Source organism: Camelina sativa, chromosome 20 (genome assembly GCF_030686135.1).
Source record: "Camelina sativa cultivar CO46 ecotype springtype chromosome 20, ASM3068613v1".
NCBI lineage: Eukaryota > Viridiplantae > Streptophyta > Magnoliopsida > Brassicales > Brassicaceae > Camelina > Camelina sativa.
This window is the reverse complement of record NC_141899.1, coordinates 12,983,440-13,035,768: the sequence shown is the minus strand read 5'-3', so window position 1 is coordinate 13,035,768 and position 52,329 is coordinate 12,983,440. Positions and strand designations below refer to the sequence as shown.

Here is a 52,329-nt window from a genome sequence, read left to right as displayed (position 1 = left end):
TGTTTATGTCACCAATCACTTAGAATCATATCATTTCAAAGATAAATGTTTATGTGTTTAAAATGTATAAATCCACATAATACTATATAGCACCAAAATACTTTTAATCTAGATTACCAAAACCAAAAAAAAATACTTTTAATCTTTTATTCAATAGCCAAATTAAGAAAAAACAGGTATTAATTTATCATTTACGTTTGATGTTCTAATCCAAACCTATACTGGATAATAATCTCAAATATTGCATTAATTTTTTTAAAAACATCATATATATTGGTTTTATGATTTTGGCTTACTTATAAATGGAAAAATTAAAATATATATACTTTTTAAAAAAAAATCTTTAATCTATCCAAATGATAATTTATGTGATTTATCAAATTTTATAGTTTCCTATGAGAAATAAAGATTTGTTATTTATTAAACTTCTTGTATAAATCCATTTCAAATATTTGAATAATAAAACAAATTTAAGAAAAAAAGAAAAATAAAAAATGGGAAAAAAAAGAAGTCCAAAAAAAGGTTCTGTAGTGGAAATAAATCCGAAAGGAGGGGGCCATAAGGTTTCTGTTGTCGAGTCGAAATCCAATCCAATCGAAATCGAATCGAATCGGAATTGAGTCGAGTCGAGTCGAGTCATCTCCGCCATTATCGTCTTCTCCTCCTATCTCTCTCTCTCTCTTCGCCACCTCTCTTCAATTTCTCAGATCCTCCGATCCGGCGGCGTTACTTTTCCCACACTTCTCTCCATTTTTTTTTTTTTTTTTTTTTTCCTCGCTGAGAAGCTAAGGTAAGACGAAAATAGCTCTTAAAGCAGCTCTTATTCTCGTCTTGATTGTTTTTTTTTGCCAGATTCGTTAATCATTTCCTTGCGATTTTGCATGATCTGTTGAGTAGTGTTCTTGTTTTGATTCAATTCCGATTCAAATGCTGCTTATAAACCAATCCATGCCATGAATTTTGTTACAGGAAAAAAAAAATTCTTCGATACGCGTTGATGGATCTGGTATATATAGCTACGGATTAGGATTGGCTCTCTGTAATCTATTTCGTTGACCAGAGCTCGAACGACGTTGAATTGGGGTTTTTGTATTGTGTATGCCTCCGGATCGTTGTATATCGTCTGTTTCGTCCGCGGAACTCAAGAGCAGAGAGGTTATTAGCTTACGGATATGCAGAAGAGTGGTGTTAACCGGAATCCTTCTTTAAGAGTAGCTATTCCTCCTCAGGCACAACAGTCCCTCAGACGTTTAGGTTTTTGCTCTCAGATAGCTACCGGTGGATCTCAGCAGTCTTCTCCTGTAGTGTTTCCTGAGAAGAGAAGCAAGAAGGTGAAGACGTCTTCCCGACGTGGTGGTGAGGTTACTAGTGATCCACAACAGGTGAAACCAAAACCTGATGAGCATCGGATTGATATTGTTGGTGGGGATGAGAAATCGGATTTGTTAGGTAGTCTTGTTTATGCTGGGAAGCTTGTATTGGATAAGAGAAAATCTGCAACTGGGAAAGATGCTACTGAGGTACAACAACCATCTGCCACGGATACCTCTAATAAAAAAGCAGTTGATGCAAAGCTTACACGCAGGGCCTTGGTTTGGGGTTCTGACATGCTACAGCTTGACGACGTTGTCTCTGTAGGTTTCTTCTTTCTCTTGAAATTTAATTGGCCTGCAATGAACTGAATAAGTCTGTGTATTGAATGAACTGAGTCAAGAAACTTATCTATGTTTTGTTTAATTTTGTTTAGGTGACATACAATGTTGGTCTTAGACATTTCACTGTGCATGCTTACCCAATTGGAAAAGGTTCTTGTGGTCTTTCTTGCTTCGCGAAACCTAAGAGAAGCCGCAAGGATTTCCGCTTCGTTGCACCTACGGTAGAAGAAGCAGTTCAATGGGTGGCCAGTTTTGGAGATCAACAATGTTTTATCAACTGTTTGCCACATCCTTTAGTCTCAAAGAAACAGGCTTCGTCTGAGTTATTTTCGGTCCCAATTGATACCCCTCCTGAGTTGGTCTTCAGGTGTAAGAGTGCACCTAAAATGCTTGTCATATTAAACCCTAGGTCAGGGCATGGACGATCTATCAAAGTTTTCCACAATATAGTGGAACCAATTTTTAAGGTACTATTTCCAACATCACATAACTTTCCACTTTTACGTACTAATAGAACTTAGGTTTTATATGAAATTGTCTACATATTCTTCTATACTCTGGAGAACATTTCCAATTATCCAATCCCAATTTGCATTTTTCATAAATAATTATGTTTTTCTTACCTTGGGTGTAATATTGTAAACTCTCACAGCTGGCCGGGATTAAGTTGGAGGTAGTCAAGACAACTAAAGCAGGTCATGCGAGAGAGTTGGCTTCCACTGTCGACATTAACTTGTGCTCAGACGGTTGGTACCACTGCTTCTAATATGCATATTTTTTTCTTACGTATTTACTGTTACTTATGAGATCTTAATGATTCTTCTAGGTATAATTTGTGTTGGAGGCGATGGAATCATCAATGAGGTGAGATAATCAGCCTTCCTAAACCATTCTCACTTTTTTTTTTTTGCCCATTTTCTTTAGGAGTTAACTTTACGAAGTGATGTTCCTGTTATACCATACTTCATGTTTCTTATCTGCTCTACTACATTTCCTTGGTGCCTGGATGTACTTCTGAACCAATTTTTGTATTGAAATGGGACTTTATTGGCTTCTTTCAGTGTGCTCTGACCGCTTTGCAAGCATGCTGAATCAATTTAAGAGTTTAGTAACTCTTATCCTCCAGAGCGAGGACTTTGGGATGCATCTTATAGGGAAATGCTTGCTTTGAGCTGAAATACATGAGAACTTTCACTATTAAACTTTTGATTTATGTAGAACTCTTTAGGTAGACTAAGATGCATGCAAATTACAGCTTTTGATGCTAACATCTCCTAGTTTCTAATTACTTGGAATGAACTCTCATCTCATGGCCTGCCTTCTTTCAATGTTTCAGGTTCTTAATGGTCTCCTTACTCGAAGCAATCAGAAAGAAGGAGTTTCTATCCCAATTGGAATAGTACCTGCTGGTTCTGATAACTCGTTAGTTTGGACTGTCCTTGGTGTAAGAGATCCTATTTCTGCAGCACTCTCTATTGTGAAGGTACTCCTACCTAAAATCCTATTGGTCCCTGCTTTGTTTTATCCGGCCACCAACATTAACTAGTGCTTTTTCAGCTTAAACGATTTTTTTCTTTTCTTTTTTGGTGGGCTTAGGGTGGCCTAACAGCTACTGATGTTTTTGCTGTTGAATGGATTCATACCGGTATTATACACTTCGGAATGACGGTATCCTACTATGGTTTTGTTAGCGATGGTAAGTGAAAATACATTTGTGCTTTTTTCTTGCATGAGTTTCCAATGATAAACAGTTTCTCAAGTGTAGTTAGTTTTGATTCTGTATACCTAGCTTCTTTGTTATATTCCTGTGTCTGCAACTGTTTAGATCTTTCATGCATTGTAGAGGAGAAATATTATAAACCTTCCTTACTGTACTTTAAGTTTACTTTTTAATATTTTACTTGATTTCATAGCATATTGCAGAATATGCACTCTTCTGATGATGAGATAGAAGCTGAAAATCGTTTAGTTATTCAAACATATTTTGGATGAAATAAAATACATTGAACTTGTGCAAAAGGCTGGAAAAGTTTCTCCATTCCTATAACAGTTCCGATGTGTGTTTGATGTATTAGTTTGAGCTATGGATGCTGTCTCGTGTTTGACTATCAGGATTATTGTTGTGAAGTATTTACTTTGCACATATCAGTACCTTCATGAATACTGCATAATGTTTGTGGCATTCAGTTGCCATGACTAAGTTCATGGTTTTAAATTGTGCTTGTCATTATCTATTTGCAGTTTTGGAACTCTCTGAAAAATACCAAAAACGGTTTGGTCCTTTGCGTTACTTTGTTGCTGGATTCCTCAAGTTCATGTGTTTGCCGAAGTATAGCTATGAAGTGGAATATCTTCCGGCACAAAAAGAGGATGCAGAAGGCAAAATTCGACTTGAAAAGGAAGCTGTGGATATGCAAGATCTCTACACGGATGTAATGAGGAGATCAAGCAGAGAAGGATTTCCTAGAGCCTCCAGTTTATCAAGTATTGACTCCATAATGACCCCAAGCGTAGGTGAAGTAGACACGGGTAGCAGCACACATGCCAGCACCGAGCCATCTGAATATGTCCGTGGAATAGATCCTAAAATGAAACGCATGTCCTCTGGAAGAAAAGATGTTTCAGCGGAGCCAGAGGTTATTCATCCTCCATCACAGTCAACAACCCCTAACTGGCCAAGGACAAGGTCAAAGTCAAGAATGGATAAAGGATGGATGGGGTTAACATCCGTGCAGGATCCTCCAACTCGATGTTCATGGGGGAATACCGGTGGTCATGACAGGGAAGATATTTCATCTACTGTGTCTGATCCGGGTCCGATCTGGGATGCGGGACCTAAATGGGACAGTGAACCGTCTGCTTGGGATGTAGAAAACTCAATCGAGCTTCCTGGTCCTCCTGAGGATATAGAGACAGGACTGAGGAGGCAGACCATGACACCAAGATTTGAAGATAAATGGGTTTCTAGGAAGGGGCATTTCCTCGGCATCATGGTCTGTAACCATGCTTGTCGGACTGTGCAGAGTTCTCAGGTCGTGGCTCCCAATTCAGAACATGACGATGGTACAATGGACATGATCTTGGTTCATGGGTGTGGAAGACTGAGGTTGCTGAGGTTTTTTATACTTCTGCAGACAGGTCGACATCTTTCTCTTCCATATGTCGAGTGTGTAAAGGTAGTTGTTTTTCTCTAAAGGGTCTCCTTCTCTTGCGAATTTTCTTTCTTATTTTATTTTTTTTGAAACTCGGGATGTGCTAGGAAATGCTAATCATAGGATTAAACTCAATGCTGTCATATGTATTATATAGTCTAGAGTAGAGTGTAGTTGATCAAATGCATGACATTGCAGGTGAAGTCGGTGAAGGTGAAGGCAGGAAAAAACACACATGACAGTTGTGGTATAGACGGAGAGCTGTTTGCATTGCATGGAGAAGTGAAATCGACTATGCTACCGGAGCAATGCAGACTGATCGGTAATGCTCCTGGACGACATTCATAGTTATTAATGTCATCAATTTGTGAGGATGGAGAGGGAGAAAGAGAGAGTTTGGATGTTTATATATATGTCTGGAATTCGTTTAATTGTTTTTTGTCTTGGTCGGCGTCAAGTTTACGGTACGTATCTATGCCATAAGAGAAGTAACATGAGAGTGTATACAATCAAATCCTTTGTGCCATAAGTTCCCTATAAAACCCCAAACCCTTTGTATATTCTTTTACCCCTTTTTGTGTGTTTTGAATTATATATGTACTGTGTATGTGTTTCCTACAACGATTTGTGTGTTTCCATTTCTTTCTTCTCTTCCGCTTGAAGCTAGAGTACGTAGATGAATTGTTGAAACTGCAACCCTTGAGATGTATTGTCTCTATACACTGTTTTTGGTTGTGAATCATGCAGCAAGACGTTACTGTTGTTGCTCGGTGATCTGAAAAATATAAGACAGTAAAAATTTATAACTCTTAAAAACAACGGTAAATAAAGTTATATATCAGAGGGGGGCTGGTGTGGTTCCTAAGGCGACGAAATCTTTTGGACTAGGTTAACTCGGGTGAAGTATCTAAACTTGTCTAGAAGTGATCTCTCATTTGAGGACATCTGTAATGTTATACCACTTGTACGGTACGTAGGTGATAAAAGAGTATTTTTTTTTAGAAAAGATAATTAAAACTGCAAACAGATTCTTTCTGTCTGACTTGGAACTCTAAAAGCATCACACTTGCATTTAAGTAGATAGAAGCCGCACGTTCCTCATCCAGTGAAAGTGAAAGGACAAACACACGTCTCTTGATGTGTCTTCTTCTCCCTTTCCTTTTCACTTCTTATTAGTGAATGATTCATTCACCTTATCCTTTATAATTTCCTAAAAAAAAACCTTAATTATCCATTTCATTCACACTTTTTTTTTTGTCTGCATGTATCATTTCATTCACACGTTTCTTGATTTGTTTCATTCCGAAAGAAAAGAAAAAAAAAATCATATTCATATTTCAAATTGAATCTAGATAAGTAGTAGTAAATGTATATTTTAGCATATCATTCTTTCTAGTAACAGAACAGTAACGTAAAAACGTACTCCCTCCATTTCAAAATATAAGATGTTTTAAGTAAAACACGCAAATTAAGAAATTTTTACTTTTAACAAGTTCAACCAATCAGAAACAATACTGCATAATATAAAATACTAAACTAATCTAAAAGTTGCATAGAAATTTGAAAACAGCCTATGAAACAAAAAACTTTTCTAAAACATCTTATATTTTGAAACGGAGAGAGTATTATTTAACATAACTAAGCCGTTATGGTTTCACAATTGTATATCCAACGACTTCTATAAGGTCAATTATAAAATTCCAACCCGAATAACCCGAGTATCGACCGACCCCAACCGAATAAACCCGACCTGGTTAACCTGAATATGGCGTATGCCCGGGACTATAAATAATGAACCGAGACTGAAAAAGAAAAAAGCGAATCAGTTAACAGTTGTCACTTGCCCAATCTTCGAACACGATTTTGGATTTTCTAATCTGAGACTGAGATGAGTAGCAGCACCACCATGACTTTGTCACCGGCGATCGCTGCCGCCGTTAGTCCTCCGTCCTCTCACGACTATCTCTCCTCTTCCGCCACTATAGCTACCACCACCACACCCACCCCCATCTCTCTCAAATCTTGCATCCTCGCACCTCTCTCGCTCATTACTCCCCAGTCTCGAATCACACGCTCAACCTCAAGAAAAACTCCTCGAATCACGATTCGATGCGGTGTCGCTACAAAATCCGCTGATTCGGTGAACTTAGACGCGTCATCATCGGAGGAAGATATCGAAGCGGCGGAGGCGAAGGCGAAGATAGGATCTAGGGTTAGAGTAACGGCTCCGTTGAAGGTTTATCATGTGAATCGAGTACCAGAGGTTGATTTGGAAGGTATGGAAGGTAAACTCAAAGATTACGTCTCTGTTTGGAAAGGGAAACGAGTCTCAGCTAATTTTCCCTATAAGGTTGAGTTCTTTATAGAGATTGAAGGTCGTGGTCCTGTTAAATTTGTCTCTCACCTTAAAGATGACGAGTTCGAGTTCATGGATCAGTGATTGAAACGATCAGGCATAGATTATTTTTTTCTCCTTTCTCAGTGTTTGTTTTTTGTTGTGTTTACTGGAGATCTGGGAATGGAGAAGGATTTGTATGTAGTGATGTGTATACCCTTTAGCAAATCATATACATAAGGTTTCTTCACTCTACATTTGGCTTTTAATCTTTGTTGTTATTGGTTTCTTACTGTTATATAGATAGGGAGAAATGAAAGAGTTGGGTCTTGATGTGGATGCTTTGATTCATAACGGTAAATTTAGGCTGTGTGGTTGTTGTTTCAAACTATTTCATATCAAGATCAAGGTCCAACTTTGGTAGTGACTAGTCAGACTAGATTTGGGGGTTTGCAATTAACTCTAGCATCAGTGAAGTATATTGATCATACTGGTAAGCGTGAGTTTGGGATTAAAGATCACACTAAGTATGAGTTAGCACTTGTGCGTTGTGACTAACATCGTTGAAAGTATTCTCTTCTTCGGAGGTCCCGTCCACGAGACCAGTGGAAGGGATTTTACATATCGTGGCATGTACTTGCATTGATCTTAAGGTATATAAATCTGTGTTGTCTCTGTTTGGTTTTAGGTGTTTTATGAGCTATAAGAAAATGTTTGGTCAGGATTGAAATGTAAACTGTTATCATTTCTCTCTTGGTCTTTTATAGTGTTAGTATCAGAGATATACTTGTGTGGTTGTGGTGCTGGTTATGATCTTTATGCTGCTTCGTATTATGGACCTGTGATAGCATATGTTCTAGTGAGATAGAGGAGAATGCAATCTAGTTCTTGTATATTGAGCAAGTCGTGTTTGATCATAGGAGATGATCGACCTATTGATTGTTAAGTCTTTGGAAACCCCGTGGATTTCTTCAAGCTTTCTTTGTTGCTACTTGCTAGTGATAGAGTAAGCTGACATGCTGTAAAGGACCGTGCTCAATATTAAGTTATTGTGGATCCTGTTGGTAACCATCGTTTTAACTTTTAACAAAAGCAGTTGTAAGTTTTGGTCGCGGTTAAAAAACAGTAAGAGATGTCAACTTAGGTAAAATGATAGTATGATCCCCTTGGTTATAACAAGAGGTTTGAATAGTAAATTCAGTTAAAAAAAAAAAGATAAACACTACAAATAGAAACAAAAACACAACTAGATGAATTTTTTCCTATAAAGAAAAGAATGATTGACAAATAAAGTACCTTGACTTTTTTTTTTTTTTGGGCAACAAAGTACTTTGACTTTATCTTGGGATATATCATGCTTACTGGACTTAAAGGAAGTAGTTTGGTAATTTGTACTTGTGTCGCATTCGTTCGTGAGTCAGATTCTTGGCCCATAGATATCTCATAAACAAAACAAAGACTCTTGGTTTTCAAGACTCTCGTCTTGTTCAACGTGGGACCACCCTTTCCAGGGACCTTTGGCGCACGTACGGAATCTAACCACTGCATTCGTTCTATCGCAACGTCTGCGGCAATGGTTCTCAAGGCGGCTGACTATGTGGCAGTGGTCGGTCACCCTCTACTTCGAGTGGCATCACTTTGTGGAGCAACTCTTTATCTTCAGGACTTGTTGTCCCCTATGTTTACCATGTAACCTTTTTGGTTCTAAATCAAGCTTTAATGCTTGTTTGTTGTATGTTTTAAATTTATTACTTGTAGTTTATTGTATCCTCCTGTGTAAGTTTATTGGTGTATTTGGCTCCCTTTCGAAGGAACCTTGTAAACCTTTAATCTAATATAATGGAGTGTTTGAGGGAAAAAAAAAAGATATCTCATAAACAAAGATATCTTAGGTTGAGACTTGAGACTAGCATAGTCAAATATAAGATGTCGTAAGGTAAAACAAAGTTCATCACAGATATCACGAGTTTTGTCACACTCTTCTCGGAGGCAGAAGAAAAAAAACTTAAAGAATATGTTCTGATTCCGTGAAAAGTATTAAACTGGTTTTCTTGACTCTAACGTACTACTAACACGTCCATATGTATATCACGTCTTCCAACGTTCAAGGTTTATAAGATTGTTGTAGTATTAAAAATCGGAGTGGATGGAGATTCGAGCTTCAAAAATTAAAATATGAATATAAAATAATTGGATTACAAAACTCAGATTTAGTGACAGCACATCTAGGCCAAGGCCAGGCCAGACCATGGTGGCAATGATTGATTTAGCTTTTTAATTAGCGACTGAGTGCATTGTGCACTTATAAAAAGCAAGCAGCCAAACATTTATACAATAAGAGGGACACATAATAGTAATTTAAACTTTAAAAGTCAAAACGCTTATGCCCGTAATTGTAGGTTTCTATTTCAAATTTTTGGCTGTCATCTTATCTTGTAAATGATCTGTAATTTTGTCTTTTAAAAGTTGTTACAAAACTTTATTATACCGAATGTTTATTTAATTAACATCTATCCATATAGTTGTTTACTTGATGTTACGTAATTGATCTCTACCACCTAATGAATTTCGTCCTCAACTCAAAAATAAAAACGTGATTTATTTATATAAGTCGATATAATGTGAAATGTCAATTCTACTTAAATATCATTGCAACCATAAATCAAGATTTTTACATATCCAAAAAAAAAAAAAAAAAACTAATAAATCAAGATCTATTAATAATCAGAAGAGATTACTACTAGTATAGTTCTAGACGTTTTTGGTTTTCCATTACTATTATAAAAAAATCATATTTTTGAAAAAATATAAATTAAAATCGTGTAACTTAACTCATTTATTGACTAAATAAAGGTTTTCCTATAATGGTAGAAACAAATGGGTTTCTTTTGTTTTTAGAGATTGAGTTTCGTGTACTTTGTATGGGATATCTCATGGCCCCCATGATAAAATTAGGTAGTCCGTTAATGTCAAGCCAAACCTTTCACCATTATTTGTTGTCTATCCAACGTTGCTCTATCTAAGTAATGTCACTGTTTTTTCATTATGAAAGTTATAATGTTTGTTTGCTATTGGATCTCTTAAGTCTTCACGTTTATCCTTACACTACGTTATTATTACAAATATTTTAGATACTTTGGAAATAAAACCTAGTAGTAGATTGAATTACGTAGACCGATAAGTTATGAATTATGATCATTGTAACGAGTTTTTTTTTCCTATGTTTAGACATGAGATCGACAAAACGAAATATAACTAATTTACATAAATTTTACAACTTTTTTCGACAGGGGTCCATGATAATAAATTATTTAACATGTATAAGCAATAATCACATAATAATGATTACATCGCCATTTCCATTATATCACCGACAGTAGTTTCGTAATATTCAATTCTACCAGTATAAAATAATAAGGTCAAAAACTTTTCTTGAGGATTAATTTGCTAACCGGGAATTCAGTTGCAATGTCACCCCTTTTTTTAAGTCCTTTATTGATTAATAACTATTTTTGGACATGCACAAGTACAGTTGTGTTCCTACAATCAGAATACATATACTATACTTATTTTCAACTGAATAAATATAGAAACCAGCAGGCAGCAGAACGAAACCTGATATGAACCAAACACCATTCGTGTCATGAGAGACATCGAGAATCAAAGACAAGGGAGTTCACATTTATAAAAAAAGTTACAATAGCTATATGAGATGTGTGTAATACTCCGAATTTTGAAAAATATGATGTGTGCATATAAAAAGACTACATTATTAAGATTTGTTTGATTACATAGTCTATGTCACTAAAGTCATTTTGATTTGTTGAGTTTTTTTTTTAAATAACATTGTAGTTAACTTTTTTTTATTGGTGCAAATAACATTGTAGTTAACTATGGCTCTGATTGGAAGCACCCAAACGACTCGTTTGCAAACGAGTCGCTACAATGACTACCAATCAACAAGTTTTTTGGAGAAGACGGTTGGATATCAAGGTCGGAGAAAACAATTGAAGATGGTGGTTAGAACCTATTTTTGGTGGTTACAAACACTAATCTTAACCAATGACAAAAACTAACGTTTGACATTATAGAGAGGTTGCACATTTTTTTTTTTTTTTTAAAGCAAAATGTAGCATAGTTTTTTATTTCTTTATTCACTATTCAAATCATAATCTTGATTTAATATATGTTGCTATTCTTTTCAATGTTTTTTAAGAAAAGGTTAGTAAGCCAAAAATAAAGAAAATTTTGTAAATCAAGATTATGATTTGGATAATAACACACTGTTTCTTTAATGAAGATTATGATTGTGTTACTATCATATTATGAAGATTTTAAAAATATACATTTGATAATTTTGTTAATATCACATTTGATCGTTTAGTTAATATCATTTAAATATATTGATATTTTCTATTATGAAGTAGATAATAATTTATCATTTCATTTATTTTTTCATTTTTAACTAAATTGATTTTTTTTTTTTAATATATTTATACTATTCAACCGCTATAATGTAACCAATCAAGCTAAACACTCAACCGCTTTCTTTTACTCTACCCTCTTTTTCATCCGCTAATTTAAACTACTTTCTTTTTAACTACCTATTTTACAACCGCTATAAAAGTTTTAACCGCATCTTTTAAATGTGGTCACCAATTGGAGCATATGTTTATGACTTAAGTGAAATTTCCTTTACTACAATGATTTTCAAAAACAAATATATCATTTATCCTACTTAAGTTAAGTATGAATACATTCTAAAAGCAATTTACAAAAGATAAAAAGGTAAAAAGTGCATAGTGATGTATAAACTAGTTTACAGTTCTTATAATGCATATTGTTTTAGCAAGAAATTTAGAAGATTATTTTTTACACGTAGAAGCAGCAAGCAAAATACAATTTGGTTGAAATGGATGGTGTGTGACAAAAAAAAAAAAATAATAATGGTAAGTTAAATAATTTGTTTCTTTTATTATCTAAAGACAAAAATTAAATTATTTGTGTTCTTTGTAGTAAATGTAATTAATGTAAATGTTGTATGTATGTACTTGAAAGATGTATGGAAAGCCAAAACAAAATTAAATTTGTTTTTTGGAATTTGAAATAGAGAGAGGGAGAAGAGAAACCAAAAACCCAAAGGTTAAAAAAAAGATCTCTCTTTTTTTCTCTCTCTCTCTCTCTCTCTCTCTGCGCCTCCTTCTCTCTTCTTCTCTCTCTCTTCTTCCTTTGTGTGCTCAGCTCTCTGTCATTCTCTCTCTCCTTCCTTTTGTACTTCGCCATTGAAGAGAAAAGAGAAATCACTTTCAACCTAACCTTCTTCCTTAGATTTTTTCTTCTATTGTAAGTGAGGACACAACACAAACAACGACGTTTCAAAGTAAGGATTTTTTTTTTTTTTTTCACGAGAAATAAAAACTTCTCCTTTCTCATTTTTTTTCAAACCCTGTTCCATTTCACAGACTTCCCCAAATTTGTTTTTAAAATTTTTCCATTGAGAAGAGTGAGATTGGCGTTTCTGGAAGATAAAGTTAAGCCCTTCTTTTGCTGGGTACGGTTTCGTTTCCTCGTCTGTCTTCTCCTTTCTTTCCCAGTATTGATTTCTGGGTTTTTTTTTTTTAATGTTTTTTCCCGTTTGTGATTTCAGATTTGGGGTCACCGGTTGATAAAGCGGAGATCTTGAGGACTGCTTTTTTTTTTGGATTTTTGTTTTGTTCCTGTGGGTATGGTTGATGAGAGTGTAATTTGAATGTGCTCCATTGCAAAGGTTTCGTTTCCACCATGACCACCAAGCGAGCCTACAAGCTTCGTATCCTTTTTTTTATTTTTTCTCCTCACCAGGATTCTATTTTTAGGGTTTGTTCTGGTATTCAAGTGCCGTGCTTGATCTGCTGCTTTTATCTGATTCACGAGATCTGTTTTACATCTTCTTTTTTTTTTTGTGAAGTTTGCATTTTTCCCCCGTGGAGTAATTTAAGACCTTTTGGAGGAGACTTGTCTGTTTGAATTTATGACTTAACCATCATCAAAGTCAAGTTTGAGTTTTTGACTAGGGTCTTTTTTATTATCTGGTACTATTGCTTTAGCCTTGACTTTGTGTTGATACACAGAGGAATTTGTGGCACATTCTGCTGCTGTCAATTGTCTTAAGATCGGAAGGAAATCGTCTAGGGTTCTGGTTACAGGTGGGGAAGATCAGAAGGTCAATCTCTGGGCTATTGGTAAGCCCAATCCCATTCTGGTCAGTTCTCCTGTCTACTGCTTTGCCTTGCTGCATTATGTATTTGGTTATAAGTTAGTAGAGTGGTCTAGGAGGTTCTCTCTCTTTCTGAGTGTTTCTTTACTATCAGCATTTCATTTATATCGTCTATTGTGGATGTTTGTTGTCAGAGCTTGTATGGGCACTCGAGTGGAATTGATTCAGTGACGTTTGATGCTTCGGAGGGCTTAGTTGCAGCAGGAGCTGCTAGTGGTACTATCAAACTTTGGGATTTAGAAGAGGCAAAGAGTAAGTTTTCTAGTTCTAAAAACCCCTCCTCATTTGACTTGATTTGACTTGTACTATGGAGTATTACTTATGCATTCTTTAACTTGCTATGATGAGTAGTTGTCAGGACTCTCACTGGTCATCGGTCCAATTGCATCTCAGTGGATTTTCATCCTTTTGGTGAGTTTTTTGCGTCTGGCTCGCTAGACACAAACCTTAAGATATGGGATATAAGAAAAAAGGGTTGCATCCATACTTACAAGGGTCACCCTCGAGGAGTCAATGTACTCAGATTCACCCCAGATGGTCGCTGGGTTGTATCTGGAGGAGAGGACAACATTGTGAAGGTTGGTGGCTGCTTTCGTGTCTGTACTCATTTTTCATTTCTGGATATTAGATTTTATCTTGTCTACTGTTGAGGGAAACACTGCTTAGTTGACATGATTAGTTAGGGGATTTGCCTTTGGGAGAATTTGGAGCAGTGAAACTGCACTTTTGGAAATAGACTATGAACTGGCTTCCGAGAGTTGGTACTTGGTACTTGGTAGTCCTTTCTGAAAGGAATAAGCTTGATTCTATTTAGTGTTACCTCTCTGCACTTGAACTGAATATGCTATAGGAGAGTTTTTAGGACGCACTATTCTGTTGCTAAAAACATTCATAGACCACCTGACCAATTATTCGGATGCTTCATCTTTCTTGGTTATTGTTTCTTTTCCTCTCTCAGCCCGCACTGTATTGTTAGGTTGAAAAGCAATGTATCGGAAACCTCTTCTTCTCTTTTTTTGTCTTTCTGTGTGTTAATGGATCTGATATGCAGCTTGTCTTTACCAGGTGTGGGATTTAACAGCTGGAAAGTTGTTGACCGAGTTTAAGAGTCACGAAGGGCAAATTCAAAGTCTAGATTTTCATCCTCATGAATTTCTACTGGCAACAGGTTTGTATTACTGTTAAAATTTTCTTACACCGAGGCTCTCTACTTTTTGGACGACATACATGATACCAACACAAATAGAAACTTATAGTCTAGGCTAAGTGTGACTAATCACAAATGTATGTTGCGGTGCTAAGCTAAGCTCAACCAATTGTATAGTTACCTGTGTCATGGCGTCGCCTTCTTTTTTACGTAATTAAAACTCTTGTGGCCATCTTATCTTTTTAGCTTTTTGATTTGTGGTCTGGGAGAACATATGCATCTAAAGTATTTTTCATTTCTTTTTATGTTATAGAGGGTGTGTGTAACATAGATACTTTTAGAATGGTGCTATATGTTGAGTTGATAATAACAATAGAATTCCAACGTTTTCATCTTGTTGCCTTCTGGTCCCCCTACATGATTTTAATATTGGCTCCTTTTCCCTCTCTTTGGCAACGTTCACCAAAATATTACATAGAATATGTACAATTAGTATGATTACAATTATTTAGAACATTCTGCTTTTGCCTGTGCTACAGGTTCAGCTGATAGGACTGTAAAATTCTGGGATCTGGAAACATTTGAGCTGATTGGTTCTGGTGGACCTGAGGTACTGCATTTTTTATGCTAAGTCGAATTGGTGACATTTTTTTTTCACTGTACTTTAATATTCTCTTTTTCCCTAGACTGCCGGGGTCCGTTGCCTGAGCTTTAATCCAGATGGAAAAACTGTGCTTTGTGGATTGCAAGAAAGTCTTAAGGTGAATTCTTTTATACTTTGAATTGCAGTATATAGGTTTTTAGATTAGATGTATGCCATGTGAATCGAACAAATCATCTTTTGAGGATTCTTTCTTATGTTTACTCCTTTACTTTCAAAAAATACACATGCCTACTCTTCTTACCTCATTCCTTTAGTTTAATCTTGTGCAAATCATAGATTTTCTCGTGGGAGCCAATTAGATGTCATGATGGAGTAGATGTTGGATGGTCAAGATTGTCAGATATGAATGTTCACGAGGGAAAGCTTCTTGGTTGCTCGTACAATCAAAGTTGTGTAGGCGTGTGGGTTGTAGATCTCTCGGTATTCCTTATCTCCCTACATATCATTATCTTGTTTGTTTAATTGTAGCTGGTTTTAATCTTTACAAACCCACTCATTTTTGGATGCATTCTCAGCGTACTGAGCCATGTATGGCTGGGGACACTGCACAATCAAATGGTCATCCAGAGAAAAGATCTTGCTCAGGAAGAGATCCAGTAATTCTCAATGATAATAACTCAAAGACTATTCTCGGGAAGCTGTCCGTTTCCCAGAACGTTGATCCTTTATTGAAGGAAACAAAGTCTCTCGGAAGACTATCTGTTTCACAGAACTCTGATTCTTCGACAAAAGAAACCAAGTCCACTGGAAGATCATCAATATCCCAAAATTCAGATTCTTCGATGAAGGAATCAAAGCCTCTGGGAAGGTTGTCAGTTTCTCAAAACTCAGATTTTTCGAAAGAGCCAAGGACGTTGTCATGTATGCTTACTTCTACTATTTTTCTCTTCTCTTCTTACTTGGATCTCAGGACTGATTGAATGATGTGCTATTTCTTGTTTTGTCTGCTGTTTGAAGCCACAGGAAGTTTACCAAGCACTCCTCATAGGGTCAATTCGACCAATGTGTCAAAAGCCACTTCGGGTGTTTCAACAGCTGTCTCTAATGCTGCAACATCAAGGAGGAATTTTACAAAAGCTAACCCAAAGGCGAATCCTGTAAATAAGGCAGCGGATTTTGCTCCGGTGATTGTCCCAAGAGCAGACCCTAGAATAGAGCAGGCTACTGAATCCAGAGCAGAACTTGACATAATTGCAAGAACCATGCCTTATTCGTTGCAGGCAGCTGATTCTCGAAGGTCACCTAGCAGCAGAAATAACACTGATCTGCCAAATGCTTCGGTTCTTGAAATGTCTGAGTCTCAGCTAGTTGAACCAAATCATATACTAGATGGAGGGACACTTCCTGGTGGAAAAGGTGGCATGCGGGGTGCAACTGAGCGAAGCATTAATGATTTTAGATACAAGAGATATGGAAGGAGTAATTCAAGGTCACGCATGGGGTCACCTCCACGAAACCAGGATGAAAACTGTATGTATTTCTTCTTTTTAATATTTACCTGTTTGAGTGCTGATGGCAGTCTCACTTGATAGTCTTAGTGTCTTACACTACTTTGGCCCCTAAAATGTGGTGTATAGGGTTAATATTTATGAGGTTACTCCAGTGAAACATGCAAATAGTGTAAAGAATCCTGTGTTTAAGAAAATAGGTTGCTTTTAAGTGCAGCACATCACTTGTTTAGTTGGCCCTTGTAAGATTTCTGTAGCTACGTTGAGTTTGATAGATGATCTTCTCAGTTCTAAGTTTTAGTCTTTGTTTCAGATGACTTGGTAAGCCACAAATCAAATAGAGACCCAAGTCCCACTGAAAGTCAGAAAGGAGGTAAATTTTTCATCCCAGCTTTCATCTTTTCCTTTGCAAATGGATTGGTTCTCATTCATGTGTCTTACCATATCAGGAAGATTCCAGTCACTCGTCATAAACAGGGAGAGAAGGGGAAGATTTTCAAACTTTGAGGGTCCTGTTTCGAACTTTTCAAGTGGAAATGTGCCTGTTCCAAACATCCGCCCTTCAAATATGGTATAATAGCCTTAAATCTTTTCAGCTTGAGATCTTGATGCAATAACACACTGACCGCAAATTGCAACAATAGAGGGAAATTGGAATAAGAGTTATGAAAAAGGAATTTCAAATCCTTCAGAATATCTTCATAGACATGATTTATTGTGATTAGTAATTTCCAACTACTCATCTAGTCATGATTTGACTACTATTCCTCTGAGATCCAGAGATAATAGATATTGTATTTTCTTTCGTATAGTTCAAGCAAAGAGGGAACCATATGCCAGTTGAACAAGGGGTCGATTCTCCTTCTGAAGATAATATCGTTGAAGACATAATGGGAAAGCACGATCAATTTGTCAGCTCTATGCAGTCTCGTTTGGCTAAATTACAGGTAACATGAAACTAGTCAAGGTGTGACAATGTTGTTGGCTTGGCCCTATTAAGACTAGTAGCGTTGATACTTATCAGATTTTTTCATATACTTAGGCATATCTACGACCGCTTAGCATTCTTAGAATTACTATTTGCATGTTTTAGCTAGAAGTAAAAAGCTGGACATGGTTTTCCTGTTCTTGACAAATCAGGGAGCTTACTTGAAAATTTTGGTTCTCGCTTGAAAATCAGGGAGATTCTTAAAATGTAGGGATTTGAAAGACGCTTAGTTTATTTTATTCTAAATTGTTTCACCAAATTTGCAGGTAGTTCGTAGATATTGGGAAAGGAATGATGTAAAAAACTCGATAGGTTCGATAGAGAAGATGGCTGATAATGCTGTAAGTATCTTCTATTTGTATCAATAGCAAAATATATGAAATAGATTATCCGCTCATGCAGTTCTTCTTATTCATTGATAACAGGTTACGGCGGATGTACTGAGTATAATAACCGAGAGAAATGAGACTTTGACGCTGGATAATTGTACCTCCCTTCTTCCCCTCTTAACAGCTCTTCTAGGGAGCGACATGGATCAGTAAGCATTCTCTTTTTTAGAAAACTCTGGCAGAGTCATCCTGCTAAACTTATCATGTCTCACTGGATGCAATGAGATATATACTGAATGGGCTCGATCTTTATGGTCATAGATACAGTACATTAGATTATGGAATCTTTGATTTGTTCTCACAATTTTTTTGCTGCACCATATCGTATATATAGGCATTTGAGTGTTTCCCTGGATTTGCTGCTTAAGCTGGTCAGATTGTATGGGTCACCAATTTACTCATCACTGTCAGCTCCAGCATCTGTTGGTGTAGATATCGAGGCTGAACAAAGGTTGGCTTATTTTCAAACATATGTGCTTATTAAGCCATCATGTTCATGTATCATAATTTTGATAGCCTGCTCTCTTCAAACTCATCAACACATGTTTATTTGCTATGTAGGATCGAGCGCTACAGTCGTTGCTTTGTAGAACTAGAGAAAGTTAAAGCATGCCTTCCCTCTCTAGCAAGGTACGCATCTGTAATAAAGATTCCGTAGTTTTCATTAATTGTGTAAAAATCGATATTGGCTCACATGTATATGTGATGGACTTTGTGTAGAAGAGGAGGTTTGGTGGCCAAGTCTGTGCTTGAACTCAACCTAGCATTTCAGGAAGTATCGTCATAATCACTCTGAGTCTTACTCTTACAACCCTGAACAAAAATGGAAAGCAAAGCTTGTCTTCCTCGTGGAAGAAGCCGCATCATCCCAAGTCCCAACCCTCTGCTTTTTGATGTGGATTTGGTTCCAAAGGGAGTCTAACAAAAACTAAAAGCTGATACCTTACTAAGTAAAACCAAAAGAGTTTGGGAGGCTAAAAAATCCTCCCAAGTTAGGTGCTTCTGGTCACTAATCTTTGTCTGCAGTGTTCTAACTTTGGTGTGTAGAGAAAGAAAAAGAGAGAGAGCCGTTTGGGCTGTGTATTGTTCTTATATGAATACTGCTTGGGTTTCTGCTCTTCTGAAAGAGAGACATACATGGTCAGTGTTCTCTCAACACAGGAATATAAGTTTTATCGGTTTCTTGGATTTCATGTCGATCTTCAATCCTATGTTCTATATATTAATTATGAGCCAACAAGAGCAAAAAGGAATCAATACTAGTTACATCTTCAAGATTTAACTTTGTGTACAAAAAGCACTAAGGTCACTCATCTCCTCAGTATGTTGTTCTAAGTCTGAATTTATCTCCATAGAAATTAACAGGTGAAGTGAGGTGGTAGTAACTTTTGTCTTCTCATACTAAAATACTTCAGAAAAATGTTTCAACAATTTTATACTAATATTACAGTTTTTTTTTTTACATTCAACCTTTGTTTTAGTATTTTAAAATAGATTTACTCAACTACCATAAATGCAATCTGTTACGATTGATACATTGAGGTAGGTGATAGAGGCCAAATCAAATGTACTGCCATTACATTTAAAGAAGAAAAGCTTGTCGAAAGTAAAGACATAATAAAACAAAAGATAACAAGAAAAAAAAAAAAAAAGAGAGAGATAAACTCCAAGCACTGCAATAACCCAACAGGCTAGAGATTTCTTGAGAAAACGAAATTGCCAAAACCATGCAACGGAACTTGTCATCAACTACCTAAAAAAAAAAAAAAACCTACCTAATAAAACAAAATATAGAATTTATAGTACCTCTATCTTTTTACTTTTTGTGAAATAATTGATAACAAAAAAAAAAAAAAAAAAAGGAAAATGTGAAATTGACAGTGAAGTAGCGTCATCAACCCATGACTCTGTGTTCTGTGCGCTACGTAGCGTAGAGAGAGACAACGACCAAACACAAAACAGGGGCTTTTGCTGTACCAACAACTTACTCTTCTTCACCTTCTACGAACCTTCTTTTCCCCCAATACCAACACCAAACTGTTCAGTTTCGTTTGTCTCTTTTTGTAGTTTTTAGATTCTCTCCCCGATTTGCTTCCACTATCGCATTATTGACAAATAACAAACAATACAGTGTACTTTTAACCAAAAAAAATGTATATGTACTTTTTTAATTTAGGGGTACTCAAAATCAAATGGTGATGAATATGTAAACTCGTATCTTTTATAAACTAGTGTTAGTCCCTTAATCAGTTATATATCTGTGTGTATATGAAGCCTAGTATATTGTATTACTTGTTTAAGGATGAAGTTTGAACATGGTGCATCTATATATGGGATCTACGGCTAGCATAGTCTATAATGGTTGCATATATAACGTTGTACGTAGTGGACTATTTCATATCTAAAAGCATTTATAGTGTAATGGTCTATTTCAAACTTTACCAAGCATTATATATGGGTTCCATCCTTTGTGCGTTTTGTATCGCTAAGAAAAATTTGACTGAAAACAAAACTTAAACAGTTGGTGGACTAGTAACAAACTATTCAACTTCACATGTTTACCAAAAAAGAAAACAAAAACAAACTATTCAAATCGCCGCATTACGTCTCATTTTTTCCAACTGCCCTCATCTGTGTTGCTTGTTTTAATCGTCTATTCTTACTGTTTTGTGGATTAGTAACTTATATCGAACGGTTAAAGCTCCAATAGCATACGATTATTTATATAAAAATGTCTACACGTAACACGTGGTACCGTGAACGTGGATAATCATAATAATACTTATTAAAAATCAAAAGCGAGAGGTCAACATCAATTCTCCTCTTAGGACATCTCTAACAATAAAGACAGAGATCCTACTGCATATATATAATAAGTAGTCTTCCATCTCCTCATTATTAATTAGATATCTCCACATTTGGCCATTATTCACTCTGTACCTTTGCAGCTTCCCTATCTATCTCTTTCAATTCTAAGTTTCTAACTTCCGACAGAAAAGAAAAGAAGTAAAAGAAATGGGATGCACAATGGTAATGGAGCTTGGGACGAAGAAGAAGAAGCTGATAAAGAGCATTTTATGGAGAATGAGAGCAGAGATCAAGAAGATGAAGAAGAAGATGAGAACATCACAAAGACACAACAAGAGTAAGAAACACATCAGTTTTAACTACGATCCTCTTAGCTATTCTCTTAACTTCGACTCTCTTTAACCAAAAAAAAAGATCAACGGAAAAAAATATGTCTTCATGTTGGTTTCTTTTCTTTAATTTCATCAACTTGTGTGATGATGATATGTGTAATATGTTTCTAGGTTTGTTGTTGTTCTTCTTCTATGTACTATTAGGTTACAATTAACAGCTTGTTTCATGTTAATCATCTTCTCTTAGACTAATGTTTTAAGTGTTTTTGTTTATTTTTTTTTTAGCAACAAGACTAATGTTTTAAGGAGATGTATCTATCTATCTATCTATCTTTTTTTTGTTTTTACTTCTTTGATGGAGGAGGGATAAGTTTATGATATTAAACATTCTCTACAATAATTTATTTCCAGTTGGAGGTAAAAAGTTACTATTCCATAATCTCCCAATGATTATCATATTGAAAACAAAGAAGAGAGATAGAGAGAGAGAGAGAGAGTGAGATAATCATTCCATCTATCAAAACTCATAGTTTAATTAAGCGATAAAACCCACATTAAAACACCAAAGAAAAACAAAGAAGATTTAACACTATAGTTCCACACAAATCCATCATATAAGTGGATTAGAGACGTCTAAAATGTGAAAGTAAGTAAAAAAAAAAGTCAAGACAATGGTAAAGATTTGAAAGTCTTGAGTCTGAGAGATTCTCTGAGTCTGAGGTGCGTGGGTGGTGGGCACAGTAAGCGAGAAGTTGTTATTTCACCTTCCCCATCACCACCACCCTTAAACCCTTCAAAAGTCTTCTCACCTTCTCTGTACCACCACATGCCTATCTTAGCCTCATAGCCTTTTTTTTTTTCTTTTCACTTTTACCGTTATCAACACTTTTTACTATTCCTTTTTGAAAAAATATTTTTATCAATCAATCCTAATTTAATTTCTACCTTTTTTCTTGTATCAAAAAGACTTATATTGGGCTGGACCAGTATCGGTTAATCTAAATGGGCCTTATAACCTAAAGCCCATTAAAACAATGAGAAACCGCGAATAAAATGAGAACCATCTCAAGATCTAGACCGTTCATATATACACTCGCGTATACGAAATCAACGGTGGGTTAAAACGCCAGCTCAACGATCCGTGTCAAAGACCTAAAAAAGAAAAACATTGCCGCCATAACTTTGGGGAAAAATGTTTCGTTTCCCTCTCAGTTCACTCCTTTTTCTTCTCCACCACTGTCTCTGAAACCCTTCTTTCTCATCCCAATCGAATCGAATCGAATCGAGCGATACAGAAATCTCACTCTCACATTTCGATCTTTGCGATTATGGCCGGAGCATCGTCGAATACAAACGCACCGAAGCCGAGGAAGAGAGTCGAAGCCGAAACTAGCAGCAACGCATCTACTACTACCACCACCTTACGTCGTGCTAAAGATGGCAGTGCTTTCGCTCGCTGGTGATTCCTTCTTCTTCCTCCTTTAATTCTTTGATTCGGATCTGTGTTTCGATTTTAGGGTTCCCTCTTCAGATTAAGCGATTGGGATTTCTAGGGTTTCTCACAAGTTTTATTTTGTGATTTTGAATGATTCGTCAGTGAAGGATGTAACAAGAATGTTGCAGTAGCGCTTATTAGCATGCATAATTGCAGTCTCGATGCTAAGATCAGAGTGAATCTCGGTATAATCATCTCTTTGGTTTTTTTTTTTTTTGCCCCCTTCTTGTTGTGTATTTTTTTCAGTGTTCTCATAGTCTCTGTGGATTTGGTTTGTTGTTGTTTTTCAGAAGCTCAAGTTGTGGAGACTCAGACTGAGGCGGCTAAGAAGAAGCCTGCAGAGAAGTAAAACCTCGTTAGCCTTCTTTTCTTGTGTTGAAATGGTTATGTTTCTATCTGTGTGAGATTGAGTTTCTGATTGTGTTTGTTTTTTTTATTGCAGGAAGAAGTCAACAACATCTGATGAACCTAAGCCAAAGAGAGTTAGAAAGGCTAAGAGCTCTTCTTCTACCTCTAACAAGCCTAAGCGACCTCTTACTGCCTTCTTTATCTTCATGTATTGTTAACTTTGTCTCATTCTCTTACTTTTCTTGATTAGTTATGTTATATTCATCTTCAGGATGATGCTGATGTTAGCTTTCACTTTGCAGGAATGATTTCCGTAAAACTTATAGCGAGGAGAATACATCTATTAATGTTAAGGATGTAAGATTATATGTTTAACTGGGCTCCTTTACTGCATTTGAGTTCTATAGGTTGTGGTTATGAGATTGGCTCAACTGTTTTATGTGTATATATGTGATTTTAGGTTGCAAAACGCGGTGGTGAAAAGTGGAAGTCTTTGTCTGAGGAAGTGAGTTGTTATCTTTTTTGTTTCATTCTTAGTTCAATGTTGATTTGTTTACTGCGTTTTGTTTTAACGCTGGTTGTGTTTCTTGATCATATAGGAGAAGAAAGTTTATACGGATAAAGCTGCTGAGCTAAAGGCAGAATATAACAAGTCACTGGAGAACAATGATGCTGATGAGGAAGTATGGGTTGTCCTTTGTTTCTTTTTTTTCTCATTTTATACATGGAATCTTGAATGTTGAGATGATTTGATGACTATTTCAGGAGAAGCAATCAGATGAGGTTGATGATGCTGAGGAGGAACAAGCTGATGATGCTGGCGAGGCTGAGGAGAAGGAAGTTGAGAACGCAGATGATGACAAGAAAGATGCTGAAGGTAAAGAAGAGGAAGAAGAGGGTTTGGATGACTACTAGACATGTTATGCTCGTTCTTGGGGGGGGTCTAGTCTTATTGAAATGGATATCTCTAATCGTTGTACATTTAAGCTTTTATTATGAAGAAGTTAGTTATCTTGAAGGTAGTTGTGAGCGAGTGGGTTTTTTGTAGTTCATGGAAATGATAACTTTTGTTTAGACAAGTAATGAAGCTTTGATTAAGTTATGTGTTCTGCAAGTGGAGTAAGAGTAGTAATAATAATTTATTTGATATGAAATTGAAAACAGAATCAGATTGAAACAATATAATTGTAAGAAAAGAGTAAAAGACAAATAGAAGATATCATCTATTTTGAAGAAATGCGTAAAAGTAATAGGAACTAAGATAATAAAGTCAGCGTTGGACTGGCCACTTCAGAACGTGTGTTTGGTTTCACTTCATTGTCTTCCTACAAGCTGGTAATGGCTTGCCACATAGGCAAAGGTTATGCAGATAAGCAGCTGCAGGAAATATGTTGAATGGCCTTCCTTGTGGAATCAGCCCGCACAATTTGTTGGCTCTGAAACTCACATGTTTGATTGTCTTGATGTTCAATAAGCTATCCGGGATTCTTCCTGTAAGTGCATTGATCGAGAGGTCGAGCCAGTTGAGCTGCGCTAGCTGTCCTAGAGCTTGAGGTAAGCCTCCTGTAATGTGATTTCTTGAGATGTCCAGTCTCACAAGTTCAACAAGGTTTGTTATTGAACTTGGGATTTGTCCACTGATTTTGTTGCTCCCTATGTTGAGAACTTTCAGGTTCAAGCTTTCTGTGAAATCAGGGATCCTCCCTGAGATTTGGTTGTTGGTGAGATGGACCTCTTCCAAGAAGCTGCTTGTCTTGTTGTTTAGCAGGCTTGAAAGCGACCCCGTCACAAGATTTGAACTTAGATCAATGGACGCGACTCCTTCAGGCAACTTCAGCTTGGAGAGATCAAACCTGAGCTGGTTCTTTGAGAGCTTCACTTTCTGAACATTGGTCATGCTTGTGAGGAAAGCCGAAACATCACCTGTCAGAAAGTTGTCAGACAAATCTAGTGAGGTCAAGGCCGTTGGTCTTGTTAGCTTCGGAAAAGTTCCTCTCAGTTTGCAACCAGCCAAGTTGATATCTGAGAGTTGCTTGTCTCTGATCCAGCTTGGAATTGCTCCAATGTTAAGATTGTTGTATGATAGATCAATGGACAGTAGAGAAGGAAATCCTCTGGCTACAACAGCAGGTAGAGGATCAGAGAACTGGTTTCTCGAGAGATTGAGAGACCATAGATTCTGCAGTCTTGTAATGGATGCTGGTATGTGACCGATGAACTTGTTGCTGGTTAACTGAAGGGTAGTGAGTGACTTCAAATTGCTGATTCGATCTGAGAGTGGTCCGGTCAGACCATTGCGCTCCAACGACATGATCTGAAGCTTCCCTAAGCCGTAAACAGAAACTGGTAACCCTCCGGATAATCTGTTGCTGGAGAGAAAAAGATTGGTTAAGCTCTGAAACTGGCCTATGAAATCTGGGATTGGTCCAGATAACAAGTTGGAGCTGAGATCAAGACTCTCAAGTTTGAGGAGGTTCTTGAAAGTCACTGGGATTGGACCGGAGAATGAATTCCGAGCCAAACTCATAATAGTAAGGCGTCTCAAGTTCCCCAAACTCGGCGGGACAAGACCTGAGAAGCGGTTTCCAGATAATGAAAGAGTGTCCAACAATGGAAGACGGCCTAAGACAGAAGGAACATTGCCTTGGAGAGAATTATCATCAAGTACGAGCTGGCGAAGACTGGTGAGATTAGAGAAGCTGTTGGGGATTGAACCACTGATGAATTTGGTTCCAGTAATGGACAAAACCACAAGAGATCGGAGATTACCCAGTGAAGGTGATAGTGTGCCTTTCATGTAAAGAGTAGGCTCGTTCGCAGGGCATTGCAACACCAAGTTGGTGACTTCTCCCGTGGCCCGATTGCATAAAACACCTTCCCAGTCTTCATTGCAACAATCTTCACCAACCCACGAATCCAGAACACCTGTTGTGTCCTTGATGATGCTTGACTTGAAACTCAGAAGTGATGCTCTGTCTTTGCTCGAACAGATTACTTCTGATGATGAGAAGTGAACAAAATTATGAAGAAGAGCAGAAACAAACAAGAGATTCAAAATCCATTTTAGATTTTGCATTGTGGGAAAACGGGTTTGTTTTTCTGATCGGTTTAACAAAAAAAAAAAAAGGTTAAAAATAAGAACTCTTTTTCAGACAAAAGGATCTGACAAAGAGTTAACTTTGGCTCGAATTGGGATAAAGTGAAGTGAACAGAAACTGTTTTATTATTGTTCCTTCACTTATACAGGAAGGTATTATAATGATCAATCCCTCCCAAAAAAAAAAAAATAGAGAGCTGCAAAAAGTTATTTTGTTTTCACTTTAATCAAAACCCAAAACAAAAAAAATCTAAGTGAATTGGTTGAATAAGTCTGGTTGGATCTTGAAAAATAACCCACCTTTACTTATAGGAGTGGTGAAAAAAAGAGAATAAAACCAAAAAAGAAGTTTGAAAAAATATTACACAAAAGGTCTTGAAGAGATTCACATGGAGAATTGTGACCGTTGGATTGATTCACGAGGATCCCAATTTTGTTTTCGAACGTTGGAGCGCAACTCAGTTTGAATATTTTGTTTTACGCTTTGTTTTTACATTATAACCATTCTTCTTCTTCTTCTTCTTTGGGTAAAAAAAACACAAAACATGGAAAAGCTCTCATCATTAATAAATTCATGTGAATTCGTGATATTGGCCACTATTTGTCTCTGTGAATAAACAATTCAAATAAAGTTGTTAAAAATTTCGTATTTGTAAAGTATTCGATCGACTTTTTTTTGTAATATGATGTAATGAATAGGTTTACGTTTGCAGATATTAATAAAATACAAAACTAAAAGATTCAAAGTAAGCCTAAAAAGGAAAATAATAAACGATAACCAGGTGCATATAGTTTTCCTTTAATAATTTTGTTTTGTTGGTTGAACTATCGATGTCTATTAAATACATTACCTTGATCATATTTTGAATTAACATGGTACTTTGTTAGCAATCACGTATTATCACAAATAAGCTCGAAAAATAAACAATGAGGTACGTTATAGATTAGGATTTATTTTTGGTTAGAGATTTGATTAACCAGTGAACACCAAACTTATCTAGTATTTTGAGTATGAGTTGCTAGGAGAAGATAGGATACTATTTAAACGTTGAATATTCATAGTGATGTTTCATTTTACCAACCTTTTTGATTTGAGATATATCTAATTTCATCTCATATAAGACACATTAAGATGGATATGGCCTATGGGGGTTAGTTGAAAATTTAGGCTGCAGTTTATAATCCGAGCCATATGTGATATGACTATTATATCGAGGCTAATTATAGCAACTTAGTTGGTTTGATATGATAATTAGACAAATCAAGATGGGAATTAAAACATTAGATATGGAATATTAGGGCCGCAACTCATATATCAAAAGAGTCAAAAACCATCGTTCTCAATTTCTTGACCTTTTTTCGTTTTTTTTTCCGTAGACTAAATAATTATTAATTTATGTTAATTGCATCGACATAAAAAAAACAACTACAAGTTTATTTTTGTAATCGACAATAATAACACAGCTCCCAAGTCCCAACCCCATCAATTATGTGGTCACCAAAGACAACTTTGTGTAGACCAATAAAAAAGCTAGAAATGATAATTCAAGTCCAAATAGTTCAATAACAACTTGATACACTATTGATTAGTTATCATCCCATAACATAATTATTACTTTTTTAAAAATTGACTTAATATAATACATATGTTTTTTATTTAAAAATTTTGAATATATGATATTAGTACCCGTAGTTAACAATATCAGCTTCTAATCATTCGGTATGTAATTTTCTTTTCTCATAAGATATTATTAATCGTCAAGGGGAGCATATATAGATACGCAATATGTTAAATGTTGAGAGTTTGTTCTGAAACTTTATAGTTTATATGCTGTTCTTTGCTGTAAGGCTTTTTGATTTCGATTTGTTTAATTTTCTTTCTCTTAAGTGTATGTAAAAGCGTCAATTGCGGCTTGATGCAAGAATGGTCCATGTAGGACATAACCAAACCATATAATATACGTCCCTTTTCAAATATTATGTATTGCTCACATTAGACATACTAGCAATTTCCAACTTCGAGTTATCTACTATTACAAACCACAAGATTACAAGTTTGTCAACATATATTATATATTTATATGTAGTTCTATAACATTTATTTTCTTCCAATTGGGAATGCAATATGTTTATATGCTGAATTATATATGTTTGAAGTATAACTTCTTTTGTTACATCAGATATTTTTATAAAATCTAAGTGCATAAAATGTATCTTAATCAGTTTTGCATTTGCAGCTACAAAGAGGTGTTGAAAGATATACCTCATGTGTTTCAATATAAGTGATGTTTAAAGTTTTGAGACACATATATATATATATATACATATATATATATATATATATATAAATTTGTTTCCTAACTTAAAATATCATTTCTTATCTAATATATATATTTTTAAAATCAATAAAACAAAGAAAAGTATAATTTCAGTGTTCAAAAAAAGTTTTATAGTATATTTTGCAATGAAAATTAAAACTATTTCCCCCTAAAATCACCTATATACTGAAACAAAGAGAGTAACAAAATGACACCATGACACCTAAATGAGGTATAATTAGACAAAGAATATGGATTATCTAGTTTTTTTTGTTGTCAACCATCGGGCCATAATAGGCCGGTGCATTAGTCAAAATTTCTACGAATTTATATTTGTAGGGAACGGAACTCGTGTGATGATGCCGTTTACAATTGGACTTACCACTGACCACTGCACTAAGACTACTTCATGGATTCTATAGTTTTATTTTATTGCGCAAATCGTAGCATAACTCGCATAAAACCAAATCTGAAACTACATCCTCTTTTTATCGATTTTTTTTTTGATTATTTTTCTAGTCATATCTTTAGAAATATATTCTCGTTTGACGTTGAATTTGTTATAAACCATGTTTCTCTCTTGATGTTTTGTTGTATTGAGGGACAAACAAAAAATATCAAATTAAGAGCACTTCCATCCATAAGAACTCCAAAGAGTTTGTTAAACAAGAAAATATATTAATATCTAAATATGATTTTCTATAATTAATTTTCTTGCTATATGAGTATATTCTTTTTATCTCCATTCTCCAACATGCAAAATTTAAAATCCAACATGACAAATTATATGTCTCATCTTATTATATAAAGTTGGGTTTTGAAAGTTAGTCATTAATAAGATTTTGACATGTGTCAAGTTATCAATCTCAGATTTTGACATCTGTAAAAGTTAATATTTAATAAGAGGAATTTAATTACAACAAAAATAAAATATTTTGTTTAAAAACATATTAGTAATGCAAAAAGATAATTATCAAAAGTTACAGAATTTATAAAAAAATACAAAGTTTTTAAAATAATTATAAGAATATTATATATATATATTTCATAAAATTCGAAATTATAATATTATTTAATTATTTTTAATTTTAAGTTATTCTAAAACACTGCTTTCAACTTTTTTTAATTAGGATTTTTTTTAATGGAAAGAGAAATTGTTCTTATTTTCTTAAACCAAAATTTTCTACTACTTTATTCTTTTTCAGTTGGAAATAGATAAGATTAATATGTTGATCCAAACAAAAATTAATATGTGCGTCTACTTCTCTTAATACTGTATTTTAAAATTAATTATAGTATTTTTAGATTATTTTATTTAATTTGTATTTTCATCTTTGATTATTTGAGATTCATATATTACCGTGCTTATAATTTTCTATTGTTTTAAAGCCTCCTTGACGTAACAAACCAGCCATCGAATATGGGTGGATCCACAAGCCGGAAAAAGATGTAGGGCCCACTTAAGAAGGTGAGCCCATGGATTGAGAGTGGATATGGGTTCACTAAGCAAAGTGACGGTTGAGGCATTACAGAGACAGATGCTATATCATGGTTTGTCAAAGACAATCCCATAAATACATTGGGGAATTTAACATTAGTTACTATCAAAATTTTTTTGTGACATTAGAAAAAAGCTTTTACTTTCATTGGTTGTCGGAACAAGTCATTTGAGATAGCAAAAAGACATGAACATGTTCTCTACACACAAGAGGAGGGCAGAGCCGAGGTTCTCTCTATAGTGTAGAAGGTTAGACACAAGGTTATCTCCCCAAGGGAGGAAGGTGGAGGGATTTGATGTAAGGTTATCTCCCCAAGTGAGGAAGGCGGAGCCAAGGTTGTCTCTATGGTGAAGGAGGTTGGACGCAAGGTTCTCTCCATAAGAGATGAGGACGGAGTCGAGGTTTTCTCCATGGTGGTCATACACTATTGTGATGATACATTATTGATTAGTATATTATGTAATATATTTTTCATTTGATATGTTTTGAGCTAACAATTTTAGTAATTAAAAAACTATGCAGAAGTCAAAGTAAAATAGTTGGCTTAATGTGTTCATATAGACATTTTATAGGTGGGTGAATATATTTGTAACATATAATATATTTAGGTATAAAAAAAATATTTTTAATAGTAACATACATAAAAGATTTGTAAATGGATATAACTCAGTGTATTATAACAAAAATAAAATTTATAAATAACGTATAATAAATTTTAATATAATTTATAAAACTTTAAACCCGCACATCGGGCGGGTTCTCATCTAGTTAATTATAGTTTGGTGTTGGTAACTTAAAAACTTCAAAACAATTATTATATTTTTAATTTAAAATATTTTGATCTTAATTTTCAATATTATATTTGATTTATAAATTAAGAAATCAGTATATTAATTATAAAGCGGAAAGAACATTATATTATTTAGAATCTTTTCATTAGTTTTATAAAACCCCAAAAAAAAGTAATAAAATAGTTTGCACTAATCCTTAGTCTATAAATATAATTATTAACTAACGAAAAAGGTCTTCAAATTTTTATTTATTTTTATTTTTTTTATTTTGGTCTTCAAAATTTGAATGCGAGAAAAAGTGTGTTTCGATATTGACAGCCAGAAGAATTGATGATAATGGGAGTCGTTATATATGTCGATAAGATTCACAAAGCCAATTTTTGTGTTTCTGGGTTTTATATTAAAAAAGTTTGACCCTACTTTCACTTTGACAACCTAAGATTCAAATCATTATACTTAACTTTTTTTTTTCTTTTCTTTTGCTGTTGTTTATAATTTCTATCGTTAGGGAAAAATTGAACTTTTCGCTATTTGAGTTTTGTGGTTCTTTTATTCAACCAATAATGGTGATCAAAACAATTGACAACAAATAATTTAAAGCCCGGCCCATATTGACTTATCTGGGCCATGTTTTGATTTCGATTTTAGAAATTGACTGGGTAAAGTCGCCGCATTTCTTAAGAGAGGGGATGGATCTCTCTTCGGCGGCTAACCAAATTCCTAATCGGAGGTTTTAGCAGTAAGTAATTCTCAAGATGGGTCAAGCTCAGAGTGACGAGAACTCAATTCCAACGACAACGACGACGACGAACACTCCTTCTCCTTCTACGAATTCGCCGCGTGATTCTCATGGCGATAATACTTCGTTGACATCGATGGATTCTCTCCTCGCTGGTTCGTAATCGTTACTTTTTGTGGGTGTTCTGTATCTCGCTTTTATGGAATTGGAGATTGCTTTTGTCCTGTGTTTGATTGGTAATGATGAAATTGGTGATGTAGTATTGAAATTTGCGATTCTCCATATTATCAATTCAAAAAGTATTGTTCTTGCTTGTAGGAAGATTCTCAAGTCTTTTGATATTTTTAGTTTCTATGGGAATACAACCTTCTAATCCAGTTTTGGTTTTTAAGAAAGCTTTATGGATTCTATCTTTGTATCCCTCAAGAAACACTTTTATGTGTATTCTCTCTGTTGTTTGGTCTCTGCGATATATGACATTATTGTATACTCTCTCTTCAATATCACAGAAGCTGCTGCTTATGGTGAAGATGAGAATGAGAATGAGGTTATTTTTCAACTTCGTTCTTTATTCAGTTTATATCCACAAGCTTCTTTTGCTTTGAAATAATTACCTAGTTTTCTGACAAATACCAAATCCATCAGTCGCTTGAAGCAAAGGCACAGAGATCTCTTGATTGTCCTTGCATAGCAGATTTGCGTAATGGCTCTTGTGGCTCTCAGTTCTCTGAGGCGTTCCTTTGCTTTCTCAAAAGCACTGCTGAAGAAAAGGTAATTTGTTACTGAACGTTATTAGATTGTTTTTGGATAGTGTAACCTCAACTCAGATACTCATTAACATTGGCGACAGTTGTCTTTTTCGTTATTACATTTTTTGTGCCATTTTAGAAGGCAAGCTTCACAAAAGATATTGTATATGTTGTTGTTGTTGTTGTTGCAGGGATCAGACTGTGTGAATCCATTTATAGCATTGCAAAGCTGTATAAAAGCCAACCCGGATGCATTCTCTAAATCGGTTACAGAGGACGAAGAAGAAAAAACCGAGAAAAAGGAAGAGCAGCCGCCTGTGCAAGACCAGAGAATCATCCCACCTCTCTGGGCGAAAGACCCGCCTCGCAGCAACAAATCCAAGCTTTAGAAGATCAAAACAACAATGTAGTCAGCAATTAGTACCTATTGTTTCCTCTACATGACAACAAACAGAAGAGAGTTAAAGAAGACCATTATCAATGGTCGTGTAGATCAACATTGTTCTCTTTTTTTTTAAATTATTTAAATAAAATGTTTTGAGATTTTTTAGTTGTTACGTTCACTAACAAACTGAATCGTCGAACAAAGAAAATAATAATAACAAATTGATTTATCATTGTGTTAATCTAAGGTAGTAAACCAAACGGTTTAAACTACAGAGTTAGGTTGAATTACAATAACCGAACGGTTTAATTCAGTTTGATTAGAGATACTAATTAGATTGTTAATAATGGTTTTTAGTTAATTAAAATCGCATTAACTAATCTTCTTGTGTTTCAAAAAACTAATCCTCTCTCACTAAAGAATACTGCGAGAGGCGTGCACGGATAAGGAGAGATCTCTCTGCATAGTACAGTTGCGTACTAAGGAGGAGTCTGCGAAGCTTGCACACAAAGAAAGCAATATAAGAAAGAGAGGAATCTAATTCGGGAAGTGAATCCGAGAAGCAATCTAGGGTTACGATTTTACCAATTCTGATCTGATTCATTCATTGTGGTGATTTTCCGATGGAAGAAGACGGTGGCGGCGGTGCGAAAGTTGGAGCGCTGGAGAATTTCATGAGGACGCATCAGAGTTCTTTGAAATCTTTATTCCATCGGAAGAAATCGTCCTCTGCTCATGGTGATGCTTCTCCGTCTCCTATCGCTTCCCCGAAACCTATTCCTCAGCTCTCTCTCTTCTTGCTAATTCCGTCGTCTCCCGTTGTTCCAAGTAAACTACTCTCTCTCTCTCTCTCTCTCTCTCTCAACATTGTCGAGATTCATATACGTTTCGGATCCTGAGCTATACTTGCGATTGCTTAATCTTTATTACGCGATGTGATTATTCCTTACTGTTCTGGGCTATACTTGGGAATTGGTGATTTGTGAATTGATTTTAGGGAAATTTCTTTGGGGTTTGCCAATTTGCAGGATCCTTGAAATAGCCACAGAAGACCTGCAGCATCATTTTGATGTTGAGTTGCCTGAGAGTGTTAAGCAGCTCTTGACATATGCAAGAAACTTTTTAGAGTTCTGCTCTTTTCATGCGCTTCACCAAGTTATGAAGAAGCCTGATTACCTAAGTGATCCAGAGTTCCGTCAGCTTATGTTTGATATGATGCTTGCTTGGGAGACACCAAGTGTCACAAGTGAGCAGGAGAACAAAGTGAGAAATCTTATCTATCTGGTTTCCATTTTTTGGCGTTTTTATTTACTTAAACAGAAATATTTGAATTGATCTTCTTGTTTTTGTCTCAAATTTGCCAAGTTTAGGATGCAGCATCTCCCTCCAAGCAGGACTTAGAGGATGAGGATGGGTGGTCGCTATTCTATTCTAGTCCCACAAATATGGCTTTGCAGGTTATTACCATTTTCGACTTCCTTTGTTTATGCATTATTCATGATTGGAAGAACTGAACTGACTTCTCTCCTGAAAATTTTGCTTATTAGGTTGATGAAAAAAAGTCTGTTGGACAGGAGGCTTTTGCAAGAATTGCTCCGGTTTGTCCTGCCATTGCAGATGCAATAACTGTACATAATCTTTTTGATGCACTGACTAGCTCGTCAGCCCACAGGCTTCATTTTCTTGTATATGACAAATACATCCGCACACTTGACAAGTATGAACTTACCACTACTTATTTCCATTCCTTTAATATACTTTTCTGCATTTGGTTTACGTGATGCACCATCTAAGCGTTATAACACATTGGTGGTTTTGAAATCTTGGTCTCCTTTTCTGGTACTTTAAATACTTCAGTCTACTTCTGTAGTATCTACTTACTTATTCTTACCTCAAACACGCCTAATGATCCCTTAGCTGACAACATATTACGTCAAAAGAGTATTGCTTGCTACTTAATATTAACTTCTAATGTTGAAGATGATTTAATTTTTCTGTGGCTCATTTAATGCTATCCATTATCCAAAGCAGTAATCAATCTTTTTTCAATCTTTTTCTTGCCCTCTTATATTTGTAGGATTTTCAAGGCTGCAAAAAGCACTCTAGGACCTTCAGCTGCCAATCTTCAGCTTGGCAAGGGAGAAATAGTTCTTGATATGGATGGTGCAAATCCTGTTTTACCGGTTCTTAAACACGTGGGCATCTCAGCATGGCCTGGTAAACTTCTGGAGAGATCTCTGCATATAGTCATTTTATTTATTCTAACCTTCTGCAGTGGCATTATATTATACCTTAAGCAAAAGGAGAAAGATGAAAACTGTGGTTCTAATTGGTTGGTTTTGTTTCCATCTCAATATTTATCAAGCATTTCCTTTTGTAGGTAAACTGACACTTACCAACTGTGCTCTATATTTTGATTCAATGGGTGGTGGTGATAAGCCCATGCGATATGATCTCACTGAAGACACAAAACAGGTCATCAAACCTGAGTTGACAGGGCCATTGGGTGCTCGCATCTTTGATAAAGCCATCATGTACAAATCAATTCTAGTGTAAGTGTGCTAATGGACTATATAGTCTATAGTCTTATGTCTGTCTCGTTTACGATTCTTCACAAATTCTGTGCTCGTGGATTTATGTATTTTGCTTTATCTTGTTATGTATGTACAGGTCAGAGCCGGTATATTTTGAATTTACAGAGTTTAAAGGCAATGCTCGTCGAGACTACTGGTTGGGAGTATGTCTGGAGATCCTTCGTGTACAGTGGTTCATACGAAGATACAACTTTAAAGGGATTCAACGATCAGAAATACTTGCAAGAGCAATCCTTGGCATATTCCGGTACCGTGCGATAAAGGAAGCTTTTCAAGTCTTCTCTTCCCAATACAAAACACTGCTTATTTTTAATCTGGCAGAAAGTCTCCCTGGTGGAGATATGGTCTTAGAAGCTCTATCCAGCCGTGTCTCTCGCATAACCACCGATGTTCCTTCTGATGCCGATTTTGTTCAGTATATGAAATGGCCCTCAAACTTATCTCCAGTCTCACTCAAATTGCTTGAGCATTTTGGCTTGAATCTAGAGACTGGGACAAATATGGGTGAAGAAATGACAATCATAGGAGATTTTTGTGTTGGGGAGACGAGTCCATTGGAGATAGCTCTGAAACAGTCAATCCTAGACACGGACAGGGCTGAAGCTGCTCAGGCGACTGTGGAACAAGTGAAAGTAGAAGGAATTGACACTAACGTTGCAGTTATGAAGGTATCATGAGATGCTTCTTTCTTCATCTTTTTCCTTTTTTCTTTGCTTTATAGTACTATATTAACCGATAGTCACATTCCAGGAGCTATTGTTACCTTTCATCAAACTAGGCTTGCGTATAAATCTCTTAGCCTCTTGGCAAGATCCTTATAAATCAACAGTGTTCATGATCTTAGTCAGCTATTTGATCATCAGGTAAGATTTCAAATTTGAAGACATGATGAAAAAGTTTGATTAGAGTGACAAATGTGATGAGACTAAGATCTTGTTATGTTGTGCAGTGGGTGGATTGGTTTCATACTACCGTCAATATTAGTCATAGTGGCTATAGTGATGTTGTGGCGTAAGCAGTTCAACAAAGGGAAAGAGCCAAAAGCTGTTCGAGTGAAGGCTCCACCAAGTAAAAACGCAGTGGAGCAGCTACTCGTGCTACAAGACGCAATCAGCCAGTTTGAGTCGCTAATCCAAGCAGTTAACGTTGGTCTCCTCAAGATAAGAGCCATTACTCTTGCAATTCTTCCTCAGGTATAATGTTACAAAAACTAATGATGACGGCTTAAAATAAATCGGAGAGTCTGTGGTTGATAATAATAACACTCTTGTCTCTCTAAATATGTTTCAGGCTACAGATACAACAGCTATATCGCTTGTGGCTGTGGCAGTTATATTGGCGGTTGTTCCAGTGAAGTACTTGATAACGATTGCGTTTGTAGAGTGGTTCACGAGGGAAGTCGGGTGGAGGAAAGCGAGTAGTGACCGGTTAGAGAGGCGGATAAGAGAATGGTGGTTTAGGGTACCAGCAGCTCCTGTTCAGCTCATTAGACCCGATGATGGCAAGAAGAAGAAGAAATGACGCTCTCACACGCATTGTCTCTCTTTCTAGACTTGCTTTTGATTTTAGGATTTTCGTTCTTCCCCATTCAAAGTAAGATTCAGGTTTATTCAGACATGTGAGACGCACAAATTCGTTTCATCAGAAGTAATTTGCACAAATTCGTTTCACAAATTAAAGTTGGTCTCATCTTCATTCGGCAAAGTCACTGAAAAGGATGAAACTACCCCTAATGAAAAACCATTTTCTTTCATCTATTTTAATGTAGTAGTCTAGTAGACGTAACTTAATTTTAGTTTTAGTTATTCAATATAATATGAACGTTTTAAGGAGTTAGATGGGTTTTATAGTTTGATGTTTGTATACCATATACCGTAATATAGTAGATTAGTTTGAGATATGCATGTATACAATATGTTAAAATACGTAAACATATGTATTCGGGGATAGGTTTCTTCTAGATTAAGGGTTACAGTACATGGTGTGCGCCCAAACAATATGGGGTTTCCTGATATCATTGAACTATTTTATTCATTCCATTATGGGTTTAATATACTACTAGTACAAACAAAAACTATTAGATGAAATCCAAGCACAACTATTTACATCTTGAAGACTATCATAAAATTGACCATCGATAAATATGTTATACCATGCAATTTAGATCTAAAAATGCAAAATCAAAGTCTAGTCCAATTATAATGCAATTCTTAACATGGAAAAACAGAAGAAAACAAATGATGATGAGTTTTGACCATCGATAAAAAATGGTCTATTCCAATATGTTAAAGCAATTTAGACCTAAATATATGAAAATCTTATCAAATAGACCCCAAATATTAGCTAGTAATATCCACTTGAAAAAAAAAAAAATCCTCAAAGTAAATAACAGCAGGAGCAAAAACATAACATCAATGTCTGAGAAAGAGTTTGAGAAAGAGTTTGAGAAAGAGTCTGAGAAAGAGTTTGAGAAAGAGTCTGAGAGGGAGAGAGAGAGAAAGATAGACTTCTTTACCAGCAGAATGTTTTCATATGACGACAAGATCCCATTGCTGTCCTTAACATTTCACCAGCACGACCACATCATTTGGGCACTCCACAAAACTTCCGGGACATAAAGAAGTTGAAGTCATTGTGAAAGAAGCCGAGTGATTTCAGCCATGAGGAAGCAGACTTCTCAAGCATCTCTATCTTCTGTTTGTCTGATGTCCCAGGCATGATCCACACATTACCAAAGGCCTTGTAAGTCACTGCAGCAAATGGAGGAAGTTCAACTTTTGTTGCACCTGACGCTCCTTTTTCTTCCCCCTTAACATCTTTACCATTTGTTTCTGAGAGAAATCACAAGCAAAAAACTAGTTAATATCTAAGAAAATGATGATGAAGAAACATGGAAAATGTAATCAATCAAACACTTGTTTACAAAACCAAAAAGCTTATGATATCAACACCAATACGATGACCAGAAGTTAACTAGTTATACTTGCTAAAAGACTGACTTTGCTCTAAGAAAATAATAGAATCAAGCTCAGAGACCCTTACTTATTTAGCTAAAAGGAAGTAAGTGTCTTGTTAAAACAAGAAAACGTATTTAGAAACTGAAGATATATAAGACTTTCATGCAGAGAAAAGAGTGGCTAGGATTGGTATATGCAACTTCTCCATCTCATGTTATCTATAACAAATTAATACCAAAAAGAGACTAATCCCCTATTATTACTCAACTTAAAGCATAACCTCTACTTCTCTTCAAGAGCTAATTAAATTGAGAGAGCTAAATAGGAAAACACAATCATAATCCTTTAATTCTCCCATGATTAAGGTACTACTGTAAATCAATCAACCTCAATAACTTAATCTTTTGCATATCTATTAGTTATATAAAGATGATTTCCAGATATGCATATCAGTATATCACTATAACCAATCATCATTTTCCAAAGTCGAATACAACCTAACAAGAACAAAGTACGGGAACTATATGTACAAGTCTGTTGAAGTACTACTTTATCTAACACTTGAATACTCTAAAGCACATGCAAGATAGTTTAGCACGCACAACTTTTACATCTTATGTATAATTGTTAAGTCTCAAATGACCAAAGTACCTGGAAAGTTTGGCATCAGTGAATGGTACGTTAGGAAAGCGGTAGACATATCCTCGTTGTCATTTGGTGGAATTGGATAAATGGGATACCTAAAATAATTCCAATTCAAATATAATCACAATTAGGATTTACGGATAAATTATATATTTGGAGTAAGACAGCAACTAACATCACAATATACATCATGGGAAGCATGCATGAATCATATAAAAAGCAAGTTATTGTGAAATGACAAGCAGATATATATATATATGTAGTAATATGCCTCATGGAGAGACGGTGAACAATTAAGTAATCACTTTGTAGCCTAATTGAGAGATAAGTAATTAAGAACATGCTAAAACTGAACAAGATAATAAGAAAACACGACATACCAAGCAATCGAAATCCAGCTATATGGAGAAAGCTCTGAACTCGACAGAGTAGTCAATCCAGGGTGCTTCGTAGCTAGTTCATTGATCTACAAAATACATAAACAAGAAGACAAAAACACTTTCCATTAACCAATGATTTGTGGAGAACCAATCCAACACCAAAAGGGAAAATAAAGATTACTATAAGATACCATGGGAGTAAGAGGTTGTCTTTTGAACGGCTTATCTGTCTCATTATATTGAAAATAAAGGTAGCCCAAGTGATCAGCATTCACAATCCGTTTGTCAGAAGAGTCAGGTTCAGCAGATCCTGACTCTGTACCATCATCTATTCCAGTGGCAGAGCTCCTACATTCAGAATCAATTACTTGAAAGAGCTACACTACAATAGTCAAATTCTAATCATAAACACACAAGACTCTTGAGAAAAATTCAAAAAGACATAAACTTTATAGCTCCCTCCTTATGAACACTTGACAAAACTAGACCCTCATACTCAATTCCACCACAAAGCCACATACTTTCATATCAAATCTTGTTACCAATGAAGCAATAAGACAATAAAAATCGAACCTTGGATCATCATCAGTGAAGGGTTTGAGGGTGAAGATCTGAATGGCAGAGAGTGAAGGAACAAAGTGATGGTTAACCTTCTCGTCGAAGCCTTCCACGGAAAGAGAAACTTTACGACCAAAGGAGCTCCACTTATCAACGGTAGACCAAATGTCTTGAAGGACGATGTGAGGCCTTCTCACTTCTTCATCTTCTGCTGTGGCTCCTGATGATGACGACGATCCCTTTGTCAGCAAAACCAGAGATTTTGAGATTAGTAAACCCGATTTCACTATTCGGATCCTTAAACCGGGTTGGAATAAGACCATAACTTTAACAAATTCTTAAACAGCCCTCGTTCTGTTTCTAATGTGTAGACGGGTCCCTCAACATTATAATTTAACATAAATTACCCAAATAAAAACTAGTATTCAATCTTGGCTAAGATGTTGTTATAATAACGAAAAATTAATATGGCAATCATGGTAATAATGTCAACGACTAAACGTATTTAATTAGTCGCCTTTTACCACTATAACATTACTATTACTTATTTCAAGACTTTGACCAAATCTATTCGTTTTTGTTTATCCACATACATAATATTTTTTTTATCAAAGGATGATGAACAGGAGAACACACATGCATGGTAGATCTAAAGAATTGTGATCCTTTTCTAGAGAACTAAAACAAGAGATCTAATACAATAAACCGAGATTTGTCTAGAGTAGTTGACGACCTAAGACGATCCATTTGAAGAACAGGGATACCAAAGTAGATTACACGATCGTATTTGTAAATCTATATGTAAACCATAACATAATTTATATGTACCAGTACCTATAGCTCATGTTAGATCTGTTAATGGGTTTTATTCATGATAATTGATTTTGATTGATTTGATTGTTCTTTGCTTTCTACACAAAAGATTTTAAAAAAATAAATTTTAATTTGTTCAAAATGATTACATATTGTTTTGTTGGAATTGAGAATGTTCGAGAAACTTCTCAAAATTAGATTCGAGAATGTTTGTTCAAACAAAATATTTATGAAAAGGATTAAAAACCAAATAAATATAACATTATTTGAAAATTATATAGAATCAAGACACGTGGAAAAGAACGTTCGACAAATTTCTCGAAATTAGATTCGAGAATGTTCGTTCAAACAATTTTCTTTATAAAAATGGATAAAAACAAACAACTAAATCTAAATTTACCTGAGTGTAATAGTGAATCGGGACACGTGGAGTCGAACATTCGAGAAACCTCTCAAAATTAGTCTTTCTCCCAATCATTTTGCTAATGATATTTTCCATTTTACTTTTTTCTTATGAATATTATTGAGGATTTCAAGATGTATCAAAGTTTAAGAAATCTGAAAAATTAAATCAATATGAAATTATAAAGAGAATGGAATAATAAAATTCAAGGAAAATAATTTAATTAGAGCTGCTTTTTTTTTTTTTTGGCAACAAACTAAATTTTATTTATATATATTTCCATATATTGCATAATTAATAAGGTCTCTATTTAATATTGGTCTCTTCAGTCTTTGTGAATTCAATATATTGCCAGTTTTTCCAAAAATAAATTAAAACTTTAGACTATCTTCTTTTTTATTTGCTAAAAATATTAATAATATGTTGTTGTAACTTGTAAGTGATATTTATTTCTATATACAGTATGAGAATGTGTTTAACCATCTATGGTTTTTTTCAATTACAAATTAGTATGGAATTATCTTGTTCAGAGTGTGTTTGGTTTTTTGGTTATTGTCAAAGTAAGAGTAGCAATAAGATCTACGTGGAAATGACAGAGCAGAGAAGACTGAAGAGGGTGCATGGCTAGGCCATCCCATTTACATGACAGAAAAAGCATAAACCCCTCCAATCACAAAATCTTTCTTTTAGACTAAGGCAAAAATGTATCTCAACTCACATTTCGTAACACTTTTTGTTAATGTCAAATTACATCATATGTTAACGATTAGATAAACTATTTAATTACAGATTTGATATGATCTGTCATGTTCGACATATCTTTGCCTCTTTGTTTGTCGTTGACTCTTGACTCTTAGTTTTTTTTCTTACAAGTTACTTGGTTTAAATTTGGCTCTACGGACTCTCTTGACCAAACATATTTTGATGATCAAATATGCGTTTCGTGTGTGTACCAGTCAGTTAGTCAGGCAGCTTTTGAGATGTTTGTGCAACCAGGTAACTGAGTGTGGACTCCCTGCCTCCTGGTCTAAATACTAAGAAGTCTTTCACTTGTCTCAATATTTTGTAACAACTGTGTTGACAGCCACATTACCTCGTCACTGCTGATGATGTTGATTTGTATCTTGCTGTTGAAGTTCAGCCTTTGGATGACAGGAACCGAAAGGTTAATATCTTTTTCAATGAATGAGAGATTATATGTTGAATATAGCAAAGATTAGGATTGAGGTCTACTGGAAATTTTGATCTGGATCATTTTAGTTTCCTCAGTATATTGGTTTGTGGGATAGAGATATATCATGCTAATTAATATGATTTAAGAGTTGTTGTTTTCTGTTGACTTATTCTTAGTTTTTTGCAATTTTCATTTGCTACTTTCTGATTTCAGGGGAAGCTTGTGTAGGTGTTGTTTGCCAATGACAATCACAAGATCGCTTGCCGTAAGTTTATCAATTTACTTTGAGAAATCATGCCCTCTTGATGACTTCCTGTAAAACTAAGCCACTACTTGTCAGTTTACATCTTGATATTAAGATGTTAATTAAGTTTCTTTTATGTTCGCTGAGCTGTTTCTGGTTGGTTGTGTACGAGATAGTGGTTACTGGTTCCCTTAGATCCAGTGATGCAGAGCAATATAGAGAAGACCTTTCATACTGGTCATGCTTCATACAATGTTTCCCTTGCGGTATAAGTAACATTTGCCATTTGAACTCTGGCTTTAATCCTTCACATGCATGTGGCTTTGAATAGACTGGTTACCTGGATATATGGCAAGCAGCTACGTTATCTATTGAGAGAGAAGGTTACAGCATCCAGTGTAGTAGTAATTGTCTCACAAATTGCGGAAAAGTTCTCAGCTTCTACTACAGTAAGACTTATGCCTTATATGCTTCTGTCCTTTTTTGTCATAAAATAACTTGTTGTCTGTGTAACGTGTGGCTGTGTGGGAATGGAGGAATGTGCAGCTTTGCATGTTGAAAGAGAGTTAAAGTTTATTCTAATGAAACTTTCTTTTGAAAGAGAGAATCCAATCCAGATTGTGACAACAAACGAAAAAGAGGAAAATTACAATTACTTATATATATTTATATAAAAACGAAAAAAAGGAAAATTAGTAAACGCGTATTTCATATCATTAATGAAGAGAAATATGGAAAATCGAATTTTCTGAAGTTGTGTGTGTGTTTACCCTAATTCTCATCAAAGGAAACTAAAAAGCTTCTTCTTCTACTTTTTTCTTCTCTCTGCAGTAAAACAAACAAAACAACGTACAACAATGGTTTCTTCTTCTTCTTCTTCTTCTTCAATGTTGGCTTCTTCTTCTTCTTCAATGTTGTCGGTGAGGAACCGCAAGTGTTTCAAGCCCTCGCTCTCTTCCGTATCAAAGAAGACAACAAATCTTGCTTCGAGAGAGAAGACCATGTTTAAGAAAGCCTCCGAGCTTTCGATCCTTTGTGATGTCGAACTCTGTGTTATATACTACAACCGCGACGGAGATCTCGTCGGGACATGGCCGGAAGATCAATCCAAGGTTCGAGACATGGCAGAGAGATACAGCAAACTCAACGATAGCGAGAGACGCAAGAAAAGCACAAACCTTTCTCAGTTTCTGAATAAGAAGACCGACAAGATGACATCTTTAGATATCAATGACAAGAGATTCTCTGAGAAACTTTTGGAGATGGAGGCTTCGTTAGAGAGTAATCTACGGGTGTTTCAAGATAACCTTCTTCGGGTGTTACAGAACCAGACAGAACAACCCGATCAGAACCCTTTGGTGTCTTCCGCCGGCTTCTTCACAACAGATCCATCATTGATGAGCGGTGGTGTGTCAGAAACAGAGCAAAACCTATCGACGCCATCGTTGACTCAACAACATCAGAGCAAAGTTTCACTCTTTCTCTATAACCATGACAACGGTAGCTTCTGTCAACTCCCTGACTCTGTTTCTACCTTTGACCCATCGATGAGTTCGGCTTCACTTGGGGCACAAGGCTCGTTTCTAACAAGTAACAACTTTGATCTTCCCATTCCCATGGTCTTTCCTCCTCTGATGCAGACACAAACCCCACCACTTGTCCACTTTGATGATCAGTTTGCGGACTGGAATCAGACTCCGTATTTTGCAGATCCAATGATGTTCTCTTCTTGTGTATGATTACGACGAAGTTAGATTATGTATGAGTTATTTAGGGTTTGTTATGAATTTTTGTATCATCCTTTGAATTGTATGTTTTGCCAATTGTATGAATGTATTTTTCTCTCAAGTTTCTAACATAGTCTGCAATAGATCACATTGAATGTTAAATGTCTGTAATTGATGCAGACAAGTAAACTAATTGAGTAAATTGAACCTTGTTGTTTCTGTGAATGATCTATTTTATCACTTTCGTTACAGTCTCTGGAAAACAAAAATCAGAGAGACAGTGACTGGTTCGGTGCAGGCTCTGGCTTTTTTCAGCTGCAAAACAGTTAGAGAGATAAGGACTCGTAAAACAATTCGTTCATATGAATAGTAGTCAATCTTTGTTTATATAAAATAATAATCCCACTTTAAGTTTACATTTGATACATATTCATCTTTGAAGATAAGCAAGGATTGAAATAAGAAACCGACTTAGTTGTAGCTTGAAATTTAAGCATATCGGATGAATAACCCTCAATCTTTGAAGTTGGCACCTCAGCTTCTTTATTGTTACCTTCGTCTGTTTTATTACCAGCAGGAACCATCCCATGAGTTTTAAACGCCCATTTTTATCAATCAGCATATGCATCTCAGCTTGGTCAATTGGTTTGTGAGCTTGTCAGAAACTTGATCCGGGACAATCAGCATATGCTTGGTCCTATGATCCTTTACTAAATCTATGTACCTCGGTAGGATTAGACACTCAAGTGTAGGTGAAATATGGTCTTGTGTGTTCATATTGTTTGTTATAATATGTATGTTGAATACTACACTGTAAGCTTTTAATCTTCTGTTATGTTTTTGGCAGCTCAAGAGATGAAATAGTACTCACCCTGAGATTATTTATCAAGAGGGTAATATATTTTCAAAAGCATTGTGTTCATTTTATCACTTTCTTTACAATCTCTAGAAGACAAAAACTGCAGCTTTCATAAAATCAGAGATAATAAATGTAGATACAATAATACAAAGACTTCAAGCTTCGTTTCTAGAGAAGCAATTGCTGATTATTTTTTTGGGTCTGCTTATATTCGTTGCAGGCTCTGCTGAGGAAGAAGGGAAAGAAGAGACTATTTTTGTTTAACAAATGATGAGATTGTACATAATGATCTTTTTTTAGCTGCAAATCAATTAGTTAGTTATAATTAAGGCCTTTGTGACACAATTTATTCATGAGGAAAATCAATCTTTGTTTATATAAAATAATCCCACTTTAAGTCACTGCTCTGCAGCCACATGGAGTAAAGCAGTAAAAAAAATAGAAACGAGTTTGTACAAACAATATTGTCAGTCTCTTCGAGGCTTTTTCCTAACATCCTCTGACTACTGAAACAGGTCAAAACAGAAATGATAGGTTTCTTCTTTAACCTGTACTAATTAGCTGCTCAGAGAAAAATCACTTCAGTTTATTGCTCATCTTCGTTTAAAGCTTGCTCGAGACAGTTGAATGCTTTGCGGTAGCTCACGAATCCCATAAACCAGAAGTCGAAGTTATCAACTGTAACTACTTCAAGGTACTTCTTAGATGGTTTCTTCGTGTTCTGACTCTGGTTCACACCATTGATCTTGGATAACGGGATTGAGACTTTGTAGTGAACCCTAGAGATATCTCCCTGAGGAGAAGCCACCTTGATGGATCTCTCGCTACAGAATGCAATCTTTTTTGACGAGATGAAGAGTAGGCCTGAGATGGGACCTGCGGTTGTGGATAGGTAACATTGGTACGCCTTGAAAAGCTTCTCTTCATCGCAGACTTTGAAGAGTCGCTTGTAGATTTTCTCTAAGCCTCCCATTTGAAGGATCTTAGCTCCCAAGGATAGCTTTCTCTTGACTGTTTCACTTAGCTTGGGTTCTAACTTGTCCTGGTCTCTAGCTCCTTTCGTGAAGCTATCGGTTTTCTTCTTTCGCAGCATTGATTTTCCTTTGCTTGTTAGAAAAGAAAACTTTGATGAAGTTGGGACTTGGAGCTTATTGATGGAAGGTGGGTCAGGCAAGTAACTCATCGTTGCAGTCTTGGCTGCGGGAAATGCAATAGCTTGTTGATGAACTCTGCTCAATGTCATCTTGGATGGTTTAGCGGTGATTTTGATTCTTGATTCTTGATCTTGTGAGAAAGAGAAGGAGAGAGTAGAGAGATTAATTGTGAGTGATGGTTGATGATGAAACCGTGTTGGTGAGAAGGTATATAAAGGGAAAGACAAAGAAACAAGAGGCAGTTGAATACAAAAACATTGAATCGTTGAGACTCGAGATCTTTGTGGTAAAGGCTGAGTCATAGATTGGTCATCAAGACAGGGAAAAAGCCACTTTCTTTGGGGTTAAAAGCAAATAGAAGAAGACCAAGCATATGCTTTGTTTTGCTTTTTCTTCTTTTTTATTGTGAGAAAAATAATCTTGATCTAGTTAAAGGAGAGATTTATATAAAGAAAGGACTTGCAACTACCAAGTCCGTGTTTAGGACATTATTTCGAAACTAATTTCAATAACTGATGAAAATGTTTTAGCTCAACATGTTCTTTATCATGTCGGTACGTAGCTTTAATTTGTCTTTCCGCATCATAATTAATGATGCGTATCTTCCTGTTGATATGACTTTTTTTAAGATTGTTCTCATTAATTAATTATTAATTAGTCTGTTAACAATTACTCATTTGGTGACATGTTACAATCCATTTTCAACCCTCAACACTCATCATAAATTAATCCCTTATAATATGAAACCAGTTTGTATATTAGAGATGTATTGCCAAAAGAAAAGCAAAGTTACAAAGAAAAAAAGAAAGAACGAGATGATCTCATGATCATACTGGTTGACGTTGGACTCCGACTAGCTTTTTAACCTACAACATCAACCTTTTTTTTTTATCCTACTTTGTTTAGCCTGATTTTAATTTTCCTCATATATCTTTACATACATGTATAGGAGATAAGATATGTTTCCTTCTTAATAGGAACATGGCACGAAAAAAAAAAAAATGAAAATCAAATATGACGTAACGCTTTTTTGAATAAGGCGAAAGCAAATTGAGATATGCAGAAGGGAACGTCGTGGTTTGGAGCTTTCCGCGTTGGCATTGTGATTTTTTTATGCATTTATTATTATTATTACTAGATAGTAATTCGTGGTGTACCGCGATGTTAATTTTTTTTAAAAAGAAATATAATCAGGAGGTCTTGCAGATTCAGAATCAGGAGGTCTTGTTGCTGGACAGAAGGGGGAAGATGGTGCGGATATCTCTCTCGAGATACCAGCTGTGACTCATTCGGTCCCTGCAGTATCTGAAGGAGATGACATTGCAGCTGAGGAGGATCCCACGGATATGAATGTTGGTGCAACTGTTGATCCCGCTGCTGCACCACCGGTTGACAAGGTCCGCAAGGCGAAACCACCTTTGGCTCTTAAGGGAAATGCCTCTAAGAAGCTAAATGTCTACTTGCGTACAACACCAAGGAAGCGGCCTGCTCCTAAAGTTACTGACTTAGCTGGAGAAGGCACAAACCCGAGGAACCAGGAGCAGGAGAAGGGGACAACTGGTGGATCTAAGCCACCCAAACCAATGCTGGATAAATGAAGATCTTAAGCTGGAACTGCCAAGGGCTTGGAAACAAAGCAACTATTGGTTATCTTAGGGACTTGTGGGGGAAGCATAGGCCTGATTTTTTATTTTTATCTGAAACTAGACAGCCTTATTCGCATTTGGAATCTTTTGTTGGTCATTTTGGTTTTTCAAATTTAAAAACGGTTGATCCTATTGGTTGTAGTGGTGGTTTAGCCTTATTTTATAATAATGATTATGATGTTTCAGTTTTATTTGAATCTAATAGATTGATTGATGTGGAACTTACTTATAAAGGACAAACACTCTTTTTTACCTTTGTTTATGGTGATCCGGTTCCAGCAAACCGAGACTTAGTATGGGAACGCTTAACACGAATTGGTTTATCTAGAGATTCTCCCTGGTTCCTTATTGGAGATTTTAACGAATTAAAAGGAAATCATGAAAAGCGTGGAGGTAAACTCTGACATGCGTCCTCCTTTGTTGGTTTTAATACCATGATTAGACATTGCGGTTTATTAGAGTTTCCTCGGTTGGGGACAGTTTATCTTGGTGTGGATGGAGAGATAAAAAGCCAATTAGGTGTCGTCTGGATCGCGCCTTGGCCAATGACAAGCTACATGACATTTTTAGTAATGCATTTACGGAATACTTACCCATGGTAGCTTCATACCATAAACCGGTTCTAGCACTACTTGAGGATAAAGTCCGGAGAGGGAGAAACTGTTTTCGGTTTGACCGACGGTGGCTTGATAAAGAGGGACTATTTGGTGCCATCTCTGAAGGCTGGGACTCAGGGATAGCGATTCCAACGGACAAATTTATGGATAAGATCATTAAATGCCGTCAAGCAATTTCCCAGTGGCGGAAAACTCAGGTCCCTTATGGTTGGGAATCCATTGAGGATATTAAAAATCAGTTAGCGATCGCTCAGGCAGATGACTCTGTTTCTGTTGAGACCATTTCAGAACTAACCTGGAAACTTCGAGAGGCTTATCGAGATGAAGAAATTTATTGGTATCAGAAAAGTAGGAGTCGATAGATGCGTTTTGGAGATCAAAATACTAGTTATTTTCATGCCCAAACAAAACAAAGACGATCTAATAATCGTATTGTGGGACTCCACGATGACACCAGAAGATGGGTTACGGAAGAGAAGCAGGTTCAGAGCATAGCCGCTTCTTATTTTCAGAGCATAGCCGCTTCTTATTTTCGCGCCCATTTGTATCAATGAAGCATATGCATCTCAACTTGGTCAATTGGTTTGTGTAGGTGAAATATATCACACTCTGATCCAATAAATAATATGGTCTTGTGTGTTCATATTGTTTGTTATAATATTTATGTTGAATACTATACTGTAAGCTGCTGAAAAAAAAAAAGAATACTACACTGTAAGCTTTTAATCTTCTGTTATCTTTTGGCAGCTCAAGAGATGAAATAGTACTCACCCTGAGATTATTTATCAAGAGGGTAATGTATTTTCAAAGCAGTATTCATTTTTATCACTTTCGTTACAATCTCTAGAAGAAAAAAATTGCAGCTTTCACAAAATCAGACACAATATATGTAGATACAATAATAAAAAAAAAAATTTGATCCGGAGTACTAGTTTAGTAGACTTACTATATGTATATAATTAATATTTTGTATTTATTAAATGTACAACTCTAAATCTATATACTTATTTAAGCAACCCTTTAAACAAATAACCCTACTCCATGTAAAATATTACACAAAATGCCACTGTATTTTAATACAAAATATAATAACAGAATTTTAATATTAATTTGTTGTAACCTGAAAATGATTATCCAAAAAAATAGTAATTATTAATTTATTAGATTACAAGAAATCATTAATAAAATAATTTCGAAATTATTTAATAAAATAATAATAAAATTATTTGGAAATTATGTAATAAAATAATTAAACATATTCTATTTATTGTTTCAGAAATCTTAGGAAACAATAACAAACTATTTAGAAAATTATAAAACTTAAATTTATTTATAAAACTAAGATTAAATATTTACATATCTAAATTATTTAATAATAACAAATATATATTAAAATTAGAATACAACATTGTTTATATTTTTAAAATATATCTATATACTTATTTAAGCTATGTTGTTAAAAGTTTAACCAGTTCTGATGTGACATATTAAGAAAATGCTATTATATTTTAATTATTCTAATAACTAACAAAAGAAAAGTTTAGATTTGTTTACAAGATAATAAAACTCTATTTATTGTTTCATAAATCTTAGAAAATAATAACAAACTATTTAATTGGCTAAAACTTAATTATTTATACACAATATTCACTATATAAACAATACTAAGTGTATAATATTGATAATATACATAACCTAATTGTAATTTTCACATATAAAATTAATATACAACATGTTATACCAATAACTTCAATTTGTAAATTTGGTATATTAAGATCTCTAAACACGATCACATCAATTTGTAATACCAAATCACGGGTCAATACATGTTTTGTTGGATTTTTTTGGCTTTACCAAATGTATAATTAACGAATTTGATATTGCACCAAACCAAAATAGTAGTACCAACTACGTGTCGAAATCAGAGTATGACCTTAAGTAAATTAAATATATGATTTTATAAAATGTATAGAATTAATAATTTTTCTACTATTATTTTGTAACAAACAAATTCAAATTTACATAAATATTTCTTCACGCTGGTAACATTATTCTACAAAATATTAACGTGTATTTATGAGTCGGATAATAAAACAGGTAATGAGACGGATAACAAGACGCTCAAAAATTAAATTAATATCCGATACTCGATCATTATTCATGGATAATATAATTATTATACCCTTCACTCGACTCTAAAGCTGCGGGTACCTTTTTCGGGACGGATACAAACCGAAACGAAAAACGGGTCTAATACAGGTATCGATAGTAGTTTTCAGGCCTACCTATTAGTAGTTTAATATGAATCAAAATTCACCATATAGTACTATATTATATAACATGTAAATGAATGATACAACATAAACATAATATTAACAAATAACAAAATAAAAAAAAAATTCTCCGCGCTACCAGCGTGGGTTATTATCTAGTCTATATTATTTGTATATTATACTAGATAAGGACCCGCACGATGTGCGGCTTGAAATTTTATAAATTAACCTAAATTTAATAAAAATATATTAAAATTTGTTGTACGTTATTTATAAAAAAAATTTATTATAATACATTGATTTATATCTATTTACAAATTTTTTATGTATGTTACTATTAAAAGTGTATTTTTTACACCTAAATATACTTTATGTTACAAATATATTTTTATCACCACCTAGAAAATGTCTATATGAACACATTAATCCAACTATTTTACTTTCACTTCTGCATCTTTTTTTAGTTAGTAAAATTGTTGGCTCAAAAAATATTTTGAATAAAAAATATATTACACAATATACTAATCAATGATGCATCATCATAATAATGTGTGACCACCATGAAGAAAACCTCGGCTCTGCCCTCATCCTTTATGGAGAGAATTTTGCGTTCAACCTCTTCCACCATGGAGAAAACCTTGGCTTTTCCTTCTTCCCTTAGGAAGATAACCTTGCATCCAACCTCCTCCACCTTCCTTCCTTGGAGAGATAACCTTGTGTCCAACCTTCTACACCATAGAAAGAACCTCGGTTTTTCCCTCCTTTTGTGTGGAGAGAACATATTCACGTCTTTTTGCTATCTCAAATTGGTTTGCTCCAACAACCAATGAAAGTAAAAACTTTTTCTAACGTCATAAAATCTTTTGATAATAACTAAGGGCATGTTTATCGGGGGTTGTAAGATTTTTGGTGTATTAAAATTAAATCAAAAGAAAAGAAAATAAGGAAGAGGCTCCCTTATATAACATCCTGAAATCGATCATAAGAGACTGGTACGTGTCTATTTTTCGTTGGTCAAGAGAATAATAGAAAAGGGAATTTTTTTTTTTTGCCCGATTAATCTTTCTGTCTTTCTCTCTTTCTCTCTTTCTCTCTTTCTCTCTTTCTTCCCGATCAATTTCTCTCTTTCTCTCCCGATCAAAGTCTCGATCCCAGAAAGGAAAATCTGCTTTAATCGGAGGTTATAGAATCAGTGAAGTCCATGGTCGGAGGCTATTTGAATCGACGGAGATCTTATCGGAGGCGACTGTAGCGGCGGCAATTTGAATCAAATTGGAGATTGTAACGGAGGCGATTTAAAGGAATAGGCGATTCAATCGGAAGAGATTGGATTAATTCGATTGAGAGGGTTAGTTTCTCAGTACAATAGTATGATTTCAATTGGGAAGATAGATCTGTGTATTGGTGAGAATATGTTTTGATTTTTTCTTTCGTTTCTGTTTGTAAAATTCACGAAAGTGACTATTCGTACTGCGATTGGGTTTGTAGTGATGGGATTCATTGGCTTCTTTGTGAAGCTCATCTTTATTCCAATCAACAACATCATCGTCGGCGCTACTTAGGTAAACAAATCTTTGATGATGATTTGTGCATTGATCATACTTGGTGTAGACTATAGATGTCAAAATACATTGTTTTGTTTTGTTTTAAAGTTTTGTTTTGTTTTAAGTTTGAAGACAAACTAATCCGA

The 52,329-nt window shown here is 35.3% G+C and overlaps 7 protein-coding genes and 3 pseudogenes across 17 annotated transcripts; 7 read left to right on the top strand and 3 right to left on the bottom strand.

Moving 5' to 3' along the window:
* Positions 1-446: 446 nt before the first annotated feature.
* LOC104770709 (sphingoid long-chain bases kinase 1) lies at positions 447-5,445 on the top strand. The gene is made up of 9 exons (XM_010495165.3): positions 447-790; positions 970-1,634; positions 1,748-2,122; positions 2,308-2,401; positions 2,482-2,519; positions 2,992-3,138; positions 3,252-3,351; positions 3,897-4,831; positions 5,006-5,445. Exons 2-9 carry the CDS (start codon positions 1,173-1,175, stop codon positions 5,153-5,155), a joined length of 2,301 nt encoding a protein of 766 aa, XP_010493467.1. The 5' UTR covers positions 447-790; positions 970-1,172; the 3' UTR covers positions 5,156-5,445.
* A 1,162-nt stretch (positions 5,446-6,607) lies between these two features.
* LOC104770708 (ferredoxin-thioredoxin reductase subunit A1, chloroplastic) lies at positions 6,608-7,397 on the top strand. Its single transcript, XM_010495164.3, has one exon. It carries the CDS (start codon positions 6,696-6,698, stop codon positions 7,245-7,247), a length of 552 nt encoding a protein of 183 aa, XP_010493466.2. The 5' UTR covers positions 6,608-6,695; the 3' UTR covers positions 7,248-7,397.
* A 4,790-nt stretch (positions 7,398-12,187) lies between these two features.
* LOC104770707 (katanin p80 WD40 repeat-containing subunit B1 homolog KTN80.4) lies at positions 12,188-19,227 on the top strand. Of its 6 annotated transcripts, none has more exons than XM_010495163.3 (20): positions 12,188-12,522; positions 12,605-12,693; positions 12,790-12,951; positions 13,253-13,383; positions 13,533-13,650; positions 13,750-13,976; positions 14,464-14,566; positions 15,085-15,155; positions 15,232-15,306; positions 15,486-15,629; positions 15,725-16,070; positions 16,167-16,679; positions 16,971-17,030; positions 17,107-17,228; positions 17,470-17,604; positions 17,912-17,986; positions 18,071-18,183; positions 18,369-18,485; positions 18,596-18,664; positions 18,755-19,227. In XM_010495163.3, the coding sequence occupies exons 3-20, from the start codon at positions 12,924-12,926 to the stop codon at positions 18,819-18,821; spliced, it is 2,514 nt and encodes an 837-aa protein (XP_010493465.2). In that variant the 5' UTR covers positions 12,188-12,522; positions 12,605-12,693; positions 12,790-12,923; the 3' UTR covers positions 18,822-19,227. The 6 variants fall into 6 exon arrangements, with proteins under 6 accessions (XP_010493465.2, XP_087361052.1, XP_087361050.1 ...); XM_087504926.1 differs by having other exon boundaries at positions 12,239-12,522; positions 13,253-13,363; XM_087504924.1 differs by having other exon boundaries at positions 12,239-12,522; positions 13,253-13,363; positions 14,450-14,566.
* A 3,042-nt stretch (positions 19,228-22,269) lies between these two features.
* LOC104770704 (high mobility group B protein 7-like) lies at positions 22,270-24,119 on the top strand. Its single transcript, XM_010495162.3, has 8 exons — positions 22,270-22,633; positions 22,772-22,854; positions 22,960-23,014; positions 23,112-23,225; positions 23,320-23,374; positions 23,478-23,522; positions 23,617-23,700; positions 23,783-24,119. Exons 1-8 carry the CDS (start codon positions 22,503-22,505, stop codon positions 23,930-23,932), a joined length of 717 nt encoding a protein of 238 aa, XP_010493464.1. The 5' UTR covers positions 22,270-22,502; the 3' UTR covers positions 23,933-24,119.
* Positions 24,120-24,141: 22 nt separating this feature from the next.
* LOC104770703 (uncharacterized) lies at positions 24,142-26,427 on the bottom strand. The gene has a single exon (XM_010495161.3). It carries the CDS (start codon positions 26,091-26,093, stop codon positions 24,327-24,329), a length of 1,767 nt encoding a protein of 588 aa, XP_010493463.2. The 5' UTR covers positions 26,094-26,427; the 3' UTR covers positions 24,142-24,326.
* A 4,677-nt stretch (positions 26,428-31,104) lies between these two features.
* Positions 31,105-32,760, top strand: LOC104770702 (mitochondrial intermembrane space import and assembly protein 40 homolog). Its single transcript, XM_010495160.3, has 4 exons — positions 31,105-31,616; positions 31,971-32,008; positions 32,107-32,232; positions 32,402-32,760. Exons 1-4 carry the CDS (start codon positions 31,478-31,480, stop codon positions 32,597-32,599), a joined length of 501 nt encoding a protein of 166 aa, XP_010493462.1. The 5' UTR covers positions 31,105-31,477; the 3' UTR covers positions 32,600-32,760.
* Positions 32,761-33,077: 317 nt separating this feature from the next.
* LOC104770701 (uncharacterized) lies at positions 33,078-36,863 on the top strand (annotated as a pseudogene). Its single transcript, XR_015592846.1, has 10 exons — positions 33,078-33,423; positions 33,624-33,858; positions 33,966-34,052; positions 34,143-34,312; positions 34,673-34,812; positions 34,976-35,147; positions 35,266-35,857; positions 35,940-36,052; positions 36,139-36,382; positions 36,480-36,863. The product of XR_015592846.1 is annotated as an uncharacterized LOC104770701 (transcript).
* Positions 36,864-37,497: 634 nt separating this feature from the next.
* LOC104770700 (uncharacterized) lies at positions 37,498-41,128 on the bottom strand. Of its 3 annotated transcripts, XM_087504920.1 has the most exons (6): positions 40,943-41,128; positions 39,745-39,968; positions 39,363-39,519; positions 39,172-39,257; positions 38,798-38,886; positions 37,498-38,020 (listed from the first exon to the last, which is right to left on the bottom strand). In XM_087504920.1, exons 1-6 carry the CDS (start codon positions 41,039-41,041, stop codon positions 37,773-37,775), a joined length of 903 nt encoding a protein of 300 aa, XP_087361046.1. In that variant the 5' UTR covers positions 41,042-41,128; the 3' UTR covers positions 37,498-37,772. The 3 variants fall into 3 exon arrangements, with proteins under 3 accessions (XP_087361046.1, XP_010493460.1, XP_087361047.1); XM_010495158.3 differs by lacking the exon at positions 40,943-41,128 and having other exon boundaries at positions 39,745-40,567; XM_087504921.1 differs by lacking the exon at positions 37,498-38,020 and having other exon boundaries at positions 38,781-38,886.
* Positions 41,129-43,119: 1,991 nt separating this feature from the next.
* On the top strand, positions 43,120-44,311 carry LOC104772492 (agamous-like MADS-box protein AGL53 pseudogene; annotated as a pseudogene). The gene has a single exon (XR_015592847.1). The product of XR_015592847.1 is annotated as an agamous-like MADS-box protein AGL53 pseudogene (transcript).
* A 983-nt stretch (positions 44,312-45,294) lies between these two features.
* LOC104770699 (GEM-like protein 6 pseudogene) lies at positions 45,295-46,486 on the bottom strand (annotated as a pseudogene). The gene has a single exon (XR_015592848.1). The product of XR_015592848.1 is annotated as a GEM-like protein 6 pseudogene (transcript).
* Between the last annotated feature and the right edge of the window lie 5,843 nt (positions 46,487-52,329).

What these genes read in the sequence shown, in the direction of transcription:
- LOC104770709 (XM_010495165.3), top strand. Translation starts at nt 1,173, where the DNA reads ATGCAGAAGAGTGGTGTTAACCGGAATCCTTCTTTAAGAGTAGCTATT. An exon ending in TAGTGGAACCAATTTTTAAG is followed by an intron (nt 2,123 to 2,307) that starts GTACTATTTCCA and finishes AAACTCTCACAG; the next exon opens with CTGGCCGGGATTAAGTTGGA. An exon ending in CATTAACTTGTGCTCAGACG is followed by an intron (nt 2,402 to 2,481) that starts GTTGGTACCACT and finishes TGATTCTTCTAG; the next exon opens with GTATAATTTGTGTTGGAGGC.
- LOC104770708 (XM_010495164.3), top strand. Translation starts at nt 6,696, where the DNA reads ATGAGTAGCAGCACCACCATGACTTTGTCACCGGCGATCGCTGCCGCC.
- LOC104770707 (XM_010495163.3), top strand. Translation starts at nt 12,924, where the DNA reads ATGACCACCAAGCGAGCCTACAAGCTTC. An exon ending in GAGAGGACAACATTGTGAAG is followed by an intron (nt 13,977 to 14,463) that starts GTTGGTGGCTGC and finishes TGTCTTTACCAG; the next exon opens with GTGTGGGATTTAACAGCTGG. An exon ending in ACATCCGCCCTTCAAATATG is followed by an intron (nt 17,229 to 17,469) that starts GTATAATAGCCT and finishes TCTTTCGTATAG; the next exon opens with TTCAAGCAAAGAGGGAACCA.
- LOC104770704 (XM_010495162.3), top strand. Translation starts at nt 22,503, where the DNA reads ATGGCCGGAGCATCGTCGAATACAAACGCACCGAAGCCGAGGAAGAGA. An exon ending in ACTGCCTTCTTTATCTTCAT is followed by an intron (nt 23,226 to 23,319) that starts GTATTGTTAACT and finishes TTCACTTTGCAG; the next exon opens with GAATGATTTCCGTAAAACTT. An exon ending in GGAAGTCTTTGTCTGAGGAA is followed by an intron (nt 23,523 to 23,616) that starts GTGAGTTGTTAT and finishes TTGATCATATAG; the next exon opens with GAGAAGAAAGTTTATACGGA.
- LOC104770703 (XM_010495161.3), bottom strand. Translation starts at nt 26,093, where the DNA reads ATGCAAAATCTAAAATGGATTTTGAATCTCTTGTTTGTTTCTGCTCTT.
- LOC104770702 (XM_010495160.3), top strand. Translation starts at nt 31,478, where the DNA reads ATGGGTCAAGCTCAGAGTGACGAGAACTCAATTCCAACGACAACGACG. An exon ending in GATGGATTCTCTCCTCGCTG is followed by an intron (nt 31,617 to 31,970) that starts GTTCGTAATCGT and finishes TCAATATCACAG; the next exon opens with AAGCTGCTGCTTATGGTGAA. An exon ending in AAGATGAGAATGAGAATGAG is followed by an intron (nt 32,009 to 32,106) that starts GTTATTTTTCAA and finishes CAAATCCATCAG; the next exon opens with TCGCTTGAAGCAAAGGCACA.
- LOC104770700 (XM_087504920.1), bottom strand. Translation starts at nt 41,041, where the DNA reads ATGGAAAATATCATTAGCAAAATGATTGGGAGAAAGACTAATTTTGAG. An exon ending in GACAACCTCTTACTCCCATG is followed by an intron (nt 39,258 to 39,362) that starts GTATCTTATAGT and finishes TGTATTTTGTAG; the next exon opens with ATCAATGAACTAGCTACGAA. An exon ending in AGCTGGATTTCGATTGCTTG is followed by an intron (nt 38,887 to 39,171) that starts GTATGTCGTGTT and finishes GAATTATTTTAG; the next exon opens with GTATCCCATTTATCCAATTC.